The sequence below is a fragment of the Anas platyrhynchos genome, chromosome 1, assembly GCF_047663525.1.
Source record: "Anas platyrhynchos isolate ZD024472 breed Pekin duck chromosome 1, IASCAAS_PekinDuck_T2T, whole genome shotgun sequence".
Taxonomy (NCBI): Eukaryota; Metazoa; Chordata; class Aves; order Anseriformes; family Anatidae; genus Anas; species Anas platyrhynchos.
Window position 1 is genome coordinate 125486131 of NC_092587.1, and position 57925 is coordinate 125544055.

The following is a 57925-nucleotide window of genomic DNA, read 5'->3' on the forward strand; positions in this document are numbered from 1 at the left end:
CTCATTCCTGAGCACAGGAGAGTTAAGAGATGCCAGAGGCTGGGAGCATGTGGTACTGACCTGCAAGAATGGGTAGGGCAGGTTGTGTGCTCTTTTTGACACGTCCCGTTCACCCCAGAGGTTTTTGCCCAACCCTACCTTCTCTGTAGCAGCTTTGATGGTGAGTATCATGAGTTCACGTGCATCAACACTATTTCCTTGTAGAAGAGGAAAACGTTTTGAGGAGGACACTTCACTGCTCGCAGGGGGTTGGTTGCAGATCCTAGATGGGGATTCAGCACCAATGTCCATGTTGCTACGCTTCTAAAGGGTAAGAGACTTCCATGTTACCAGTTCCTGTGCCTATGGGATATTTTTCCCCAGCTGTTTTCCCAGCACAGGATTGAACTTGGCAGTTTTCACTGGCCGTGGAATACCCTTGTGAATCCCCACCCTGCCTGCTGTCCTGGAAGAAACCCGAAATCTCTTTCAACACAAACTGACAGGTTGTGGTGTATGGAAGCAACACGAGATGAGATACCTGGCAGATGACTCAGAGCTTTTTTTCCCCCTGAGTCTTTCCTGTCCGTTCCTATTCCATTTAATTTCCTTACCTGCACGCAGCAGTCCTTGACCTTAAGTTGTGGGCCTGTGAGTGTCCGTGGGCTCCTTTGAAGGGGACTAAGGAAATTGATTACAGGAAGCAAGTTGTTGCTGGAAGGTCTAAATCCACAGAGCTGTGCCTATGCCTTAAATGGAAAATGGCTAGATACTTGTAAGTATTAAAAAATAATAATAATAAAAAAAGCCACTGCTACAATCCAAGGAGTATTTAACAATACAGGTATGGAAAAAAAATACTGACTTCTATTTCCTTATTTCCTTAGCATTTTAAACAAGCATTTGTGTCTTCCCCCCATTGCTGGGATTGTCATTGAAACCCTTTTAGCAACACGTTGAAGAGAGTGACCTTTTATGTGTCCTAGCACTAAGGGATCCTAACTAAATGCAGCCAAGTAGCATCATTTAGAACAGTCTTTTTTTTTTTTTAAACAACAGCGAAAGCATATTTACTCTGCAAACAAAACCAGCTATAAGTAAAACGTTCATTTATTTAAAAAAAAAAGTAAATATAATAAACCTAATTCCATACAGTTGCTTTCCATTGACTAATAAAAAGTTTCTGTGGATTTTGATACAGTCCAAAGTCTGCTTCTGTCGTCTCTGCTATTTGCTAAAATATTTTGCACCAAGTGCTTCGACCTGCAAAGGGGAAGCCCTACAGGCTGGACGTAGGGGTTGTCTCGCTGCCACCAGTGCTGGTGATGTGGTGTGGATGAGGCTGGGATGACTCAGTGGAGCCTGGTGCTTCGCGAATGAGAAAAAACAGCCTGGACGCAATTTGTCAATAGCTGTTGATGGGAAAGAAAGAGGGAGAGGGAATTGAATGGGTTTAGATGCCAACGGCTCTTGGTTTCCAGTGTTTTTGTACAGGTTGTCATGCAGGTCAGTGGAGAAATGATGTGGGGAAAGCCTCTTGGGTTTCTGGAAGGCAAAGGAACAGCCAAGGGCTAACCCAAGAGCAGCAAGCAGATGAGATATCCCTGCAGAAAGCAGGGATGAGCAAGCAAAGGCCATGGCTGGTGTCACATTTGTATGCACGAGCCCCATTTCGGTGCTGAGGGCCCTGAGCAGCAGTGTCACGGTTTGGCCAGGGGTGGGGACGCCGTGTGTGGAGCAGCTCTGCTGGGCATGCCGGACATTTGCACCTTGCCACCAGGGGTGGCTATGCAAATCTGATGCGATGCTTAACATCGGAAGCCTGTGCTGTAAAGCCACCATTTCCTGCATTTATGCATATACACATGCATAAAGGGGATGCTCCTGGATACAAAAACTGAACGCCCAGGCGTGGCCGCCCCCATCTTCCCTTTGGTACCTGCACCTCGAGTCTCAATGACTTTCAGTAGGGTTTTATTCAAGTCAGTGGTCTGGTGTTTATGGGAAATGGAAGTTAGGTTTTGTTTCTTGTTTAATTCAGTTTTTAATTCAAGCAGTTCCTGATAGCTAGGTGGATGCATTCGCTCCAGAGAATCAGCATGAAGTAATTATGGTTGAAGCCGATGTGGCATTAACACAGTCACGGAGCCTCCCTGCTTCTGTTTCCATCATGAGCTAGAGCCTTGCAGTTAAAGCTTTGTTTGCTTGTTCACTTGCCTGATATCTGTCGTGTTTAGATATACAGTATATAGTACCTCTGAGTGTTGTCCATAGGGATACAAAGGAGAATTTAACATTCCCATCTGGAATAGAAATTTTGGCTTCTGGCTCGGTCAGAAGTATTTATGTGTGTATAATGTATGGTAAGGAGACCCAAAGTTCTTCCTAACACAAAGCAAGGAGACCTTCACCCTCCATTGTAGCTTGTTGTCAACCTTTGGCTTTAATTTCACTTGTATATGGGAAGAGAACAAGATCCATCAAACATCCTGTGGCCCTCACCCCTCTGGACCAGGATGGGAGCAGAAGGGAATGGCCTCAACCCTGCGTGATGGCAAAAGAGCAGCTCAACAGCATCATTTTCGTAGAGCCTGCCCCTCCTGCTGCTGCCAGGTGGATGAGGTAGCTGACGGCGTTCACTGCTGCATTGGGCTCCTTCTGCCATCCAACACTGGCATGAAAGTTGTTTGAGTCTCGGGTGTCTTAATAAATGGGGTCATTCAGGGACTTTAGGTACGAAGATGGTTAAACTTACGGAGGCATACATTGATTTAAAAACAATTTTAAAAGGCTTTCTTGGGAGAGGGTAGCAGCCTGTGTTGGTCATTCCCTGCCTAGGTGATTGGGGATAAATAGCAAAGTTGGAAGCTGCAAGACTTTGCAAAGTTTGTTGTCTGGTGGGCTAGGCCTTAATGTTTGTGCACGTACTGCACAGACCCTTAAGTTCAGCATATATTGAGCTGGTACTATCAGGATTTTCCAGAGGTAAATTATATGGGAAATACGTTGGAAGAGCTGAGCAGACCTTGCCACGAGTGATCCAGTTGCTTTCTATGCCTCAGCGTCAGAAAGTCGCTGTTGCTATTAGTCCTTTCTGAAGTTGTTACCAGGGAAAGGCAGTTCTGGAGCAAAGTATTCAGTGTGAAAAATGCCAATCAAAGCATCCACTTCGGTATTCCACCTGTGCAGATTTTTAGGAGCATAGCTTGATGAACTGTATTTACAGCTGTGTTGCAGCCAACCAGGGATTTGTGTTTTTAAACAAGAACTATGTTACTGGGTTTTCTCATCAACGTGTTGTCAATATGGCTGAATCCTATATAAATTCAGGTTAGTTTTGTGCAATGCTGGGTGTCTTAGATTTCTCTGTTGACTTTTCCAATTTACAATCACAGTATTTCACACTGGACTGCTTCCTTTGCTCTCTAATATTGCAAAGCATGAAAAAAGTAGGCTGAGGCACGCCAGTTATTTACATTAAAAGAACTTGGATCTGATTTTTCCTATTTCCTGGTCTGTTCAGGAATTTGTATAATTATCTATGTGCCATTTGGATTTACCTGAAATAATAATTTATCATATCGAAGGCCAGCAGTGTTCAGCAAATAAAACGGCCTTTGGAAAATGAAGGCTTCTTATCTTCAAGGAAGTATTACTTGCGATAATTAATCAATACATTAAGACTTGCATATGCCCTGGGGAATACTTTAACATGAAATTCTGTTTTGTAAACAATGCTGCGCTTTTTTGTTTTTGTTTTTGTTTGTTTGTTTGGGGCATCTTCTAACAAGAACAACAATAATAAAATCCACAGTAGTGGATTGAATGTGTTGAATAAATAAACAAATAAATAAAAGAGCCTTTTCCACCCTATCTGCTTTTTTAATGTTTCCTAGGAAGCCCAGCACGGTGCCTTGTTATCTAGGTAGTGTGGGGAAAACCCGTGCACAAATCAAAACCAACTGTGATTCTTAGAAGGCTTACGATACATTTAGTGCCCTGTGGCCTTGTGCGGGGCTTTCTCAGTGCCCTGCAGGTCTCGCTCCTTGCCCGTCCCGTGCCACCCTGCCCTGGCACCCGTCCACCTCCACCACCTTCCCTGTGCTGGAGCAGCGGGGACAAGGTTGGGGACCCTGTCCTGCTACGTCCCACGCTGGGGCAGCAGCAGCTGCTTTTCCCTGCCTGCTGAGTCCCCGTGCCTGCCTGCCAGGGAGCACAGGACCCATGGCTCACCAGAGCCCTGTCTCCAACTTTCCTGATGTCTTCTCTGCTCGATTCCCCTTCATGCACGCTGCCTGTGCTTTGGCATGGCACCTGGTGCTCCAAGGGACCAGATGGGACAGGAGAGACGCCACCTTTTTCAGCTGCAGGTGTAGCCAGGCCTGCATAGGGTGCGTGCACCTCGGCTCTTTTGGCAGTATCACTGTGAGCCCAGTTGCTCTTACTTGCAGCACACCATCAGGGCCACCTCCCTCTGTCTGCAGCCACATTTCTGTCCTGCTCCCCATCCCGGGACGTCACGGATTTACCTCACAGGCCTGTGGTTGCAGCAGTCCATCCCCGTTTATGGGAAGAGCCGTCCCAGGGAGGGGTGAAGGCGGGCTGCTTTTTGCCCTAGCGTGATTTGTTCTGTCCTGCTCGGAGTTTAATGGGCTCGTTGCACTTATACGAGCTGAGCGCGGTGTTCCCAGCTTACAATAAATCTGTGTAATTTAGGAGGAAAACATATCTAAATGATCCTTATTTAAAGTCAACAGATAAGCTGAACATGTAGGTTTAATGCTAGGCCTGGCAAGATCGAGGGGAGGGAGGGAAAGTCTCTGGATCCGAGCGTTCAGCCAAGCTCTGCAGAGGAGCAACCGGATCATTTCTGCACCAAGTTATCCAGCAGGCTTCTGTCTGGGTGGGTGCAGCCAGCACATCTTTCTTGAACCACAGCAGAAGAAACACGCTATCAGCGTCTCTGCCATAAGGCACACGAGGCTTCAGCTGCAAGACGCAAAAGGGCTTGCAGCGGTGACTTTATTTTGGAGAAGTGCGATTGAGCGGTTTATTGGTTGGGTTCTTCATCCCCGTGACTTGCTCTGCTTTTCTCTCCCAGAGTTTCTGGTGACCAAAGGTGGCACCGGTACTGTGTGCGCAAGGGTGAAGGAGCAGGACCTGAGCAATGAGAGCAGTCAGCATCATCAGAGCACTGCCATCACCCATCCTGGGGCGTATGTCGCAGAACATTTTGTTCCTTCCTCTTACCATTTGAAGTCACTTATGCCCCACTTCTGATTATGCTGTCATCTCCTTGAGGTATAAACCATGCTCCTCAGTGTTTGCGGGCTGCCCAACAACGCAAGGCTGCCACAGCAGGAAGTCTTCTTCCAGCAGAAAGTAATATGCGGTATTAGAAGTGAAGAGAGGACTAATGACACCTACTTTACCTTCCCTTAGGCTGGGAGACGAGACAGCCATTTCTGCTTCATCCTTACAGACATTGCATTCATTTTGGAGTGTGGTTGTCTCTAGAGAAGGCTGGATACGTTTTAAACAGAGGGGCTTCCAAGTTAAATGTTCCTGCTTTAATGTATCCCTGCGCATTACCACTGTCCCAGTGTCCTTACTGGAGCTAGACTGAAGAAGTGGTGCTTAGATTTGATAGGTATAGACCAGGAGTTGTGGTCGGGGTTGCAACTGAGCTGAACCCATTGGAGATGACTTGCATCTAAGACCCTTGCTGCAGTCAGTGATTACTGTGAAATGGCCAATGGGTCAATCTCAACTTGATCTGGAGGAAGAAAATCAGGAGGAAATATTCAAGACTGGGCTCAGTCTTGAGGGGGTAAGCGCTTGCTCCATCTCTAGCTCTTGTGGCCGTGTAGTTTGTATGTCCTTCTGGGGAGCTGTGCCTGGGGACACAGAGCCTACAGGTGGAAGATGCACATCACATACAGAAAAGTATTCCTGGCAGAAGGGTTTGATGTGTTCAAGGGCTTTTACAGGCGTATGGTAGTTACAAAAATTGTTTATTGCGAGCACCGTCTCACCTGAGAATAGCGGCTATTATCCTTTCCACCCTGCCAATTCCTTAAGAATCAGAAAATATAAAAATTTTGCCTAATTTTCTTCCATCACCCTCCCTTGTCAGTTCTTCAATGCAACGGTCGTGTGTTTGGGAGCGAGGGGACTGATGTGGGTGTCATCCGAGGGTTTTCAATGTGTTTTGCAAAAGGTTAATGAAACGGTCTGCTTGGTGCAGCATGCTACCAAAGACAGAGAGTCCTTTCGGGTTATTAGCCCCCTTCACCTGTGAAAAGACAGACGTCACTGATACTCTTCTAGGACATTTTGAACAGTAAGTACCAGCATGAAAAGAAATGTCAGGCTCCTCTGTGCTTCCTTATTATTATGGTGCTTTTACATAGATGAGAATACATTTAGATGGGCTAAATAAAAAAAAAAAAAAAGGTTTGTAATGGAGTAGGTAGTAACATAACTGAAAAAAAAAAGTGAGAAACAGGAGAAGATAAAAGGTCTCAGGTCTGGGCAATCTGGGCAATGGATGGAGCTGATGCAAGCTAGTGAATCCTTATTTGGGCAGAAAAGGGTTTAATTGTGCCATTACATAGCATAAAATGGCCCACCTGTTAGGCTTGTGTATCTGCCAGTCCTGCATGCACTGAATGCTTAATTGGAATTTTGTCTAATGAGGGCCATATGCAAATACGTATGCAGATCTATCTGCTAAACCTTCCTTGTTAAATGCTGCGTTGTGACTTCAAAATCATGCCGAAAGCCTGAACGCATTTAACTTCTGTATCCGGGCTGTTTTCTATTTTCTGGATTTCTTATTTGCTGGCTTGGTTACGTGGCAGCAGCGTCCCATGCTTTGTTCCTTGGTTAGGGCCAGCAGAGTCCTCAGTTTTATTCCACAAACGCAAAGCCCAGACAGGGGGCAATGCCCCATCTCCCTCTGGCTGTGCAGCACCAGCTCTCGCCTCCACCACGGATGGAGGTGCATGTTGGGGAGCCTCAGCGTGGTTCCCCCTGCCCTGCCCAAGTCTGGTTTTCCCCCTGAGGGTCACAGCAACACGTGCAGCCTCAAGGCTGGGACCCCTTCCCCTCCAGGATGGCTGGGGGTGAAGCAGGGCCATGAGGTTTGGGTTTTGAGGGTGCCAGCCTCGCTGCCACCCCACGTGCTGGCAGTGGCAGCAAGGTCACATCCGTGTTGTCCCAGGGGTTGGGATGGTGGAGAAAGGGCAGCTTTGCACCGAGGCAGCCCACACGTACCCAGGGCTAACCCAGGCACTTTATCTGCCCTTGGTTATCGTGTGTGTTTACAGAGGAGCTGGTTTTCAGGTGACTTGCTGGGGGCACCTGCACGCAGCCCTAGGAAGGCTGCAGCCGTGCTGTCCTCTCATCCAGAGGGCGAATTCAGATACGGTGGTGAAACTTTCTGCTGAACACAGCAGGGCTCAAAAAAAAAAAAAAAAAAAAAAAAAAAAAAAAAAATCAGGCAAAAGGGCTCTGATTTTGACCCAAGTGAATAGGGAGCAAGTCGTCCCGTGCAGCGTGCACGCTCTTTCGAAAGAATGTTCCTGGGACTGTCACTCTCTTTTACAGCCTGCAAACACCATTCTTACTCTGCAAACTCCGAGTTCCTCCTGTAAGTCACGCCACCGAGTCCCTCTTTGTGTACAGTGTGTCTTTAAAGATGATTATTGTCTCCCTGGTTAAACTTTAACCGCTGGGATGAGAAAAGACCTTTGTCCTAGAGATAAATTCGGAGGTGTTATAAGATTATTACACTGGAAATAGTAGATTTAATCTCAGTTTTGAAATAAGTAAGGCTCCTGAGCTAGCCCGCAGAGTTGATGTTTGAAAAAAAGAGAGTCCTGCCATACTGATTAGGCAAATTTGTATTAATCGGCTTATAAACTTTTTGATTTAATTTTATGTGTTCTCCTACAAAAGACAGGTGATGAGCCTTGATGGTGTACAGCACCAAAGTGAAGCTGTGCCTGTAATTCAGCACAGTTCAAAACGGTGGGTGCCCCTACCCCAGTGTCCACAATTTCCCCTTTAGTCACAGCAGCTTAAGACATTAAATATGTAATTAAAATCAGACGTAGACATGGGAATGCATTTTATCTCCTGAAACATACTTTCCAGGGGATGAGGCTGGGTGCCGTGCTGCAGCCCTACCCCTGACATGGGTGCTTGGCACGGTGAGGGGCTGGGAAGTGGCAGCACAGCCTTGGGTCACCGTCCTGAAAACGGGTGGTGTGTCCTCTGCAAGCGAGGGAGCCAGGACAAGTCACCGCATCTGGAGATCTGCCCTTGGCCATGCACACAGTAGCCAGAATGACTGGGAGGATCAAAGTCTTGGGGGGGAAAAAATAGCGCAGCCTGGAAGAAATAAAGTTGTCATTTATGGCACGCACATCGCCCCGGTGAACTTTCTGAGGTACACGGTGTTTTAGACTCGTTAACCTGTAACCTTTAGGAGCAGATTCCTCCAGCTCTTCCTACAGATACACGGCTGCTTCCATGGCATGGAAGGAGGTGGAGGAGGGACCCCAGTGGTGACCAGGAGCTGGGCTTGGGGGCTTCTGAGGGTGGAGTCAGGCAGGTTGTTTTAACGCAGGGCAAGGAAACGTCATGGAAAACATCCCAGCAGCACCCCACACAGTGTTTTCTAATAGGAACACGGTGGGTTTATGTATTTCAAGGGTGATTGTGCCTAAGGTTCATAACATTGTGGGGACAGGAAGGTAATAACTCAAGATTGAAGCGACACAAACACTGCTCTGCATATTAATTTCATTTAACTGTGGATTTATTAATTAAAAAAAAAAAAAAAAAGTACCATCAAGCTTTCAAACTAGTGCAGAATCTTTTGGGGAGGGAAGGAGGGAGCCTGCTCATCAGATGGGAAAAGCCCGTCTGGCCCCCAAGCGCTGGCCATGGCAGTGCACAAGTGCTGCCACCGCAATATGCCAATTTAGAAAGCAGACTGAGTGCCGCAGGGCAGATGGAAAAGTTCTTGAAAAAAAAAAAAAGCACACAAACAACACAACAAAGCATCCAGCACAAACAGACGAAGCTCCCCTTCGAAATGCCACCGCCACCGCCCACCAGCCCCTTGGAGAAGAGGCTGGAAGGAGCAGAACGGCCCCAGAGCGAATGCCCTGTTGGCGTTACCTTCACCTTGCCAGGTGTCTGCACCCACGGCACAGCCATCGCAGTGTCACCGGGGCGGTCGGGGCTGCACAGGGGCAGAGCTGTCCCCATCACGATGCCCTCACCCTGCTCTCCTTCATGGGGACGCTGTGCCAGGAGCAGGCCGCAGGCACCCAGGCACCAAACCGGGATGAAAACGAAAAACGAGACTGAAAAATTACAAAGGGGGTGCTCCGCCCACATAACACCCTTCTGTTAACTGGAAATGCCAGAAGGCATGGCTCAGGGACGCAGGTTCGAGGAGGATTTATGCATTTCTATGCTGCTTTCCTTGTTGTGTTTTCCAGCCTGGAGCACGTCCAGCTAGCCTGTGCCCGGGACACCACCGGGGCTGTTCTTCTGGAAAGAAGCAGAGCTGCTCCAGCCTTCGGGGACGGGGCTCTGCCGGGCCCATCAGGCAGGCAGTGAGCGTGTTTCCACACAATTTGGAAAACAGAGATTTTTCCTCCGAGGCATCGTAGCCAGCCTTGGCTGCGAGCTGGCTAGTTTATGCTTTCCAAGGCCTCCTGGTTCTACGTTTGTCTTGCACCAGAGCCAAGAGCAGTGTTATAAAAATGTCTGCAGACAGCAATCCTGTGCGTGTGCGTGTGCCTGAGCACACCTGTAATTCTTGACTACATGCCAGAGAAGTCAGGAAGCTTTCTTTCGGGGGGTGTGTGAGATGGGGAGAAGTGTGACTTCTATCTAGCAAGGGGCCAGATCTACCACAGCTGGATGAAGACAAGATGCTTGGCTAGCTGGTTGCAGCTTCTTCACTTATGGGAACATCTAGTAAGCTCTTTTGGCCAGGAGCTTCTCTGAAGTCATCTTTGCTGAAAATAGTGACTCTGGGCTCTTGCTCAGAGGAGCATTTTGGCAGCCAAGGTGCTGTACAGAGGCGGGTCTCCTACTGAGTGGAGAGGGAAGCCCTGGCTTGGTGACTCGCTCCAGGTGGTATTTGCAGCCAGTGGCAGAGCTAGGCTCGTTATTCAGACCACTGCTGATTTCTTGCACTATTGTAGGACTCACATATGGACCAGGAGTGTGATGCCCAACTTTTTCACAGTACAAATTTCACCTCCACCTAAGCAGTCCCCTGGGGGGCTGAAAGAAAGAAGCAGTCCCCTGCTGCACTGTTGCATTGCTCAGACAAGTTGCACCTGACCTATTTTAAACAGAATTGAGAAAGTCTTTGCTTCATGTTGTTGGCACTGAACAGCCTCGATGGCAAAGGGGCAGGAGCATGGAGCAGATGCCGTTGTTATCACTGCTCAGGGGCTGCACCGAGACCTACAATTTCCACGTGCAGATACTCCTCTGGCATTACATAACCCGCCTGTTTAACACGCGCTGAATTTTCACTGCAAATTGGCCGCTGGGGCGAGGGGGGCACTCAGCTTTCCAAAAAGCTGTTTCCTTCCCAAGACGCGCAGTTGCGCTACGGCCTGGGTTTGATCATGAAAGCCACACTCAAGAATGAAGCCGTGGGCTCTCATCATTAAAAAATAAATAAAAAAGTCAAGTCCCAGGGCTCCCCGTTAGTTTTTCAAGCCAAACAGCGTGGAATAGTTGCAAACTGTTTCATGTTCGGCTTTCCCCACCTGTGTGGGAGCAGCAGTGTAGAGCCGTAGGCATCGCTGTCATGATGCCATAAAGACCACAGGCCACATAAAGTCCTTTGCAAGGCGCCTACCGTAAGGTAAAACAATACCAATGAGATAAAACATTCGCTCTTAGTCATCGGATTAGGGAGAGAAGAGATTAAATCACACTTCAGACATCTGTCTGGCTGCCTCCGAAAACTTTGTTTGCGTGCTAAGTGTAGATTTAAAATGTCACCCTGAAAACGTGTGACATTTTAATGGGCTGATTGCCAGGATCCTCAAATCTGTTCGTTTACATATGAATCACAGCATCAAATATTTTGATAAAAAAAAGTGCAAGAAACTAGAATTATGAGAGAATGCCTTACCATCCCCTCGGTTAAGTGTATGTCGGGAGGATTGTCTCTTCAGAAATCTAATATTACAGAGGAAAACGAGATTAAAGAGCGCCGTGGCACTCCCATATATGCCAGAAGGTCATGATTACTGTGGTCTTTTTTACGACTGTCTATAAAGAGCAGCCTGGACGTTCCCTGCTCTTTCAGTGAGCCACAGAGAGCATCGCAGCACCACGGCATGCCTCAGTGCAGCCCCGAGGAGGGCTCTCCACGCGTCTGATGCAGCTCCGGTAAGGTCAGCGGGATTGCACCAGCATCCTCTGGTCATCTCTGCAGTGCACGCTTTCCAGTTTGCTCTGAAAAACCGCTGGAGCCAAAGCAGGCAGCAAGAACCATCCATTACAAAGCTCTCGTGTGCTTCAATTAGGGAGAGCTGAGGAGCCTGCACTCTGCAATTAGCTACCAGGGTCCCTGATGAGGCGTGTGGGAGCTAAGCGCACGCATAAATACTTGCTGGATCAGGGCTTATGGTTAGAGAAAAGTCTTCCTGCTGAAACAAAACTTCCTATCAGGCTCTAACCCTTAAACAATTTTAGTGGGAGGAGGGTGCAGTCGAGTTCCTACAGCAGGTTTTCTCATCTAGTGTAACTAGCTCGGTGCAGGACTTGGCATGTCCTAAGCAATTGTTTATAGCTCCTGCACAGCACATCTGCTTCGGGAGCTGATTTGTGACGGAAATCTGCTTGAATGGAGATGGTAAATTTGATTTATTTGTGAAAAAGAAGTGAAGAATTCCGCAGCAAAACAATCTGGGTCACAATGTACTTTGGATTATAAGATTTAGTGCGGAAGAAAAGGTCCAAACCACACAATTCAAGTCCAACTTTCAAGGACCGAAAGTTTTGAGGTTAATCAAAACTAGGGCTTAGTTCATTTGTTCGTGAAGACGCCTGCAGAGCTGGGAGCTGACCCCACGCTTGGATTTCACATCTACCTTGGGGTCCCCCAGGACTGTGCAAATCCAGGGGGCAGACCCTTCTCCAGCCTGCAGCAGAAAGCCCAAAGCATGCACACAAACAGCTGCTTAAAGGAGCAGGCAGCCTGGGCAGGAAGAGGCACCAGCAGAGCGAGCAGGCTGTGGCTCTGTCAAGGAGCTTGGGAAATGTGCAAGCAGGACTCAGGGATAGCTGCATTGAGATAATATTGCAGTCTGTGAGGCTCCCAGCCTTTGCAAGGCATCGCTGCAAGGGATGCTCCTTCCGTGCTGCTCTCATGGTATGCTTATATCACCAGAATTGTTTCTGAAACCTCTCATCTTAAGGAGACCAGACCCTCCCCTCTCGTTAACAGCCCCTCACCTTGCATTCACTTGGGTTCACTCTGTGGACACATAGGCAAAAGAAAACAAGTACGACACCCACTTCTGTAGAAGAATATATTATTTAGCAGATCAGTTTAAAAGTAAAAAAAAAAAAAATCTGTACATCTTTGAAGGTTCTTCTTGGTGGTGGTGTTGCTTTTTGCTTCCACGAGGATAAAAATCTGCTTGCACAGTGGTGTCAGCGTGGTGCTCCCCCCCTTTGCTTGTGCTGAAGGACCCCCTGACGCCAGCTGTACAGGGCCTCAGAGAGAACCCGCAAACCCATGAAGGTTTTTTTTTTTTTTTTCTGACTTCTTCTAGTATAGAAAAACAAAATTGCTGGGCTTCTCAATGTACTGTGAACACTATAAAATTCAGAGAATAATACAGAGAAATGTGTCATTAGGGCCTACTTGGCAAACAAAAATATCTGCCAGGGCCCCTGTCAGAATACAAGCATCTGTTAAGCTATGCTGCAATTAGCATACCGCTGTACACGTATATGTGGTATCTTGACTAAAACAACTTTTTCTTTTGTTTTTGGACACCAGTGGATCGTTTTTTTTTTTTTTTTTTTTTTTTTTTTTTTTTTTTTCCAGAAACGGCTCCTTTCTCAGCTCCACTTTGCCCTTAAAGACAGCAGGCCTAATTCCCAGTGGTGGCCAAAAACGCTGCAGGCGGGAGCTGTGCTGCAATCTGTGCGGCGTCCGCAGGGGTGGCAGCGCCCGGGCGGGCGGGCAGGGCATCCCTCCTGGCCACCTCTCCTCCTGAGTGGTCCCCGCTGGGTTTTGACGTAGCCGTCAGGTCTGGTTGGCAAATACAGTATTTCTTGGAAAGAAAATAACCTTAGGGGTTATGCTTTGCTCAAAGTCCTTCTCGTCTCATTTCTCGGTACTGCCGGTGGTCAGGCTGTCGTTTTTCTTCTGCTGCAACTGGGAGGAAGAGCAAAGCAGCGTTAGCGCCGTGGATTTGCACAGCTGCTGTGAATCCAGCACTCATCTCCCCACAGCTTGCTATGGCACAGGCAACATTTCATCCAAACAGCTCTGGGGCGAGGCCTGGAGGAAACAGAACTCGGTGTTCCTACCATCTGCCCCGTTATGCTCTAGGACTATTCGCTAACCCCTCTTGTTTCAGGTTATTTCTGAATTCAGGCAGCTCGTATTTTCCTAAGACCTCTTGTGTCAACACACCGTAATTAAAGCTCCATCGGTTTGTATGAACTTTCTGTTTTGACAGCTTCTGTAAAGCAGAAGTAAAATTTCAGCTCAGGTTGAAAAATGAAGAGGTCTTGGAAAGTCTTGCACTCATCTTTGAGTTCTTCTTCCCTCCTTTGAGAAATGCTCCACTCTAAACTGAAGACTTTATTCTCATTTATAACTCAGCGCCCTCAAGATGTGTGGTCTTTGATTAACCAGCCTTAGGATTTGTGCTGCTGAGAGGCTTTTCCTCCAAACCACTTGGGAGGAGGTGGGAGCTACAGCAGAAAGCCACCACCATCCTCCTCATCCAGCCTGGGACATCCATGTGAATGAACCTTCATTTCCCCCATAACAAAGGGTATCAGCACAACCAGTGCTCCAGGGCACTTCCCAATTTATTTAATGACACAGTGACAGATAGTGTCCTGTCTACATGATAAATTTGTTCATGTCTGAGAAAACCCAGGAGTGCAATGCCTTTCAGGCAGGTTTTGCTGCCTGTCTCAGCACAGCAATGAAGTGCTGGAAGAGGCATGCAAGGAAGGAAGGCATACATGCCTCCTGGGGCAGGCTGGGGCACCCACTCCTGGGTTTTGGCCTTGGGCTCTGCCCTGCTGATGGAGCCTGGAGGCCACACAGCTGTGGCTGGAGGGAGCAAAGACTGTTCCGTGTATATCCGACCTTCCCTAAGCCTTACACGTCAAAACAAGAGGCTCTTTGTAAACAGAGGTCCTCACTCAGCCTGAGCTGTGGACGGTTTCATTTGCTTTGTGTTCAACCCTACTAGATGCTGTGCATCTGAGAGCAACCCCTCATAAAATTCAAGCCCATCCCTGTTGACAGACATGTGAGCGGAGGTTCCTTCCCAGAGAAGATGTCTCGGTGGTGCAGTCCCTTGAACTGCCCGAGCCCAGGACATTTTCTGCTACCCAGTCCAGACCAGCTCCTTCCCAGGGGAAGGCAGTTCCCTCCTGGAAGAGCAGTTTGCTGTTGCTCTCCCCTCAGGCTGTTTTCCCTGGGCTTGGCCTCCAGGTGCCCCTCCTGCAGGCATCTCCATCCCCTCAGTCGTGCTGGGGTGGGTGCAGGATGCTCGTGTGCGTGCAGGCTGCTTCGTGGCACGTGCCTGCCTCCAGCTCAGTGTGATTAATGTGTTTCTCATGATTATGACTATGCTAGAAGCGTTCCTACTGTTTTGGAATTAAAGGGCTATTAAATTACAGTGTTTCGCTTATGAAATCACAGTGTTTGCTTGATCAAGGAGATATTTATGGCTCACCTCTCTCATAGCATCATCTATCTGTTTTAATTCCTCATAGCGGTCCCTGGATTCCCAAAGGGGCTGGAGCATCACCTCCTCCACTTCTGGGAATAGCTGGATGAAAAACAAGAGAGAAAGCTGACGTCTCCTCTCGCATTCATTAACCCGTACATGCTAGAAGTGGACACAAGGCAGGGTGTGGAGCAAACATCCTCATTTCCCTGGCTAATTCAACACCCATCAAAGCCCATGACGAAGCTCTGCATGCTCCTGGTTCTGCCCCTGGCCTTGGCTGACCCACCTTTGTTACCGTCTCGAACATGGGGATGAGAACGAACTTCAGGAAGCCAATCTGCGCCGTCGGCTTGGTCACTTTATCGCGGTCCATGAAAGGCGCCACGGGAAGCCCCTCTGATTTTTCTCGGTCACTCTGGAACAAACCCAGAGTTAAGGGATGTTAATCTTGGCTGCAAGCCCATAGGAAGAGCAATGTACCAAGCAGACAGCTAGCTAAAGGGCGGTAGCCTTCAGGTGCAGATCTCAGTGGTGCCATAACTTACTGTTTCTATGCAAGTTCATGGGCAGGGGAGTCAGAGACTACACATGCAAAAAAGATATCCCACTGCAGATTTTCACCTACTGGCCTGCGGGCACTTTTTTTTGGGTGGCCAAAACAATAAGGCACAGAGAAATTGTATTTTTGAGGAAAAAGCTGCAGATGCAGTGAGCTAGAAGAGTGTTGTCTTTCCTCCATGAATTGCAGTCAGTTGCATTCATTTGCTTTCTGAACAGCTTGTCTTGCTGACCTGCTTCTCCGGCTTTCCATAAAAGAAGCCTTTCTGTCCCAGCTGAGCACCCAGAGCTGAGGTGGGATCTGGCCACAGCAGCCCGTTGTGCTCCCTCATTCTTACCTGCATAAAATATTCCTCTAGCAAGCAATCCACCCAGGGCTCTGCAACTTCCATCGGGCGGACTTCGTTGGAGATATCGCAGCATTTTATCAGTATCATCTTCAGCTGAAAAAGGATAATCCCTTAATACTCTAGTCTTCATGCCAGCCCCTTTTCCCCTAGCCAGAACCCGTGTCCTTACAATGCAGTGGGAGGGCATGTTCTCAGACAGAAAGGACAGCTTTAGAAATAAATCAGGGGTCTCGAATGGATTCTGTTCCGCTCTTCCAGTTACCCAGTGTAAACCACTTATCTGCACTCTGCCTTGTTTGCCCTGCCTGCAACACTGGGATGAGATTCCCTGTGTGAAGAGGTTCGGTCCCAAAAGGCCATGAAGCTCATTGTGAAGCAGGGCTTAGAGGCTGTGGGGAAAGGCTTCCCTGGGTGTTAAAGACTCCAGGACTTTTAAAGCCAGAATAGTCTATTTAATAGAGACTAATCCCAAATTTAAAATCATTTTGGTGGGGCAGGGGATTCTTTTTTAACAACGAACCTTGGATCTTGATTTTTAAATAAATGAACATTAATCTACAAGATTTCACACTGTGCACAGAAAAATGATAATCCACAAAATCTCCTTACACAGGTCATGTGTTCTTCATTCGAGTAATCAAAATTTTCCATTTTTTCCTTGAAAGAGTCCAGTATTTCTGCATGTCTCGCCATGTCTGTAGCCAGGATCAACGTAATTATCCCCTAGCAAAGAAAACATGTTCACATATAAACTTGAAATTCTTTACAAAGCCTATTATTGCAGAGTAAAATAGGGTCTTTCACACATGAAAAACCTCATGTATTACTACATTGTTAACACAATGTAGACTTGGAACCACCAAACAAACTGGAAAAGGGTAACAAAAAATCCATGGCATATGAAGATCTCGGTTGGACAGATATGTGGCACTGGTGTGACATTCCAAAGGTGCCAAGGTTTTTCCTTTCTGATTGACTAAGTGTGGAAATACAAACTTTACAACAGGATGCTAAAAGCTGCTCTCTATTTGCCAAGATCCACTTTTGTTCCCTTGCAAAACGGTGCACACTTTGGTTCTGACTCTTACTGGAGACAACAAAGAAGACAGAAAGACCAGCAGATCAGCACTACTACCAGCAGTAGTGCTCATCCTTCTTGGATGAAGGGCTTTGAAATAACCAAGCACAACCAATATGTTAGGAGCTCCATATCCTTGTGCAAGGCTTGGCTTATGATGGGAAAATACGTGGTTAATTTAAAGCTGTGGTTTCTCATGCAGAGCAGTCCCTTTTGGGCCCATGCCTGCTTCCCCTGCACCAGCAGAATCAGTGACTCCAAATGGACCAGCGTGTGAGCCCTCACATTGGTCTGCAATTTCCGTTGATGTGAAGGAAGCTGTAATGTAGAAACTAAGAAGAAATTTTGGTCCCTAGTGCTCTAATGGGAATTCTAGCATATTTTCCTTTCTCAAGGATAACCGTGACAATTCTCAGTCTGCCAGAGCCTCTTCAATTGTACAAGTGCTCTGCTGTTGCAAATCTTTTCCCATTTTGAAGCCCTGCCTTAAAATTAATGCAACGTTCTCTTAAAGCATAAACTTCTACCACGAGATCATGATCCTTTCCCAGACAGAGCTAATCGGCTCCTTCAATAACATAAATAACTACACAAAAAATGTCATGGGCTTTAACAGTCAGGATGTGCTCATTATTTCTCAGCAAGACATTCCAGGAAGTGCTCCTGTGGACATTTTCCAAGAATCCCTCTTGGATCCTCCCAGTGCGAGGGGCTTTTTCAGTCTTACCTTCTGGGGAATGATTCACTTTGCAGCATACAGCAGGGAGGATGTGCATGCTGCATCTGCGGGAACAGTCTGTATAGCACAGATGGGACCAGCATTCATACCTGTCTTATCTGCTTGAATTGGTCCTGGTCGACATTGGAGAAAATGTTATATTCTGGCTGGGAAATGATCTGGAAAGCCACAGCACAGTGATGGTTCTCCAGTGGGGAGATGTCATTGTAGCGTACTGCCAGCTCCGTTCGTGCATTTATCTGATAGCTAATGTACAGAAAGAAAAACAATGAGAGCTCCTGCAGACTCACACACTAGCTGCTCTAAATCATGCTGCTTCCTTTTATTTACATTCTTCTGAATACTTATTCAATTAGCTGCAGTTTGGCTTTTGATTGTTAATACTAAATCAGACTTTTAGAGAAGACAGATAGGACTTTAACATCATCTCAGACACTCTTCCTCCGTCTTTGTATTTATTTATTTATTATTTCACCAAGTCTCTGTAGCTTAAAGTCACATAAAATAAACACAGAAGGAGCTGTCTGGGCTTCATCCAACCCCCACTGATGCTGATGGACAGATTCTCACAGATCTCAGTCAGAACTGAGCTCTGCCCTTATTTAATGAGTGGCCACAAATAAATTAGATCATCTTCCTCTGTTCTTCACACAGGCATACATGCACACAAAAGTGACCATGTGTCAACAAACCTAATTTCCTGACACGGTATTAAGTAGGAGAACATACTTTTCATAATTTATAATTACGAAGTAATGTGCAAGTTAAATAACCCTTGGCATTTTAGTGCAATTATTCCATCTTGGATGGTGGAGCTATATGCGTCTATGCCTTCATTCTCTCAGCTGTGAAACATTTACTTTGTTTTCTCAGGAGCGGGGGGACTAGCTGAGGCAAAGATCTGCAAAAGCCTTTCCCTTACAGAGCCAAGGCCAGCTGGCAGCCCCCATCCAGACCTGAGTTTTCTGCCTTAGCCCATGCATGAGTGAATGGCAGGGCCTTGGGGGAAGGTCGTTGCCAGCTCAAGCTGTGAGAAGGAAAACCTGCTCCGCCAAAAATGCCAGCTGGCTTTGCCTTCCCAACAGGCTCTAAGGCAAGCACAAGGCAGACTTACGTGTTGTTATAGCCCGGATGGTCCAAGTCGTGGCATACTGCCGCAGTCATGAGAATCAAGATGTCGATTTGGGAAAATTTCTCCTGCAAAATACAAAATGTTAATGTAGTATTGCAATTTCTACTTCCCCTGTTCCCAGAAATTAAAAGAAGTTAAAAAAAACCACCTACATTTACATTTCGGAGAGAAGCAAATCTGAGCAAAATGAGGTATTTTTCTATACATCCATTTACTTCAGTCAAGAGAGAGAATTCTGCCTTCCCTTCCAGCAAAAATGACTCAGATTTGACTTTGTTGCATTAAATAGCAGCAGCTCAAAGGAGCCAATTTGCTTGAAACTTGCTTTTACTTCAGAGCTCATATAAAAGCACGGAGATAGCAGCACAGCCCCTTAACAGGTCATTTGGGCATCCTGATTAGTTAAGGTAGGGCTGGAAGGTAGCTGCCATTATATTCTGCATTAACTAAAGCTATGGAAAGAGTGGGAAAAAAAAAAAAAAAACTCAGTATCTCTACAGCTTCTGAATAGGATGAACTTCAACAAGTTCATTCAAACAAGTTTTTCTCCATACTCCCAGTAAGAAATGACAGGAGCTGAGATGTATAACTATGGATTAAAAAAAAAAAAAAAAAAAAGAAAAAAAAAGGCTATTTCTGACTGGATCAAATCTGGTTTCTACAGAAAGACACATACCTGGAGACTGCAGAGCGAGATCATGCTGTACATCATCTGGGTCACGCAGAAGCAGTGCCGGAAATTGTGAAAGGGGTTGTTTCTGTAGTTGTCATGAATGCACAGCTGCAAAGAGAGGGAGTGGAGTGGTCAAAGATGGGAGAGCTCTTTATAAAAATGTGTGTGTATGCTTAGTGCCATCCCTGGAGGCACTCTGTGCCCCCACAGGAGTCCTGTGGAGCCCAGCATCAGTCTCTGCTAGGACAGGGTGACAGCACAGGGACCTGACGCTGACTTTTGGGGGAAGGATGAGAGGTCACTGCCTTTCAAGAGTCTTCCAGCAGGTAAAGCCTGCATCAGCTTCTCCCTCTGACCAGCTGGCCCCAGGCAAACATCCCAGCACAGCTGGAGGTGCATCTCTGGCTGACGACAGGGCTCTGTGCTCTCATCCTGAACTGGTGGGTAAACAGCAGCGCTGGGGCGTGGAAAGAGCTCAAAGTGCATCGCCAGTGCCCTCTCTTGCAATCTTCTAATCACCTTTATAAAGGGTGATTTTACTGCAAGAATCCTCAAGCCCCACCAGGATTCAGCCCTTCAACCAGGAAACCAAATTCTAGGAGGTTTTAGATGAAGTCAAGAGAGCTGTGGGCTTTCAATGCTTCTGAAATATTTGGGGGGCTTCACTGCAAAAGCCGCTCAGCTTCTTCTTCAGCAGGGACTTCAGAAATGTCACATCATTTTACAACAAACAACAACTAACGCCCCGCTATAGCTGACAGCCGGGCTGGTGGGCGGCATCTCACCGCCACCGCACCGGCACCGTGGTCGTGCCCAGGCACCGTGCAGCACCGCGGGGCTCTAACGTCTGCATCCAGCAGCGCAGCCCCGAGCATCCCAGGGGAGCCCTGACTCAGAGCACCGGAGGGCTGGAGTGACTGGGCTGCGTTAGTCATCCTCCCCTCCACTTTCTGGAACGTTTCTGCAGCCAGTGGATGTGGGAGCAGGAAGGCAGGCGTGTGCCAGAGGCGGCTTTTCCTCACCCACTTTCAGTTCAAACCGGTGCCCACGCTGTGCCTGGGGAGGTAGCACAGGTGGAAGCAAAGTCCTCCAGGATTTTTTTTTTTTAAAGCATCTTTCTGTGAAGCTGGTGTTTGAGAATGGAAAATACATAAAAAAAACCAACAAAACACCTCCCCTCATTGTTCGCAAATGCCAGTGGTGACAAACTATGTGGAGATGCAAGCTAACGGGAAGCTGCCTGCCCTAGTGCTCGTGGGTGGCATGTTGGTGTGTGCTGACGTGCCACCTTGTTGCCTGTGTTTTCAGGCTGTGAGACAGGAGGAGGAGGATTTCTGTTTCATTTGCTCTGTGCTAGCCCTGATTGTATTGGGTTTCATCCTACCCCTTCCGTTCAGCTGCTTTCTAAGGTCAGCAGCACCAAGCTTTTCATCTGCCTTCTTTGGGGAGAGATTTCCCAGTTCCTGATCCTTTTTTTTCTCTCCCCTTTAATACAGTCATAGGATTTTTCTAAAATGGCTTAACCGATCCTACACATAAACTCCAGCTAAGTTTTATGCCTTATCTAGGGACATCACAGTAACTGTAGTCCCCTTTATCCCTTCTTCCAGTCTCTAATCACCCTAAAGCCTTCAGCCTGCAGCAGCACCCCAAGCTGTGACAACCTCTGCCCTGTGCATGCTGGTGCCCAGGTGCCTCTGCTCTTGTTGAGATGATGCTTTGTGTTTTCTAGCCACCTTCTCTGAAAGTGTGGAATTTGTTCAGTCCTTCCTGGGGGTCTACATCAAGCATGTAAAACAGTCAAACTGTCCCCTCTATTCTGTGCACAGTCTTCAGGAGGAGACTGGCAAGACATAATTCTTCTCTACAGAAATTGTACAAGACATCCACATACTGAACATGATGTTTTTAAGTCTTGTTTTGATCAATTTTCCAGGTGGATGAGCAAGTTCAGCTAACTGTAATTCTTCAGAGCATCCCTAAATCCTTCTTAAACAATCAGCAGAACATTTACTGCTCCACATCCTCTAGGAATACGATAGGTTTTTCTGAGAAAGCTTTTTTTTTTTTTTTTTTTTTTTTTTTCTCCTGAGAAAGTCAATGCTTTTGGCAAATTTTGTCTTGCAGTCTTTCTTGGACCTGACAACATTGACTTTGTAATGCTCCAGCATCTCTTCTATAGACATCTTAGTTTTGCTATGATCTTGTCTTTCATGGTTTGCATCTCTGCCAAATTCTCAACATTAAAGACCAAAGGAAAAAAAAGAAAAAAGAAAAAAAAAACCAAAGTTATTTAGCTTCTCAGAATTTCCTTTTCCTTCCGGCCTTGCTCTTTTACTCCCTGTGATTAAGCACACTGAACAATTATTGCAAAGACTATTTTTTTTGATATCTGAAGCTACTCATCTTGTAGCTTCAGATATCTTGTACTCATCCACTTATGTTTGTTTCCAAGAGCGCTCACTGGAAATGAACTGCTCTTAATAATAGAAAGCTCAGCAAACAAATGCAAGGCAGTTAAAAAATTGTCATTGAGAATTGTCATCTGTGACCACAGGAATGCAAACATCTGCTGAAGGACTTAAACTTTAAGAATTTGTATAGATTGCCTGATTTCAGTGGTATTACTTGCGTAAGCCAAATTAATTCCTTGCGTGTTTCACTTATTGATTTTAAATTTGAAAAATGGCAAATATCAGTAATTTGAAATACTTACCAACCACCTCTTTAACGTGATAGGATTGATGTTGAAGTCTTTCACCAGCCCGAGATCATGGTACATATGTTCCAAACAACTCAGCATCTGTAGGCAGGAATAGACAGGTTATTGGCTCGGTAAATATCGTCTGAGTTTACAGTATGTTGCAAAGTGAATTTCCTCCTTGCAAGCATTGAATAATTGCAGGGCCTTCTTGCTAAGATGAAAGAAAGATGTTCAAAGATTGCATGATTAAAGACAGTGCAAGAGGGGAGGCAGAGAGGTTCTGAGAGCTTTTTGAAGTAGGCAGATCGCTGTGGACTTCACAGGTTTTGTGCTGGGCTTTGAATCACACCAGCTCTCTTTAGTAATTGTGATTTGTACATATCACAGCAATTTCTTCTCGTGAAAAAGTATAGCCATTTTTCTAATTCAGGGGGGATGTGGGCTTGTGCTAGTTCTCAATGAAATCATGGGATGGAAACGGCTGAGGTCCTAGCTGCACAGAAACTGAGAGCAGAAAGCTATCCCTCAAGAAATGCGTGCTCTGGTTCGAACTCTGCAACACTGCCGCGGGTTTGGGAACATCCATCCACTCCCTTGAACTCTAGCTGTGACTCCCAGCAGCTGAAAGGCGAGGGCGGGCTGCTCCTCCGAGACAGCATCTGCTCTGCAGCGGGAAGGGGATGCAGGCAGTTCCTCCCTGCCGCTCCCCGTTCGTCTTCTGGGTTCGAAAACATGTTGTAGACGAGAGGTATCGATAATCGGATGTGTCTGGGCACATAGCAGCTGCCACCCGCCAGACACGAGCAGATTTCCGGGAGTTCAGGAGCCTGCGTATCTGCATTCCCATTTCTGAGGGCAAAATCTGCAGGGGGTAAAGTGCAGCTGTGATACGAGGCGCTGCAGTCCTCGCTGGAGACCGATCCAGAGGTTTTGATACGATGAGTGCAATGTCACCAATGTGGCCTGGGAGATATTTTCAGTCGGTTAGGTTTGTGTTATGTAGGCTCTCGCAAACACTCCCAGAAAAATGACTTCATCTGATGAATTTTTGTATGTATCCAGGGAATATACATCGTTCACGCAGAAACAAGGGGGCTGATTTTGAGTCATTCAAACAGGAAGAAAAAGTCTTTCCTACAGGACCCAAGGGGCAATGCCAGAAGCTGCTCAGTGCTCCCAGTGTCTTGCTGTAGACCACCGTGTCCTGCCCCTAGCCCACCTAAAGCAGAGAAACTCAGGTTTGTAATCTGCCTGCTCCACGTGGGGCATGCAGACAAATGCTCGTTGCTAAACAAGCACTGGCAGAATCGAGATACTCTCTGTAAACACAAGCCAGAGCTGAAAGGGTGAGACAAACCCATCTGGTGCTCTGCTCACCCGAGCTTGCACAGTATCTTATTGCTGAGCAGCACGCCTCCTTGCAGGGCATGCCTAATCTCCACACCCTCTTGTTAGCCTCCTTCACGCCACCATATAGTGTTTCCCAGCACTCGGAACGAGTTGCTGTGCTAAAACACTATGCCTCAGCGCACAAGAATCCGTGGATAATGGTTTTTGTCTCTGTTTTGTCCCTATTCTTCCTTAACAGGCAGAGCAACGAGCCAGCAGTGCTGCGGCCCACCTGGCAGGTCGTAATTCTCTCGTGTGTTAGACCTGACAAGAGCCGAAAAGTTGGGGGCGAGCTATTTTCCCTGGGCAGCCGTATGGCTGGGATACAGGGAAAAAGGGCTGGGGGAGGGAGCTGGAACTGCTGAGCACCAGCCCCAGCTTGGCACAGACCATGGGATGTGCTGCCAGCCTCTGCCAGTGGGAGACTGACCCAAAGCCACCGGAGAGCCCTTCTGCTCTTCTAGCAGCCAGATGCAATATCCGACAGGAAGCATGCTGTTCCTGTGGGAGGGTGTGGGGTGTTTTTCCATGTCATGTTGCTCTAGAGGTGCTGAGCCAGAATGACTCTTGCACTCGTCTTACTGAGACAGTAATTAAGGTAATTGCTGCTGGAGGTGCTGCTAGAACAACCCACTCCTTCCCTCGACGAAAGCCCAGCATTAAACCCCTGGTTTAGCCCTGCTCTCCCTTACATTTTTCCTAGGTGACATTTGCTCTTATTTACTGAGCCTTGCTTTAGATTATATTATAAGCGGACCATTACGGAGGCATCCTTCACCTTCAAGTTTCTGCAGAGGTCTACATGTGGGCTTCCTAGGAGCTTCTGCAGTACAGGTGACGAACAAAGAATAACACTAATAGCACTAAAAAATTGCAGCAGCAATAGGAAAAAAAAAGAAAAAGCGGTAAGAAAATACTGACAGGTCATGCATGCTGGTTGGCAACCTCTTCACAATGCACTGCAGAAAAACCCTTTCCTAAAAGTGTGTGAATCAACACATGCACCTCTGCCTGCCTTCATACAGCAGCACTCAGCTTCACTGATTATTGCTGATGCCTAGCTTTGCTAGGGATTGATTTTTTTTCAGATGAAATGGCACAGGAGAACTCCTGTGGCAGCAATGATAGCGCACTGGTCATTGTGGGACATTAGGAAAAGATTAAAGGGGAAAAAAAAGAGGGGTCAGAATATCATAATTAACATTATCTCTCTGGCATCTGGCTGGGAAAAGTACCATGATAAGAAGATGAAAGAAATACATTGGGTAAGGCGTAGAGAAGGGAAAAAAATGCTCTGGACTATCTGAAAGGGCTCTTCTGGCCTTTCTGGCTCTCAGAAAAAGTGAAAACCCAGCTAGAATGGTATTGGTACCTCGTTGGGCTCCCACAGCCAGACGTCAAACGTTGGTTTCCGGAGTGCTTCGATGGTCTCCTGGGACAGCATGTACTGCAGATAAAAAAACAGCCAGCATTAGCAAGGGTCCCCTGCCACCAGTTCCCATCCACACGGGGTTTAGCCGGATTTCCCAAGCAAAAAGCAACACGTCTCTCCCTCTGCCTGCCTAGCAGCGGGCTGCTGATTGGCGGGGGTCCTCGCAGAGTAGGTTTGGGAGGAGATGGAAGAGGATGGAGGTGTTATGAGTGGGCTTGCAGGTAAATCCAGCAAGGGGATGTAAAGGGCATGGGTGTGGATCCGTCTCTGACTGCACCGACTCCTCTGCCGGCTGAGCATCGCGACACGCGGTGCAGCCAGTCCTGGCGGGATGCTGCGGAGCGTCTGTGCTTGTAGCACTAAATTAGCTGCCGGGTGTGATGTATCATCTTTCGGGTGATTTATGCTCCCACTCTGTGTATTTTTTCAAGAACGCCTACATTTTCAAAGCGGTTGTCAGCCTGCGCGATTTGAGTGATTTTTTATTGTTACGCTCAGAGGCACAAAACAGAATTGAGCTCATCGGCCAGTTACAATTTGTTTACAGAAATGAAAAAAAAAGGAGCACGGAGGGTTAAAAAAACAGGCAAGATCTGCACTCTCCTGAATCACATTTTCAAGACTCTGTTGATCAGAGTCATTCTGGGACACAAAAGCCTTGTAGCTTTAATTGGCACATTTACTATGGCTGTCTCTAATTAGTTTGGGCTTACTGTGCTGAGCAGGTGAATGAAATTACCCGAGTCTCAAATTGTTGATACTCAAGGAAGGGTAACACCGAAGACAAATTTTTCTTCTTGAGAAGGCAATGATGCTTTTGAATATATAATGTACATTTAATAATGATGTTCTGCAAGAAGTCTGTGAATTGCCAGTCCTGGTTTGTTATTTGTTCACATCTTCATTCAATGGATTCATCACTTCCTAGCCTCTCTTAACATTGGACAAATCCAGCACCTGACAACTGATAACAAATTTTACAAATCTATCAAACAGAAGCCAAACTTCTTCTGAAACCAAAACGCCTATGAGCTTTGGTCTCTGAGGAATACAGACTACTGGTTTGCCTCGTAGTCACTCAGTACAACTCTGGTTGTTAATTCAGGGTTGTAGTATCACAGTGGTAGATCTAAAGTTGATTTGACTTTAAATCTAATTTATTATCAAAGGAAGTTACTAAGGGGGAAAAAAAAATCAATTTTAGAACTGGTGCTTTATGGAAATGTGTGTTAATGTCAGGAACACAGTCCCATTGGGCAAAAGTTAATGAAAAGAAATGTAAGGCAGCTTCAGAGACCTAGACGTCGCTTTTGCTAGGCAGAACAGAATAAGCAGCAGCCTTCTACTAGCACGGTAGGACTTACAATGGGCTGCTCTCTAAAGCTCTGAGGACAAATTTGCAAGGACGCATGTCCATATCATACACCTGCACCACAGGTGACCACGTGCACTCGAGAGTGACCGAGCCAGCTTTGATGTGTGCAAGCAAATGTCTGCTGTTAGCGTGATTTGCATGCGTGTGAGCTGGTGTTTTGTGAAGGCCTGGGCTGGGCGCGGGGCAGAGCACACCTGGTAGCTTTGAAAAACTGTGGCCAGAGCAAAGAGCAAAGATCCAGTGTGCTTCATGGTCCCAGCCCCATTCATCACCGCAGGTTTCTACTTGTATGTACCCAGCAGACATTTTTCTTCAAGCACTACTGTGTTGTTTTCTTTTTTTTTTTTTTTTTTTGTCTAGCCAATACACTAACTTCTTTTCTCAGGGACAATGAATCATCCTGGAGAGAATCCAATGTCGCATTTTCTCTCTGTTTCCCTAGGTGAAGCATCCCCATAAATTACTTTTTAAATTAAAAAATAATCCATTAGGAGAAACCAGGCAGCAGAATTATTTTCAATTACAGTAGAGCTTTATAGGCCTTTCTGGTTGTTTACTACGAGCATGCAGAATAAACAAATATAACTAGACAAAAGAGCGCTTAAATGTTGACAAACGCAAAACGTTCATTAACATTTCAAACGCTAATGAGCTTTCAAGTATTAAAGACTACTGAGGAACCAACTTGAAGCTCACCGCAGGCAACGACATTACGGAAGCTTTTCCATTAGCTTCCAGGGATTTTGGATCAGGCCCTGGGTTTAGAAGAGCTGGGGGGTTGTAAGCCAGCACTTGTCAGGGCAGCAAGCATGTGGTCAGATCAAGCGCTGCACCGTACCTTTGGGTAGGATGGTACATCCCGCCGGGGAGTCAGCCTCTTGTTTTCATCCAAAAAGCTGTACTTGCAGGGACAGGTAGTCCTGGAATGAAATATTGAGGGAATGAAAAACCACGGTGCCTTGAGAAGTGCCAGAAGTGCTCTGGTGTCTCGGTAGGCATCGCTTGGAGAACCATGCAGCCTCCCAACCTCTTTCTAACGTGGTGCTGCTCAAAAGGTTTAAAAGTGTGATCCTCTTTAGGATTTTCTCCCCTTGTGCAACGCTCCTCTGCCCCTTCTCTGTGTCTCTGAATTCAGCCTAGGAGCATCTTTCTTCAGACAGGTATCCATAAATACTTAAACCAAGTAACTTTTCTTTCAGCGAGCATCTTGTGTCTGCACATGCCATGCTGGAGACATTTGCAGACTCCAAGGCTGCATCAGGGCGGATGAGCATCTGTTCTGGGGCATGACCATCTCTCCCGCTGTCCTTCAGCTGGGACAACAGCACGGAGGCACCAAGGCTTAGCAGATCCAGTCTGCTTGGCTCCCCGGTCCTGGAGGATGGGAGCCACTGCCAGCAATTACAAGTAATTAACACTTTCCTGATTACTGCCACCAGCTGCCAGCTATCTACTCTTCCTCTGCATGCAGAAGAGCCAAGCTGATGCTATCCCATCTGAGCAGAGGGCTGTGATGCTGGGAGATGCTCCAGCCTTTGCAGGACATCTAGGTTTCTGCACCACACCGTGAGGGCAAGGAACTCATAGGCAGTCGTAGAAGTGTCCCCACAGCCACAGGGGCACAATAAAACCAATTGCTCCATGGTGTCACCCCCAGCAATCAGATAATGCTTCAGCTCAGCACGCGGTTCCCTGGTGCCTGATCACACGGGCTCTGATAACTGTCCTGTGATGATGACCTTGCAGTTTGCACCTATCCCTGCAGTCCTAACGTTTGGATCATCCCTTCTCACTTTTCAGCCCCTCTGCCAAGTGAACCAAAGCGAACCAAAGTAGTCCATTAACATGCTTTGGCACTTTTTTTCAGGATTCACAGATTTGATATCATTTCTCTTCTCTCTCCTCTCTCCTTTCTTCTCTACTGGGAATTGGCCCTGGCCTCTTGACTTTTTTTAATGTTGACCTATGCTATCATTTTGCATGGTTTTGTCTCAATCCTCCGCAAAGTTATGTCATCTTTTAGCCCACAGTGCTCAGCCAGCTTCAGCCAGCAGCCTCCTCCTGCCCTGCACAAGGGGATTCTCAGCTGGTGAAAAGCTGTCTCCATCACCTCTAAATCCTCTTCCTCAAAACGCCACTGTGAGGGGAGTTAATGGGATAAAAACAGTGAGATTGGGGCATTCCTTGCCCTAACTGGAGCTGACTGCCTGGGTTAGCTGGGGGCCAGCCGACTGCCCCTATTTCCCAGCTGCATTAAAACTTTGAAGCCTTCCTCCTGCCAAGCTGGGGAGCACACCAGAGCTGGGATGCATCAGACCTTTACAAATGTGAAACTGTATCTGCAAAGGGTCGGGTTTTTAAATGGCACTATAATGTTATTAGCATCTGCTAGCGTGAGCACAGAAAGCAGACTGGTAAAAAATAAAAAAAATAAAAAATTAATTCAATTTGAGTGGGCGTGAGTGGAGTTGCTTTGCTCATCCTCAGCAGCTCCCAGTGGGGACCTCCTGGTGGCCAGGCCACCGAGAGCCCTCTTGGCCACCACAGAGGGACAAGTGACACCAGGTACAGCCAGCCTGGCCCGGGGCCGACACAGCACTCCCTGCTCCTGCTGCTCTGTTCGCAGGTTGCCGTTTGTGCCACAGAATGCAGATTGTAAAAGGACAGCCTGCCACGGGAATGAGTCACGGCTGCTGCTGGGGCAGCTTGGTGCTTCCTGAAGCACCTGGCGGCCTCCCCGCGAAAGAGAACCTGCTATAGCCGCCTTTTTTTGGCTTTATCCATCTGCTCGTGCATCGCTGCACCCCTAAATGCAACTCTCCCAGCTCCCCACAGCAGCAGAGAAAAAAAAAAAAAAAAAAGGATGTTACTTGCATATGTGCGTTTGCATTTGCTGCCCATCTGAGCTCTGCCTTTTCTAAGGAAATTTCCTCACACACCTGAAGGAGACGCGAAGCAACCTGCAATCTCTCATACTGGTGTGGATCTGGAGTAGGTCTCCCGAGGTTAATAACATCACTCCATGTTTATGCCAGTACGACAGGTGAAATGGGCCTTAGACCGAAGCGGACTGCGTTAATTCCCTATCTCCTGGAATATCCGGACAGTAAAATTTATAAAAGCGAGCCATTATAAAGCCTAATTCTTCTAGCAAAACCCCCATTGCCCTCAGGAGGAACCAGTTTTGATTAAAGGCCACTGAGTTTGACCCCAGATGAAGACGAAGCGTGCGGCTGCCAGCACAGCACAGTTACACTTGCTGAGAACCCCTCAGCCCCGCTCAGGGCGAGGTGCCTCCCGCTCAGTCGCCTTCCCCATCGATCATCCTGCAGTGACGATGTGCTTGTCCCGACGGGGCCCTTTGGTGACACGGGGGCAGGCTCACCAGCTGAGACCGAGTACCCTACGAAACGTATTTTTTCCCTGCTGTTGTTTTAATTACAGCCAAACCCAGCTTGACAACTGTGGCGAGCCCTCAAATTATAAAGTAAATTCCCAAATTCTTGTCAAAATTGGAATGGATGCTTTATAAATAGCACGAGATCGTAATTAGGAGAGCAGTTCCACAGATATTTGCTATTTTCCAGAACGTGGTTTGAACCTTACTGGAGCTAATTGGAGCAGATCCTAAGCAAGCACCACATTTTGCAAAAGGTCTTTTCCCATTCCCTCTCTCCCCGCACATCTGGATGAAGCATTGCCATTCAGCCTGGTGAGGCACAGGAAAAATCACCCTCCACAGCAAGACCTGCTTCTCTATTCAGGTGGCCCCAGCTACTTTAGCTGATGAATGGCACCGGCTCCTCAAATGTTAAATTAATTTGTTGTTTCTTTCCTTGCTCCGTTGCTTCTAAGCCCAGCGGGCGACTCGATCCCGCAGAAGTGTTGCAGGAGGGTTTGAAAGCGGCCGCGTATTTCTCTGGGTAGGGCTGGTGCAGAACTTACCTGCTGCTTCTCGCTGCCATTTCCTCCCTCATCTTTTTAATGTCGCTCTTGCATTTCTCAATCTCCACCACTTTCAGGCCTTCCACTGTCAACAAAGGAAAACACCAGGGGTGTTACCATGGCGAAACCCAAAGGCTCTGCTTTCACAACTGTGCAAAATCTCAAAGGGCTTTAACAGGGGGGGCTGTCCAGAGAGCGAGCGAGCCCCTACAGCCTGCCCCGGCTCTCGCACACGCGGGTGCTGCCAAAGGGATATGTCTTGAAAACCCATAGGCATTCTTGGCTGCCAGTTTCAGGTACTAGCTCGAGTATTTTAATTCACGGACCGGCTACAACGCCTCGGCTTTTCCACGATTGTTAGCAGCCGCCGGCTTGTTCTGATGCCTTGACTTCTCTGCCGTACAGCACGAATCAAAGGATATCCTGAGCAAAAAAAAAATAAAAAAAAATCCCTCCCGCGATGGGGTGATAAGCGCAGCTAGACAAACATGCTGCAGTAGGATCTGAATTCCCATTAAGATAAAAGGTTTTAATCTGAAAGTTCCCGCGGAGCACTGAGAGGCATCGCTGGGCATGGAGAAGCCAAAGCGAGACTGCAGGAGCGAGAGAGGAGCATTGAAAAATTTTGCCCGCCACCATTGATCTCCTCTTTATAGGCATCGAAGATCCGTCACATGCTTTTGCCAATCAATTGTGCAATCAAAGGTAATTTCTGCATGCGGCACAGAAAATCCTATATCCCCCCTCTCTGTGTAATTAGGAGCGCCACGAGGCAGAAAGTTTGATTGCCCGTTCGTGCTGCAACGCATTTCGGTGCACGTAGCTGGGACACCCCGCAAAGGGCGAGTGCAGGAATATTCTCCCTTCCCCTCCCGGGAACTGCCAGCACGCTCAAGGACGTAGCGTGGCACCGTTTATGAGGAACGTGTCGTTCACGTGTAGCCATTTCACAGCTCGTTTTGTTTGCTGAACTCACTGCTTGCACGGCCAAGCTGTGGTTCAAGGAGCTGGAGGGAAGGCGCAACGGGCCAAAAAGCATTCAGTCACCTTCTTAGAAGAGGAGCATGGAAACCGTGCTGATCTGGAGGGGAACACGAACGTGATGAAAATCTGTCTTGGAAGGGCACAGCTCTGCAGTTAAGCAGAGACCTCATTTCTTTGTGCAGGTAACAACAAAAATTGCTTTTGAATGAGGAAACAAGAAAGGGGGAAAAAAAAAAAAAGAAAAGATTTTGAACCAAGCCAAAAATGTCATCTACCAGGAGACGGGAGGAAAAGGAGTTTGATTTATGCTTGATCACAGGGATACCCTCCACTTAAAAACCCCATTTCCAGGTGAACATATATTCTTGTCTAGCACCGTTGAAAGCAATTTCTTTGAGTGATCACAAAGTGACAATAGAAGCACGATGCCATCCTGCTTAGTCAGTATCTGTACTCTGGGCATCACGTTGTGCTTTTTTTTGGATACCCAGTTCCTGCGCTGCTATATATTCAAGGGTATCCACCTGGGGGAAGCTTGGGGACTGCCGAAGTGGTGGCTGGTGCCCGTGCAAAGCAGCAGGAGCAGAGCAGGGTCACCAGACCCACGGGGTGGTAGGGCAGGCAACCGTGGAGGGGAGAGGAGATACGGAGCAAAATAGCAGCCCTGAGCGTTTTTTCCTGTTGCGTCTCTTCAGCTTGCTTCCAAATCCTCTCCAGGGGGGCAGGGAATTTACATAATTATTTTCTTCAGGTGGATGTGAGACGCTTACAAATTGTCAAGGGTTTTGCCAGCTCCCTCATCCCCGTGTAGGCTGCTGCACAAAGCGTTCCCAGCGCCTTCCCTGCACGGAGGCCTTGTCTGAGCTTTAGGCTGGATCTCAAAAAATCACTTGAAAAGTTTGGGCTCCTTGAAACACGTCTCTGGACAGCAGTGGGAAGGAAGCTGCGAACGTGCCATGTGAGGTGCAGATGTTGTGCTGTCGTGGGCACTTATCCCTGCACACACGACCCCGCCGGGGAAGAAGTCCTGGAGATCGCACGTGAGAGTGGTGGGAAAGGGATCTCCGAAGGAGGTGGGGGAGAAGGCAAAACAAAAGCACAATTCTTTTCCCGTTTGGCTTGCAAGTGATAAATGGCCTTGTCATGTGCGCTGATGAAGGGCCCATTATATTATTCTGCAGCAAGAAATACCTCCTGAAAAGACCCTGTGCTGTCTAAAGAAATCCTTGGGCTGCATCCAGCCCTGGAACGGGGCTCTTCGAGCAACCCCTGGGATCCCTGCTTGAGAGGGGAGGCTGGGCTCTCCCTCCCCCTCCGCTTTGCTTTGCAAACGTGCAAGCCTGGGAGCTGCAGATGTGGCTCCATGGCGAATTCGGGAGGTCCCACCTCAAGCAGCTCCTTCCCAGGGAGCTCCTTCCCCCAGGAGGGGGCTGCCAGAGGTGCCACAGGGAGCAGCCATGCAGAACAGCAGCATTTTGCTGCATCTTGCATTTGCCTTGGCCAGCCCGTGGCTGGCTGGGCTCCTCGCAAGGGGGGGGGGGGCCTGGGAGGGCTCCCCTGCAGCTGCTCCTTGAATGAGACTGCTTTTTTTTTTCCCCTTTCCTGCTGACAAAGGCATCACTTTCGCTGAGCAGCTGCAGGGTCAAGGTAGCTTCTGGTTGAGGGAAATTTCAGGAAAACAACTTTTTCCACGAACCAGAAACTTTTTTTTTTTTTTTTTTTTTCCCAGCCAGCCCCAGTGAGAAAGTGCTCTTTGCAGCTGTAGTGTCGGGGAAGTTTAAATGCTGCATATCAATGAGGATGTGGCCTTTGGTGTCAAAACTGTGCCGGGTGACGGCACCTTGTTCATCCCCCTACCCTGCCTTTCCCAGGTCTGCTCTATGCACAGTATACTGAAAAATGGTAAGTTGGATGCTGCCTGGAAAAAAAAAATAACAGAAAAGGAGCTCTTTGACCAGATGAACTTGACTTTGTTGTTGCACAGTAACTAAAACCAACTGGGTCACCGTCAGCACACGGAACAAGCGAGGCGAGCTCAAAATGCTGCTGCTGCTGCCTTGCACGTGCCAGCGGATGGCCAGGGCCGAGGAGGTGCAGCCCCTGTGCTCATGGCTCAGAAATCAGCAAGAACAAGCCCCACGCCAGCCTGACTCACAGGCGGTGCTTCCCAGAGGAGAAAGGCTCACCGAAAGACAAAATGCATGACCCGTGCCCATACCCAGCGCGCTGACCCAAAGCAGAAGGCAGCTGCGACACCTTCCTGCAGTTAGCTAAGGGCGTAGCAGGCAGAGCTCGGGCTGCAGGTGTGTTAGCAGAGCGATGCTGTGGGGGAGACCCCCGCGGAGGTGCTGGGGGGCTGCTGGGTGCAGGGGGGTGATGTGGGGCCGGGGCCGGGGATGGCAGGGGATGCGGGAGGGGACGGGGTGCTCCGGGGTGGGAGAGCAAGGGTTTCTGCGACGCGAGCACAGGGACACTCACATTCAACCTTTTTCTCCAGCATTGCCAAGTGATTAGCTACTTCCGTTTTCAGTTCATTGATTTTAAAAACCCTGGAAAGAAAACCCTCATGGATTAATGTCATACAGTTAGCGCCGTGGCGACCCTAGCTACAGACTGCCAGAAACTTTTCGGGTGGATTGATCAGGGCCACTTGTGGCTGCCGTAAGGAAAAGAAGATTTTCCATGGCCATGTCAGAGTTTGGGGCAGAAAATCCACACGTTTCATTTTCAGGAAAAAAAATTAATAATAATTAAAACCAAAGGATTTTGTTGTGGCTCTGTGAATCTGCTGCAGCTCTGCAACGCTCCAGCACCCTCCTGTCTGCAGTGACTTGGTGTTTGCTCTACCCACCCCTCGGGAAGCGATGTGAAACTGATAATGCTCTGCTCAACAGCAGCACCTTGGTGCTGCCACATGCTGCAGCTCTCCTCTGAATTAACCTGGTGATGTGCTGAGCCGTGGTGGAGTTGATCTGTCCTGCCAAAACTAGCTGGGACGAAATTAGCAGCCCCTACTGATGCTCAGAAATCCTCACTGAGGAGGGACGCGTGCATGTGATAAAGGGAAAAAATGGAACAAATCAGCTGGGTTTTGTGTTCTACAAAGGAGCATTTCATTTGCTTCCTAAGAGGGCAGAAGCACTGTAAGAACATTTAATTTTAGATCAAATATAAGCTAGAATTGCTCTCGGTTTAAGCTACCGCATTGCTCTCAGCAGGAGGTACGTGTGTACCTGGCCTAAATTCGTCAGGAAGAGAGGGATTTGAAAGAGATTTTAAATGCCTCTCTGCCTCCTGTGAAATTGTCACTTCTGGCTGATAAAAGAAACAAAACTTTAAATAAATAATGATGTTCAGCATCCTACCTTGAGAACTGCTCGGCAATCTGTCCCAATAAATTCTGGAACAATTCTTCTTTATCTAAAACAACAGAAGAGACACAAAAGACAAAATGAAAAGCGAGGAGACACACTCAGCATCCCTGCAAGGAGGGCTTTGACGATGAGGCACTCGGCCAAAAAGTCATCCTGGGTCCCCTACAGGGTGCCAGCATTTGGGCACGCAGCTGAGTCCACCTTTTGCCTGCCATCCTCCGCCTTGCAGAGCACAGGCAAGCCCTCCCCAAAGTTTTCTGGGGGTGCTGGACCTCTGAGAGGCATCTTGTTTGGAGGAGACCCCTTTGATGTCTCCTAGGTGGGATATGTGGGTTCCCTCGGCTGCCGGGGTGCCATGGGGCCAGGAGATCCAGCCTGGGGAAGCCCCGCTGGTGTAACCCACACCACACTGCCTGCGGTGTGCGCGTCCCTCCGGCCTCTCGTGCTGCAGGAGCGGAAATGTTTGCATGCTTTTCCTACACAGATCACCGAGCGCCCGCTTATCCCCTGCACAGAAGCACCCCGGTGGCGTTTCGGGAGCTCCTTCTTGTGCTTTTCGCAGCACCCCTCATGAGTGCAATCACCTGCACTGAGTGCATCGGAGAGAAGTGCAGCCCAGCGCTCACAACATGCTCCTAAATAGCAGCTCTTGTACCTGTTGAAAGGATTTGCAGTCGCTCAGACAGCGGAGACGCCAGAAATGCTCGTCGAGAGCCTTCAGCTTTCGGCACAAAGCAGTTTGGCTGCAACCCCCCGGTCCCCAAACCGGAGCAAGAACGGGAGGGCTCCCATCTAACCCCCTCACTTCTGCTGCCACCCGGCTCCCAGCGGGGCAGCTGGCAGCCCCAAGGAGGTCAGTTCTTATCTCACAGACCCGTTTTCCCGTTCCCCCGCTCTCACGCACAGACAAAAACAAGCCTGCTGCTGAAAACCCCACCGAGCGAGCACCACCGTGTCCCAGTTAAGACGGGAGGAAAGCTTACCGTGGGCAGCACCTGGGACGAGAGGCGAATCCAGCAGTGGGTCTAAGCAGAGCCACCCGTGCCCTCTCCCTGCACTGCTGCTCAGCACTGACAGCGGCTGGAGCGTGCGGGAAGCTGACAAGTCCCCTATAAACACCAGCCCGGTAAAAAAACAACCAATCTTACTTTCACTCCCTCCCCCTGCCAAAACTCACTTGGAGTACTAGGACATTCTCATCCCAGGAACAGTCAGCTGCAATCTGATGTTTATGGATGTAATAAAAGACTTTCAAAACGAAGATGTATGTTTTTATAACCCTAGGGTGCAGTACAGATATATGACTAAGAGTGGCAGCTCGTCTCATCTTAAAGGGACAACGAGCCTTTTCTTTGCCCTGCTCCTTTCAGGGGGGTAACTCCCAATTACGAAGAAAATGAAGCAGCTCACCCGTGTCACTTAGCCTTGCTCATCCCCTCCTCTGCAAACAGGAAAGCCGAGTGTCCTTCTACTCCCTTTGCTCCTGTCTGACTGCTTTTCCCCACACTTCCAGGCAGGGCTGACACTCAGGGTCCCCCCAGCTCCCTTTCACCTCAGCTGCTTCATTTTTCCACCGCAATGTCCTCCCCTCACATGTGCCTGTGCCTTTGGCTTGGGCACCTGCCCATGTTCCCCCTTCCTACGGTGTGTTTGGATCTGGGCGGTCAGAGGAATTCAGCAAGCACACAGGCAGGTGGGCACGCGCCTCAGGAAGCCTTGGAAGCCCACGTCCGTGAGTCTCATCACACCGAGTGCCAAATTCGCTTGGCAGCTCGGGGTAATTTGGGCGAGCCCTCGCTAGGTGAGTAATCCCAAGGCAGCTGCCCCGCGCCCCACGCAAGCGCTTTGCTCAGATTCTTCTCTCTTGCCTGAGCTATGGGTGTCAACGTGCCTCCAAATGGAAAAGAGATCCCAGAATAGGTAGATTTAGATGCAGTGATGAGCTTCTGTGGCTTTACCGGCAATAAATAGGTACCTGTGCAAGGGCCTGTGCATTGAATCGTCGAAGAAACCCGAGTGCTTCCCTGCTGAAGCTGCCCAAACGGCCTGTGGGCTGGCCCTGCCCCTGACAAGGCTCTTGTAGCAGGCACCTGCACCTGTCAAGACAGCTCTCCCACGTCAAGCAATATCCCTGGGGACAAAAGGAGGGTTTCCCTCCCGGCGTGGTGGCCTCCAGCCCCATCAGGGCAGGAGTGAGGGCGCTGCTCTCTCTGGATCTTCTCACCTGCTTCCCAGGGGCTGCTCGCATTGGAGGCCCCACCAGAAAGAGCTGTAGATGGTGGTGCGGGGAGAGTGGTGGCCAAGCTCAGCACATCGCATGTACTTTTGGGTTTTGGCCCTTGTGAGGTCTTTACAGACTCACTCAACCTTGTAGAGGTAGAAAAGCCTCAGGCCATGCTTCCCCCTAGGTAGGACCACTGCGGGTCAGGCCCACTGAGCACCACCCTAACTCCTTCCTCCATGCTCTCAGAAGAAAAATAAACTTCAGTTGTATTTCTCAAGAGCATGCTGCCAGCAGGATTTGTTCCCTTAATTGGCATTTTCAGCAGTTTTGCAGAGTGCCTGAACTCCAAGCACAGCTACAGTGCAGCCATCACTTTGTGAGCTTTGAGCCTGTTCCAACTCGAGGGCGCAGACCAGAGCCTCTGTGGTGTCAGGAGGGACAAGATGCCACCTCAGAGGGGTTTTGCAGACCAGGTGAACATGGTGTCTGCCAGGGAGTGATGCAGTGACCACCGCTGCCTCCAACATCCACTGAGTAACAACCTCTGTAATCCCAACCCTCTCCCCTGGCTACCGCCAGGAAATGAAGAACAGTTTCTTAGCAGGACTCTGGTGGATATCTCTTCTGCTGGATGAAAGCCACTGCTTGTATTTTCCTCCTGAAGGATTGTATTTTCCAGTCCCACCTTCTACAACCTTTGTTCTGCTGAAGCACGCACCACTCTCTTCCAGCTGCTTGGGAGACTGCTGGAAGGAGGTGCATCAGCTCCCAGCACTGTGGAAATTGGGGTGACCCTCTTTTGGCACGCTTTTGAAGAAGTTGCTTTGGGAGGCAGAATCACACAGGCAGAGTTGTTTCAGAAGTGACGGCTAGAACAGAGCTTTTCTATATTTTTTTTTCTTTTAATGAAGAAGAACAATTTCCCACTCTGCTCATTCTTCCTACTCTCAGCAAAATGTCAGGAATGCTTAAGATTAATGACAACCCATGTGAAAAAGAAACAGACACCAAGGAACTCTCATTCCATCACACACAGTTCAACTTTCTGCCTCTTTCCCCAGCAGATTCTGTCTTATGCTTTGGCAACCTACCACCAGAATTTTTCTTGCCCTTCTCAGCTCACATCTTTGGAAATCTTTGTTCTATAAAACGCAGGGAGGGAGCAGAGACCTTGCTGACACAGTGAGCTTCATTCAGCACAAAGCAGAGCCATGTGCTGTCAGCCAGGCTGAAAAATGAGGGCCCTGGGAAAGTGTGAGAAGTCATGTATGGTCTTATAAAAATATACGGCTAGCTTTGTGTGGAGAAAAAAAAAAAAAAAAAAAAAAAAAAAGCCCTTCAACCAGCTTCTCTGCTGGTATACCATGGTGGCATTCCCAGGAACAGCCCCATCAGCATTCACCTTTCTCTATCTCAGGGTATGTGGGTATTGGTTACACATACAGGGTGGTATATGCAGATAAAGGTGCTCCAGATGAGACCCCACCTTGTCTGACCTGATAATGCATGCATGTGCTCCTGGACTTGCAGCGTGATGCTGCCCCTGCTGAGTTTGTTACAATAAGGAAATAGTTTAACAAACAGCTTCCTTCCTCTTAGCGGTCACGTGTGTCCCCTGGCTTTGGCTGGTGACACAGGACCAGTTTATGGCTTGCAACAAACTTCTCTGTGATAAAGTTCTTCCCTGTTTTCTGTCTGCTCTCTGCTTTCATTTGCTCTCAGCCTGCACAAGGGCCCAGCTGTTGCCTCTCCGTGTCAACCCAGGCATCCTCCTTCATTGCCTGGCTGTGCCCTTTCCTGTAAGCACCTCTGCTGTGGGGAATATGGGCACTTCAAAGAGAGGCTTCAGCTCCCTGCACCTCCCCATCTATAAAACACAGTGCTGTGAGAAACAGTTTTCTCGCATAACATGGGAGCCTAAGCAAGAAAAAGCAACTAGCAGGAAAACAGCCAAACTGCCTTGCCCCTGTCCCAGGAGCCTCACCCATCTCTGTAAACCATTTCTGTCCAGACACAGACTTCCTGGCTTCCTCCTGTTCTTCCCATGTGCTCTCCATTCCCCAAATGATCTTAACCTCTTGCCTCTGTCTCTCCTGTCTTCCCATTTTACTCCTCCAGACCGTGCCCCCAGGTGATGTTCCCTTCCCTCCCCAGGGCAGCTCCACCAGGTACAACCCAGGGTCCTGCTCAGGATGCCTGGGAGAGACTGAGTGGCAGGAGATACTGCAGTTGATGAGGATGAGGGCTGCTGCGAGTCAGACAATCTACAGGAATTGCCCCAAGCAAATGCTCTGCTCCAGTGCCCAAGAGCTGCTGGCCTGAGCCCAACACCGGCATGCAAAGAAAAACAGTGAAAATGCCACTTCAGTCCTGCCTGTGGAGGACAACACCACTATGCACTGGGGAACGTATTCCAGATGTCATCTTTCATCCAGGCCTCCTTTCATCTTGTCAGGTGTATTTAAATATTTATTACACTCCGAGCTACTATGCCCACAACAGAAATTATGCTCCCTCCTCAGCCATTTGGAAATAACACAGGGTTCAGACGCAGTGCTCGGCTTTCAGCAGAGGTTTGCTGAGGGATGAACAAAGCACTGCGGGATGGGCTTTCAAGCGTGGTCGGCAATGCCTTCACAGCACCGCTGCTCTGTGCTGAGTCAGGCCCAGGCTGAGCACTTTGGAAGTCCCCTGGCCTCCAGCCATTCCACCTCATCTTCAAAGACTTTGAAATTTGGGGACAACTTTTTTCTTTTTTTCTTTTCTTTTTTTTTTTTTTTTTAAAATTTTCCTCCAGAATACTTTCAATTCTGCCATAGCTTCAACCACAACAGAATGCATCACAACCACATAATTTCTGAATGGAAATGATTGCAACCTCAGTTTTAGCAAATACAGTTCAAAAGGGTTGTTTTACCTGAGAGCTGCCCAGTGGCAACAGGTATCACTTTGTAGGGAGACCTGGAAGAGTCGGAGAGGGTTGATGTTAGCAGTGCTGAGAAAGCAGCTTGTATTTCACATCTGCATTCCCTGAGGAGGAAAAGTATCACGGAATCACAGAATATCCCAAGTTGGAAGGGACCCACAAGGATCATCAGGTCCAACTACTGGGTCCACATGGGACCACCCAAAAACCAGGCCTTATGGCCGAGAGCATTGTCCAAACACTTCTTGAACTCCAGGCTTGGAGCCAAGACCATTTGGAGTAGGCTTGGGGCTATGACCACTGCCCCAGGGAGCCTGTCCCAGTGCCCGACCCCCCTCTGGGTGCAGACCCTTTCCCTAACCCCCAGCCTGACCCTCCCCTGTCCCAGCTCCATGCCGTTCCCTTGGGTCCTGTCGCTGTCCCCAGAGAGCAGAGCTCAGCGCCTGCCCCTCCGCTCCCCTCGTGAGGGAGCTGCAGGCCGCCATGAGGCCTCCCCTCAGCCTGCTCTGCTCGGGGCTGAATGCACCAAGGGGCCTCAGCCACTCCTCATACATCGTGCCCTCCAGACCCTTTGCAATCTTTGTAGCCCTGCTTTGGACTGTAATAGTTTTGTGTCCTTTTAGTGTGGTGCCCAAAACTGCACACAGTACTCACGGTGAGGCTGCACCAGTGCAGAGCAGAGCAGGACAATCACTTGTGACAATCACAGAATATCTGAACATATTCTAAGCCCGCTCAAACTCTGTCATTTTAAATATGGAGGGGGCAATTTTTATGTACAATTAACCCTCAGTTTACTGCTGAGCTAGATACAAGGCGATCTTTCTTGTGAAACAAATGTGGTAAAAATGTCTCTTCTTTGGCAAGTCTCAAGAGCTTGCAGACTGAGATGGTGAGGAGCTCTGCTAGGCTGGAAGGAAGCTCCTGTGGTGGGGACCATGCTCATGGCACCCAGAGCAAGAGGTTGTAGCATTGTAGCATCATGGCTGCTGGGACTCTGACACGTGGCACCAGTGTAGGTAACACCAGAGACAAGTCATGATGAAATTTGCAATGGAATAAGTAACAGCAGAAGTAGTAACTGTGAGCAGTCACAGTAAAAATAAAAGTGCAAGGCTGAACAAGCAACGGGGAGCCAAGGAGAAAAAGAGAAAGGGATGTGGAGACAGGAAGGGCCAACGCCAGCGTGGAAGAGGCTTAACCTCATCAAAGACTTTGACTTCGCTTGCGGCTGATGTCACGGTTTGGTCCTAACAGAGCAGTAAAGGAGCCAGGGAACAAAGGAGCTGGGAGCCTTGACAGCAAACAGAGTGGGATGGGAACAGCTGTTCTGCATTAAATACTTAAAAGCAGTATTTTTTCCTCAGACAATCACTCCTACTTTAATAACAAGCAAAAAATCTTCAAAACCAGCCGGCATCAGAGTTATAAGCCAGCAGGCTGTTCGTGCTGTCACCTCCCTGCCCCTGGCAAGCTGCTCACCTCATGTTGCCTACAAGAGGCATCGCAGCCCAACACCCCCTCTCCCTTGGGCATGACCCCCCTTTTGAGGAGCATGTTGCAGCACGGCTTACCTCTCCGAGTTTGCTGGCATCGTCGGGTCAATGGATACCATACAATTGTCTGCTGTCAAGAGGGAGATGGTTGTGTTTCTGAAAAGTATGTTCCAGAGAGGTTTATTTGAGCGAGAAATGCTGGCTGAGATCCTGTGCTGCCGTGCACGGCACACAGCCATTTTCCCTTGTGCAGTCCTCCTGGCATGGCTGATGCTACCCCAGACCCACTTTTACATGGTGCAGAAAGGGTCAAAGCACAGGGCCAGGTAGGCTTGGTGTTTTGCCCATTTCAGTTACCAGAGATGTTACTGGCAAAACGTTAAACATGATCATCTTTGATCTCAGAGTGAACTTTGCTCCTTGGTAACTTCTGCGTTAGTTGACTCATCAACTAATAATTTCTGTTGAAAAGCTGTGTTTTGTGATACATTGACTAGGTGGCTATATATTGACTCACAATATACAAATCACTACCAGTCTTTAAATCATCTACTAACTCCCTTACCAAAACAAACAAAACAAACATTCTTGCTAAATACGGAGCCTTCATTTGCATCCTGTGCTAGGTGTGATATCACAGGCTCAAATGTGAAGGTCTGCACTGGCTCCAGGAGCCTAATTAGAATGAATAGAACTGCAGAAGTCCTTTGCTGAAAATAAAAGGACAAATATGCCGTGAAAACCCTACTCATGAATGACTCTGCTGAACCAAGTTTCCTGCTTGATGGGGTGGAAGTATTTGACATCACAGGCAAATAAGAGTTATTAATGTCTTTAATGTCAAATGGAAGGAAACAGAAAGGATAAAGAGCAAAGGCCGTTAATTCTCTTTAGTAACCGATGCAAATTCTGAGTCAATATAGGCTATTTTATCATTCAGTCCCAAGATCTGGAGTCATGCAATAAAATTGTGATTAAAGGACTGACTTATTTTTCCTGTGCTTTTTGTTTTGTTTTTGGTGTGTGTGTGTCATAAACCTGTACGTACAGAGGTAAACACCACGGCTTATTGCATGCTGCTGGGCATTTCCCTGGTGCTGCTTGAGGCCCACCTGCAGACAGCAGATGCCCTCTGGTAGGGGTGGGTTTGTGGCACGGCTGAGGGGCTGCCCTCCCTTTATCCTATAAATTGGTTCTCTTGGGTTACTCAGTTTGACTGTCCCATGCCTGGGATTAGCCTGTAGTGTATCTAAATATAAAGTTTAGCACCTGATGGCAATGCTTCTCATTGGCCCCAAGTTTTTCCATTAAAATGCAGGTTTTAAAAATGCTGTTGCTTTTCACTCAATATGGGGAATAAACTGGTGTAATTGTGAGGCACGCAGAGCCCATATGTACTCTGGGCAGGGATTCTGCACTTGGCGTTATTTTTGTAGAGTAGCTCTGTTCTGTTCAAGGCGGCTAAACACCGGCCAGGGCTTCATGCACTTTTCCAGCTGGGGCTGTCTGTGTTGCCCCAGCTTCTTCTTCCAGAAGGCTGGAACGAGAGAGAAGCCTGGAGAGCAGGTCACCAGATCATTTGGGGCCTGGCTTTAAAATGTCCCTAGAACTAACGGAGCAAAAGTGAAACGAATCTCATAAATGAGAGGCCTACCTTGGCAACCCTGTTGCGATGCAGAAGAGGTCCATAATATCTCTGGAGTTGCAGTATTTACTGAAGATCACCTTCCAAACCAAACAGCAGCAAGGAGAAAATGAAGACAGAGGAGAGAAAGGACAGTTAGCTCCCAGTGGGAGATGAACTCTATTCAGGCTTGAACTGGGCCAATTTTAAGGCTCAGCCTACCATTCCAATTATCTGATTTGACTCGTGAGCTGGGATATTATATGCTCCCACTTCAATACCTTTGCTATTTTTCAATAAAAAAAGGAAGCTCCAGAGACCTAATTGCACTATTCAGAAGTAGAGCAGTAATGTATGAGGACTGGCAGCGGAAGGTATCGCATAATGCAGTAGAGTTGCAGGATGGCAACAACCGCAAATATAATGAAGCAACAGCCTGGATTTAGGAGGAAAACAACCCAGATTTAGGGAGCTCTCTGGATGGTATAAAAATGCACTGCTATTTGGATTACTCCAACTTAAACTCACTGTAAGCAGAAGAGAGCATTTTTCTCCTCCAGTTGTGTCCAAGTCCCTGCAGCCTACCAGGCTGCGGTTGTTCCTGCTGCTAGGTCAGGGCTTGGACCTTGAAGGGGCAGCAGCAGGGCTGGGAATGCAGCATTTGTTTGACCCCGTTGCCATATAGCCCTCAGTAACACAATCCCGTATTCCTGGTAGCATGGGGACGTTGCGTGATGCCCAACCCAGACCTCTGTTGCCCACACTGGCAAAGCTGTGGGATGTTCTGCCAGCAAGGAGGGCAGGCATCTGCCAATGCCTCGATACAATGCAAGCCGTGGGAGTGCTGGAGGCAGTGCCAAGCCCTGGAGAGGCTGGGCTACGGTGAACACTGCCTCTGACACTTCCCCCTGCCCATGTCCAACCCAACGCTGCTGTCCCAGTGTGGGCTTTTCTGGCTTCTTTTCTCATCCATCCCCCAATTCTCCTTACTCTCTTGTGCTGGCATGGCCAGCCTGCCCTCAAGCTCCATCTCCTAGCCCTGCTAGGAGATGCATCCACCTAGCCCTGCTGGGGTCTAGGCTGAGATTGTTATAAACATGATTTTTGGAGATGGCGATTTAAGTAAACCTATCTCGCTGTCCTTTCTCCTGAAATATTAGAGGAATCAGGACAAAAACACAAGGTCTGGCCACCCTGGCTCAGTGCTGTTGTGCATGCAATACTATGCACCAAAACCTGATGCTGGAGCAATGCTTCAGGTCTCACTTTGCATGGGTGGTTAAAAGCACCCTTATTTTTCAGCTAAGCATCATTAGCTGAATGACATCAGTCCTCAGGAGACGCCTGTGACTAATACAGAAGCATACACTCACCTTCCATGTTTTCCAACCCAGATGGACTTACAGTAGGTAATATATTTACATTACCAAAACTCAAGTTAATTAATTGCTGGGGTAGTTAATAAGCATCACTGAGGAAATGGGTGGGACTTATGCCCGGGTGTGTTCTAAAAGGCTGTTTTGCTAACTTCCTCGGTGGTTGACCCTTGTTTATTAAAATACAGTGGCACCCAAAGCAATAAAACATAGCTAATCAGGTTCAGATAGCATGGAAACCCTGCTCTGAGCAGAACGCAGTATCCTGTTGGAGTGATAGCTGCTAAAATTGGCTGACAGACTACTGGGAAGCTGCTCCTGTACCAACAACTCGTATATGCTGCAGCTGAGCAGATGATGGTAATTGCAGCTGAGCACAGGGTAAAGGCTTGTGTTGTTCTGGGAGTGCTATTTCAGGTATTGAGGCTTCTTTTTCTGGAAATCAATTACTATTGACTGGGACAGATAAGGGAGGAAAAGACTAAAAAGATATATATTTAAAAAACATTAAAGGTAAGAAAGCTGCCTGACTCACGGAAAGCAGCAGGAGCTTTCAGTTCATTGAGGATGAACATTAATAATTCCATTACTCCACGCAATAGTGAAAGAGTGGGAAGAGAAACAAAGACTGTAGATATTATTTTCTAGCTAATGAGCTATCTCCATACATGCTATTTATCTTTCCATACTTGGCATTTTTATTTAGGATTACTAAAAGTGGATTTGTGAATCACCCACTGTACTTTGATACTCGTCTCAGGATGTTAATGGTTGTTCCCAGCTTCCCAGCTCTCGTGTTTCTTTTTTTTTTTCTTTTTTTTTTCTTTCTTTTTTTTTTTTTCTTTTCTCTTTTTTCCTAATCAAAGAGCATATGCTACGAAAGTTCTCTGCTTTTGCAACCTGCTGAGCTTTTCTAACCAACTTCCTTCTCCTCTAAAGCAAAGCAGACAGCCTCCAACGTTTCCCAGGACTATGTAATTGTTCCTGTTATTGCCTGCAGGTTTATGTTCCCAATAAAGCCAATGTCAGTTGTGCTGATGGAATACAACTGGAATGCATTTTGGAGAGACAGGAGGACAGTGCTGTGTACTATCGATGGCTGCAGCCCAGTAAAGGAATCCTATTTGCCTCAAGTCCATGTTTGTTGCAGGGACATTGGCACCATCAAGCTGATACGGTGACATTTGGCTTGTAGCCATGCTTCAGCCAGCTGGCACGCATGGCTTCTCCCATGACCAGGGAAGGTGGCTGACCTGCAGCTTTGAGGATAAATAAAGTCCTATTGCCACTGAGTGGAGAAACGAGCACTTTCCACACTGCCATGAAGATGCCATTGGCTGGGCAGATGTCCTGAACCCATCGGTGTTTGGCCCAGGTCTCCATGATGACACTTTTCTGGCACCACTTGTAGATCTGTGGTGGCCCAGACCCACATCAGCACCGAGGGATTTCATTGCCCTTCAAACCTCAAATGTCTCAGCGGTCTCTGACCCAGTCATCATCCTGCTTAGATCCCTGTTCCTATCCTGGGTGGCAAGCCAGGCACTGCCCCAGTGTGTCCCAGCACCTCACTCCATGCACAAACACCTGGTGCTGGAAGGTAGCACTGCTTTGGACAGGAGTGAGACCTTGCTACGGAACAAACATAAGTCAAAGGCAGGAGGCTGCAGCAGTTTCTAGAGCTGTGGCTGAGATCTTGCATGCACAGCACAAGACACTCAGCTGTCAGAGTCCCTTCTGAAGAAAAGGCAGAGCCAAAATCATGTAAGCAGTCTCGCAGAAGTGATAAACTGCATGGGGAAGGAGAAACGAGGCTTCTGCTTCAGCTTGCAGATTGATGGCTTAAATGCCACTAAGAAAATCAGCCCCGTGTAAACCCCGTTAATCGCATCTCCCTTGGATTTGTGCCAGGAGGGAAGGAATGTGTTCCTCCAAAATGATGCAACATCTGCAAACAATTAGTTTCTCCTGTTAGAGAGTTAACATTATTTCATATTTCTGCCTTTTTTTTTTTTTTTTTTCTCCTGTTAGAATAACTTCTACCATGTGCAGAAAAATTACTGGAAAACTAGTCTTCCCTGAGTGCTTAGTTGGGTCATTTTAATAACACTCCATCAAGACCAAGAAGTAGTCATTTGATTTAAGCAGGGAACTCGGTCTTCCTGCCTCGGAGAGTAATGCAAAGCAAAGGGGGGGAAAGCAGAATGAATAATAACTGAGGCTTTTTGGAGTGGAAATAAGATGCTGATGAAGCATGCAGTGACTGTGAAGTAGGACAGCGTGACTCAAGTCGGATGCCTGGTTCCTGGCCCAGAGCTCACTTCTGTGGGGCTGAAACTGTGGGGTGCTTTCTCTCCTGCAGTCCTTTCTGCATTTTTTTGGAATATACATATATATATATATATATATATATATATATATATTTTTTTTTTTTTGGTCTTCCTCTGAAATAAGAGGTCATTCTGTCTTAATCCACAGTATCCACCTCTGGTGGAGGATTATAAAGCCCCTCTCAGACAGAGCAGGGATTGAGAGTCCTGCTGTCTGTCTGGTGTCCTCACTTAGAGGAGCAGTTTAGCATTAAGGACCATGATGGAGATGTTACTAAGGGACCACGGTGCGCATGCTCTGAGACCTACCAGTTTACAACTAATTGCATTATATTTTGCTTTAAGATAGGATGGGTAAAAACACAGCCTACAAATCCAATTTCTGTTCTATATTTGATCCTCAGAACAACCAATCCTCTCTGTACACTGCAAACCCCGTCCATAACGTTATCCTCTCCTGATCTGTTGTTGGTAATTGGGTTTCCTTCCAAGTATTTAACCAGCTTTTTTTGTTTGTTTGTTTGTTTGTTTTTTTACCCTGGTGAAACTCATAGATGAATAATGCAGGAATATTTTCAAAGCCAGCCTATGCTCAGTTTGCAGTCCGACTTCCTTTTGCCTGCTGTATTCAAGACTTTTTGCACTTGCTGGTGCTTTTCATTCAGCTCAGTGAGCAAGCAATGTTCGGAGTCACAGATGTGACACACTTAAAATGTGGAGGTAAAGCAATCTAAAATGATAATCTTTGACTAATGAGACTGAAGGATAGTGCGTCGGAGAAGCATTTGGTAAAATTCAGTTATGTATCTATCTCTTGTGGACCAGGGAAGCTGTTGCTGCTTCTGTAATAGAAGTTTTCACATGGAGGATTTCTGAATGAGGCAGGCGGCTGATGTGAAATTTTCATTGTGATTTTCCCTTTCTCTTCAGCAGTTTTTGTTGTCCATGTCAAAATGAAGTAGGATCCAGAGCTCTTAGATAACTCCCTGTAGAAACCACTGGGAGGAACTCATTTTTCTAGGCAAGTAAGCAAATAGATCTTCCTCAAAAAACAGTCACGAGTACCTACCTTATCAGGCATGGCTCGTGACATTCAACAGAAGCCTCACCTAACACCCCACATCTAAACATCTCCCAGGCTTCTCATTCATGGAATTCCGATGCAAGTATTATAGCATGAGCCCAGCTATCTCCAAACTGTCCATTCTTTATTTCTCGCACTAATTAACAGTGGATATTTGGAAAACCACTCCATTTTTCTGAGCTCAAATGTTAAACAGTATTAAAAATAGTTTGCCAGCTTTGCCATCTGTTTGATGAAGTAGGAGCTTCGCTAAGAGGAGAAAAGAAAATAAATGTGTGTGTGTGCACAGGCTTGTGTGGGAAAGAAAAAATGAGTGCCCTCGCCATAGAATCCTAACAGAAATTAAAACTGCCTGAGCTCTCCAGACCCTGCCTGTGTTAGGCAGTGAGGAACAGGGCAGATTTTTTATTTTCAATGGCCAGAGTGCTGCAGCTCTGCTGGTTCACACCTACCTTCGAGCCATGGAGCAACATTTGTTTCAACACGGTACCTACATGAAACGTACCAGTGGGATTCATCTGACGTAGCTCAAAACATCTACGTGCTAGATGTCTCATCCATGCTGCTCAGCTAGGCACCTGCTATTGCTGGTAGAGGACCACTTCCAAAGGGAAAGTCAGCCCACGCGTCTCCAAAATCCAGTCTAGGATGGGATGAATCATCCTCTGGAGATACCGCCTGCCTCCCCGGTGCCTGTGGGGGAACCTACATGACTAGCTTGGAGCAGTCACCACTGACTTTTAGATGATTGTGGTTTATGTTTAAGTGGGGTGAGTCCCGTTAGTTCCTTTATTATATACATTACCCTAAAAAGAGAAACAGGAGCCAGACAGAGCTGATGCATCAGGATCCTGAGGCATGTGGTTGTATGGCAAGCTGCAATTCCCATCCTTTATAACATTCCTGAACAGAAAGCTACGAGAAAGGAGATTTTTCTCTTTTTAGGAAAAAAATACAATGATACGTGGTGATTCCCCTTGGGCAATCTTGGACATCCATTGAGAGGGACAGTATGACAGAGGTGGTCTCTGACACTATAAGTAAGGATCTCATCACTTTATGGAGTTGTTGGGGTTGTAGAGGAAAGAGGTTACATTAAAGAGAACCTTGTGCACCCTACTGACTCCACCGAAGGACATATTGACAGTATCCAGTCTTTCAGCAATAATGACTAGTGGCAGAATACAACCAGGAACCAGCAAGGCAGATTTGGTGATGCTGAGCGGAAAGTTTCTTAGTTTCTACAGCAGATATGGAAACATTTCAACCTTGGACAATTAACTAAAATGTTTATATTCTAGCTTCTGTTAACACAGAAAGGGCACACAGAATTGCTTCTAATGGAGAACTAAATGCAATTAACCCTGTAGCACATTAATGCATTAGGCTTGAAATGTTTCATAAACTGGGTGATAAAGATGCTTTAGGACCAACTGTCCTCACTAAATACGAGCTAAGCTGGGCTGCTTGTCTCAAAAATACTAACAAAAATAATGATGCCTGATGTTCCAACATGCTTGATAACGCTGGGCTGGTAGAAGCATGCTATTAGTCAACAGAGTCAGGAAAAGCAGTGAGAGGTGAAAGGCCAGCCTGCAGCTGTAGAAGTTAGCCAGAAAGGTGCTAGGAACAAGGTGCTTTGTCTTGTTTGTGCTACACCAAAAGAGGCTCACATAAATAACGTAAGCTTCAATGGTTTGCTTGTCCAAATCCTTCAGTAACACTAGCAGGAGGGTGTTAAACTTACGCTTTGTCTTGGCTAAAGTGAGCATGGACTGCAATAGGCTACATCTGTCCACAGAAGACTTCCTGGTGGATGGACATAGAAGGATGATGGAGCTGTGCTGGAATTACAGAGCTGTGCTGGGATTGTGGCTTGGCCTCCTACATGCTCAGAGGACGCACGCTGGAAAGAGGGGAGGAAAGGGGACAGAGGTCTCAAGTATGACATTTTCTCTCAGTTTTTTAAAAGCCCATTTTGAGGCCATCATTACTCTCTCAGATGTTTACATACTCTTTAGGTGCTGTAACGTGATGGAGTCAGACGGAACCTGCTGTTTATTTTTTGCTGCTTTACAATGAGGTGGCCAGGCAGAGCAGCCCCAAGAGGTGTCCACGTCCCGACTGCCCGTGACCTCCTCCTCTGCACACCCTGGTGTATCACCCTAAAAAACAACGAGTATTGTGCTAAATCCTTCATCTGAACAGACACGGGACAAAGACGTGGGCAGCACAGAGCGTGCTTGTCCCCTATGCCAAGAGAGTCACGGGGATGTCTTGCAGCAATTAGGGGTGCGAAGACTTTTAATGGCCTCGAACTGATCATCATGCCACTATTTTTCTGCCGGGTTTTGTTTTTAATCTGAATCCAGTTCGGCGTGTTAAAAATAGCACGGCGAGCTTTGGAAAAATCTGTTGGGTTTGCTGGAGTCTAGGCATTTATACCACAGTGGCTGTTGCTCTAATTAAAAAGAAAAGCTCACATGACAGAAATTATTCCTATGCCCTGACATTTCAGTGCAATAACCGCAGCACCAAAACCCAATCTTCGCTTTGTTCTGCTCTTCGTGGACCTTGGGCCAAGGGGAGCAAGAGCTGTGGGTATCTCGTTGTGCTGCTTGACGGGCCAGCACAGTAGACGCTGAGAAAGGTTGGAGTCAATACATTCCTCAGAGGAAAAGAAAGCTAATTTCTCTGCTCAGCATCCAGAATGACTCAGTAAACCAGCAAAATGACTCCAAAATTCTTGATTCGCTTTCTGACGGGGAAGAAATATCACCCTGAGTGATCTCCTTGAATCTCTGACAAAAGCGGCAGTCTTTCTCATTTTTCCAGTTCATTCAGGCTCTGTAGGCTTCTGACTTTCCATCCTTGTTACAAATATGATGTTGATTAAGACACTGGAAACAGAAATCCTCTCAAGACAAGCATTTTCTCAGAAGAACGCCTTACAACTGTGTGAACAAAGCCACCACCCTGTGACATTTGAAAACAAGAGCCATGAAGCCACCCACCTGGGAATGTGGCCACTGGCTGCTTCTGCTTTCTCACCACTTTAATCTCAAAGGTCAAAACCAAATGATCCCCAGTAGTTTCTGTGTGGAAAAAATAAAAATAAAAATGAGCATGAGCTCTGTGCTGGTGGACTTTTAATTCAAAACAGACTCGACAGGATTTTTTCTTAAAAAAGGAGCCAAAGGGTTAATGACATCATGAAGGCAAATAATGCCACAGAGATGCTGTTGGTGGCTTGCTCAAGTTTTTCAAGGCAAACCTCACTTCTCCACTGGCAGACCGGGGGGCTTGAGTGCTTGACCCCATCTAGTGGCACTCCAGGATTGAGGAGAAATCCCTGCCCACCGTGGTGTTGTGAGGTCTCCTTATCTTCTGTGAAACGAGGGCACCGTTCCCCAGTCCACCGTCTTCTCCTTCGGCTGGCAGCAATCCTGGCTGTGTACAAGAGGGACACGGACGTGTTTCTCAGGTGTCTGAAGCCCTGGACATGCATGCAAAGTGCAGAGGGAGGTGGGTGACCAGGCAAGTGGCTTATGAACTTCTGAACGTCTCTGGGCAAGAACATCCTTTAGAAATAGGTAAATCCAGCGGTGCTGATTTCCCCAGGTGTGCATCCACATCGTGTAGGCACTGATTAGGAGGGGCGCCATGCCAAAACCCCATTTTTCAATCAGCCCCAAGAATAAATGGCCTCTTTGAAGCGGGTCTGTGCAGGGCACGAGTTCAGCACACAGCTGTAGTGCTGCCAAGCCTTTGATCTTCCTTCTCCAGCAGCCTCGGCAGGGCTGTCCCCTCCACCTCGTGCTTCAGTTGTGGTTCTGCCTCCACCAGGTCAGCAGGTGGCCACCCTACGGGGGCCCTAGTCCTCTGTTCCTTGGCCAGCACAATGCTATTAGCAGGCCAAAGCCTTCTCCTGGTGGACACAGAAGCCAGACTTTTGGTTGTGAGCACCCACAGCGACATTCCTGCTGGTGTCATTCCCTTCCACGTGTCCACTCAACACCAGCAAACCCTCCTCCAACTCCAACCATCGCTGCAAACCACCGAGCCACATCCCTTTGCCTTCCCCACTGTTGCCTCTCTGGACCCGATGACACACAAACCTACTTAGCTTAGTTCAGCTCTTGCTGCAGAGCATTTTCAGGTGCTCATCTGCAACGTGCGGGCTCCCAGGAGTGGTGGCATGCAGCCCGCAGGGCCTGGGTTGTCCCTTCATTCGCTCCAGCACAGAGGGGAAATCGCATCTTCCAAAATCAGCAGCACACCCCGAGGTCACACTGGTTTAAGGTGCGGTAGAAACACAAAACTGACTATTAGTAATTGCCACCATGACTAATCGTCCCTGTAGCCTGGCCAGTCTTGGCCACCACACAGCCCTGCCATGTCCAGCAAGCCGCTTGCAAGTTGGAGCTGAGCCCTTTCAAACTCAGCAAGCTCTGCCGTAACGAAGCTCGTACCTCATTACCGGCTCGGCATTGATTTAATGAGTTCCCTTTAGAAGCCGCAAATATTGCATTCCTCAGAAGATTAAGGGCTGCTTTTTTTTTTGCTTTTTTTTTTTTTTTTCTCCAAGGGATGTTGTTACTGAGGAGGCATGAGGATCTGAGATAATGCCCTGCTTACCCCTGGGTGAACCCCATTTACTCGGTATTTTTATAGCAGGACTCCTTCCAAACATTGCACAGATGGAATTTCACATCTGACAAAAGAAACAGATAACATTTATCGAGCAAAAAAAAAAAATACTTAATGCCGCCCGAGTTTGCATTTGCTTGCTCATGCGGCCGTGCCTCTTCTGCGCTTTCAGTGACAAAAGTGCTCTCCAGAGACTGGCTCTGTGAAGATGCTCTTTTAAAAACAAACAAAAAAAAAAAAAACAAAACACAAAAATAACTGACAAGCAAAATAAAACCAGCCAAACCCAGTGGTGATGGCAAACGGTGTGATTTACTAACACCTACAGAAGTGCTCCGTACGCTCTCAGAAGAGCAGAACTCCCCAGGGTCCCGTTCCTGACGGCTGGCTCCACGGCGGTGCTGCTGGTGGCGGGGTGTCCCCCGGGCAGGGACAGAGGGGACCGTGGGCAGTGGAGGCACACGGGGCAGGGCACAGCTGAGCTCTGCCTCTGCCCCATTCCTGTGGTCATTCATACATAGGAGAGGAGGGAAGGGGAAGGGCATCTCTGCTGGTTTCTTTTTCAAAGAGAGAGGCACGGCGCGGCTGGGTGAAACGACAACTTGGAGCCGGAGCACAAAGGATGGGTGTTTGAATTTTGCAAGTCAGAGCTTACTTGTGAGCCTCTCGGTGGCTTTCGCTCTGTTTTATAAAAGGCACTCGGTCCGTGGCCAAGGAACTGCCGTCAGAAAGAAGAAAAAGAGGACTGACTTACAAAAACACGGAGGCGTTTCCCAGCTTAAAAGCGGTGGGCTCTCTGCTCTACGGTGTGAGCTCTCCCCTTCAGCCAGAACACATTTTCCCCTGCCGTTTCCCCTGTGCTGCGAACCGTGGCTAAGCAAACCAGGCAGACTAACCGGAGTCCAAGATTTGATTAACATCCATCGACATTTTACAACCGGCTTCACAAGGGCAGTGGGGCCCCACGGCACCGCAGCCGCACAGCAGCACCCGGCACCTGCCCGCCCTATAACTTCCCACAAGGAAAGCACCCGTCCTACAAGCCCACTGGTGGGCAATCCCAAAACAGCTCCGTGCTCTCCAGCTGCGGTGGCCGGGCTCAAAGCCCAGGGAACACCTCTCCGCCAGCAAAACTTTGCAAACACGTCAGGAGGCTGCTCTCGGAGAGGCGTCCTGCAACGCTGCGAAACTCCTGCGTAGGCAGCGAGTGCCGGCAGCATCGGGTGCTCGCAGGCTGCCAGCAGCCCCATCCCCTTTAAATTAAAATCTGTGTCCAAAAGCAGAAGCTGCTGGAGACCCCCCCTCCCTTTCAAAAGAGGCTTGGAGCCATGCGTCTCGCTCGCCTCGCAGAAAGAGGACACCCAGCAAGCACAGCCTGCAGCCGCCGCTGCGGCCGGAGACGCCGCTTTGCGAGAAAACAGCACGAGTACCTTTTGAATTCTTCCATCAACATCCAAATAAATACACTTGGGCCGGTAAGTGGAGGAGGCAGATCCCATCTTGCTACAGCCGGGCTTTGGCTGGGCCTTTTCCCAGCGTCAAACAGAGCGGAAAACAAGGCTCAGCCCCACCAAGCCGAGCCACCGCTGCCTGGCAGTTTGGTGTCCCTGCTCCTCTGTGTCCCACTGCACTCTCATTCTGGGGAGGTCCCTCCTCTAACGTGCACGCATTTTGCTGTGTCTCCGTCTCTCTGCCACCTCCTTTTAGTCGTGCTCCCCTCCGCATCCAGCTGCCTTGGGCAGGCAGGGCTGCGGCTCCAGATGCTCTCCCGAAGTGCCCTCTCCATTCCCATGGCAACAGCCCCCTTCTGCTCTCGGGCTGGGAGCTGCGGGCTCGCAGGCACACATGCAGCGCCGAGCAGCACTCACTGATGGGGGGAAACCTCCTCCACCGTTTTTACCCTGAAACGGGAGCGGGGTTGCTAAATTTGGACCCTTTTCGGGGAGCTTCCCGCAGGCTGCCAGCGGGCTCCCAGCCCTGCCGTGCGCTGGAGATGCCCTTAGACCCCCACTGCAGCCAGGGCTGGGGCTGTCTCTGCACAAAGCCGGCAGCTTGGTTTCCACAGCCCTCCTGTTACCTAGCTGGGAAGAAAAAGCAGGGGCTGTAAAGGCAGCAGCACCAGAAGCACAAAGGACACGCAAAGCCCACGCTCTCGCCCTGTGCCACCCCTGCAGCGAAGGCATGTGCTGCTGAGGGGAACGCGAAGCATCCTGGCAAGCGTGTCCCTCGTTTGAAGGGGTAGCTAAAAAAACGAGGAGGAAACGAGGGGAAAGCACCCGATGGCTGACTCTCTGAGCGGATGCCAGGTGCCATCTGCTGCGTGTTTGCACTGCTCTGCAGTGCCCGCGCCTGCTGGGAGCTGAAGGAGCAGCGTCGGGTGAGGCTGGGTCACACAGGGGAGCGGGTTTGGGGACAGCTGCTCCTCTGCCCTCGCACGGCACAGGCGGCGTGTCCGGCTGCGAGCACACAGAGGGGCCAGGACCAGCTCGTTCTGGCACCATTAGTGGTGTTTTCCGAGGCTGCTGATGGAGGAGCTCCAGGAAGATGTCCTGGTGTCCCTTGTGCCAGAGCCTGGCAGAGCTCGGCTTGTGGGAGAGGGTTCGATGGGGGCTCGGGGCTGCCTTCCCTGCCCAAACTGAAGCCTGGCACCAGCCGACCCATGGAGGAGAACAGTGAGGTTCTGCAGGCTCCACAGCATGTGGCAGTCCTTTTAGAAGAGAGTCCTGTACGGCTATCCCACAGGCTACCCCACCAGCTATCCCATTAATTATCCCATTTACTATCCCGTCAGCTACATCATAGGCTACCCTGCAAGCAGCCCCTCTCTATTTGGGGGTGGTCAGACAAGGTCACAAATCCACTGCAGGGTTGGATGGCACTTGCTGAGGTATCTAACGATCAGAACCTCACACCGGTAAGCATCTGCCTTTTGGTTTCTGTTTTAAAAAGAGACCAGCTTCTCCAGCCAGGAAAAAGACTGGTTCCAAAATCAAGCTGATGATCCCATTCCTGCCTCTCCATTTTCAACATTTTACAACAGCTCATCAGCTGGGCTAGATCCTGCCCTGCAGGAGAAGTGCCTTTGGGCAAGGACAAGGAGGAAAAACCTCTGGTTTTGTGCAAAGTGTAGGAGGTACCTCAGTGCCCTTGGAGGGGAGTGATGGGGGTGTAAGGTTGTGTTTGGAGATGCTTCCTGAACCACTGGGATTGGGAGTGTGTGGCCTGGCCTCATGGTGCTGATGGGTGGCTGGACGATGACTCAATTTTAAGGAAAGTCATGTATTTTGAACTAAGAAAAAGAAGCAGACAATGAAAAAAGTCTTTTTTTTTTTTTCTTTACCTACTCCGTACTTAAGCCTCTCAGCTGCCTCCTTGGCTCACTAACCTTTTATTTCCTTCATCTGCAGCGTCTCTTGCACGTGTCTGCCTTGCTCCACACTCCCACAGAGCCTTGTCTTACTGCTTGGTCTCTCCACCTCGCTCCCCTCAAACCTACAGAAACACCTGGTTGCCTGTGGGGTGGTGATGGCTTTCCCTTTGCTCCCTCAGCTCCTCTTTTCTCCCTATTTCACCCCATCTTCTCTCTCCTTTCCTCGGGAGTTTTGCCACTCCTGAAGGACTTTTCTCCACCACAAACATGAGGCAGGGTCAAGTCAATATAGGAATTAGTTTTGTATGGCAGTAAAGCTGCTGATGGCTAAACTGATGGTTATACCAGCGTAAGCTCCTCCATCACGTCCATGGCAGAACACGGCTGACTTTTGCACTCCAGCTTTAACTCCCTTTCATACTCCTACGGGAAGCGTAGGACTTTCTGTATACGGAAATTTCAGCTTGCTTCTTTGCACGTTTATTTTTGTTATGCACTGCCAGGTTTCCACAGGACCTGGCCTGGAAATGATCATATTTAATGCTAATCACAGAATGAGTGATTGCTAATACCACGACCTTTCTATGATCTGCCGATCTGGGCCCCAGAAACCTGCATTCAGGCATTCACCATGCAGCAGCTCAGCTTCCCACCTCGCTCTTGGCCCCAGCCCCATTTCTCAATCACCTCAGCCCATTCCCAAACCACGTTGTGCAGCCACGGGTGTCCCAGTGCCCTTGGCAAGCCCTCTTGAACGTGAGCTGAAAGGGATCTGCAGCATCTCCTGGCATGGCTGGGCCAGGGGGACCGGGTGTGAGACACACAGCCCTGTGGGCTGGAGAGGTGGCATTATTCACTGCGGGTGCAGTCTTGCTCCTTAATACAACAGTGCTGGCCACTGCCATGAAAATAGGGCCCATATTATGGTAAAAAATATTGTTAAAAAATTCTGGTAGCAGTGGTTCTTGCTCGTGTCTCAAAACTCACCAGCTCAAAGCATGGGGAAGACAAATGGGAAGCACTGTTAGGTCCCAAACTCTTACATCGTGTCCTTTTTCACAGGCCCTACAACAGCAGCACAGTTGACCCCAGGTCCTGACTTTGCTCAGGGCACTTTGCATCACCTCTCCTGGCTCCCTCTGCCTGCCAGGGCGAGCAGGGCCTCGGGCACTGCGGGCGCAGAGGTGTGCGGCTGCCTGCAGACAGATTTGACTGCATCCTCTTTGACTGCTGCAACCCAGCAGGCTCTCCTGTGTTTTTTCAGGCTCCCGTCCCTCTCTACCTTCCCTTTTCCACATCTCCCCTGAATTTCTCAGTCCCCTCCCATCTCTGTAACCCTGCTCCCTGTTCCTAGCCCTTCATCTAAAGTATTTTCATGGAGTCAAGAGTACCCAAGCACCTTGCAATCTTGCTGTCAGCACCGCCGTATGCCGTATGAGGCATGCAGTCCATGTGCGCACACACAGACCCTAGCTGACCACTAATGGTAGATGTAGCCAGCATGTTGGAGCCCTGGTGCAGAGCTTCTGGGAAAGCCCAGCTATAAAAACTGTTTTCATAAGGTTGTGGAAGAAATTAGCAGGCCCAACTGGAACCTTCAATAGCTGATGGGGAAAAAATAAATGAAATTAACTGTGTCTGGAGTCACTTGCGAGATCATTCAGAGGGCTGGGAGCCAAGGAGTGGAAAAGTAAATTCCCTCTACTGGACAAGATTGGCTCACGCTCTTGGCAAGAAAGCCTGAGTGGGGGACCAGAGCCCGTGCTCCCAAAGAGGAGGTAAGCGACACACGGCTCTATTTAAAGAAAACTGCCTGGCATTTTACAAATCACATGAAAGCGAAGTTACCTCAGATGCATATTCTGGGAGGCAGCCATCTGAGCAGCTCGGTGCTGCGCTGCGGCTCAGTGCAAATTGTCTCATTCCATCTTTCTGACAAGCAGACCTCAGACATCCCCGAAGTTTGGAGACAGCTCAAGGACTAACGAAGGGTTGCTAATGCTGGTGCCAGCCTGGCACAGCATGCCTAAGATATGCATGGGATGGGGGTCTAGGGGAAAGAGGTCTGTGTGCCTTTGGGTCTGGGTGAAAGGGATGCTTTGGGCAGAGAGCTTGGCATCACCTTGAGCAGTCGGAGAAGGACAAG

General features: G+C 48.3%; 1 protein-coding gene across 10 annotated transcripts; it reads right to left on the minus strand.

The window, feature by feature from the left end:
- Nucleotides 1-12552: 12552 nt before the first annotated feature.
- Nucleotides 12553-54182, minus strand: PDE9A (phosphodiesterase 9A). 10 transcript variants are annotated; one of them, XM_038172759.2, is made up of 18 exons: nucleotides 53840-54182; nucleotides 43000-43070; nucleotides 41424-41501; nucleotides 39841-39953; nucleotides 34691-34745; nucleotides 33804-33874; nucleotides 30342-30426; nucleotides 27235-27316; nucleotides 24962-25036; nucleotides 22213-22299; nucleotides 19500-19604; nucleotides 18806-18888; nucleotides 17781-17937; nucleotides 16484-16597; nucleotides 15863-15967; nucleotides 15253-15381; nucleotides 14970-15065; nucleotides 12553-13423 (listed from the first exon to the last, which is right to left on the minus strand). In XM_038172759.2, the coding sequence occupies exons 1-18, from the start codon at nucleotides 53906-53908 to the stop codon at nucleotides 13373-13375; spliced, it is 1626 nt and encodes a 541-aa protein (XP_038028687.1). In that variant the 5' UTR covers nucleotides 53909-54182; the 3' UTR covers nucleotides 12553-13372. The 10 variants fall into 10 exon arrangements, with proteins under 10 accessions (XP_038028687.1, XP_005030506.1, XP_071884503.1 ...); XM_005030449.6 differs by having other exon boundaries at nucleotides 39841-39884; nucleotides 53840-54178; XM_072028402.1 differs by lacking the exons at nucleotides 39841-39953; nucleotides 41424-41501; nucleotides 43000-43070; nucleotides 53840-54182 and adding exons at nucleotides 35683-35808; nucleotides 35877-35989.
- Between the last annotated feature and the right edge of the window lie 3743 nt (nucleotides 54183-57925).

Bases quoted from the DNA above. Each gene is read 5' to 3' on its own strand.
- PDE9A (XM_038172759.2), bottom strand. From the start codon at position 53,908: ATGGGATCTGCCTCCTCCACTTACCGGCCCAAGTGTATTTATTTGGAT. The intron at 22,300-24,961 runs GTACCAATACCA...TCCTGCCTACAG, and splicing joins GGCTGTGGGAGCCCAACGAG to ATGCTGAGTTGTTTGGAACA. The intron at 17,938-18,805 runs GTAAGTCTGCCT...TCTGTACATTAG, and splicing joins CATCCGGGCTATAACAACAC to CTATCAGATAAATGCACGAA.